General features: G+C 44.8%; 1 protein-coding gene across 1 annotated transcript; it reads left to right on the top strand.

The window, feature by feature from the left end:
* The first annotated feature begins 46,900 nt into the window (after window positions 1-46,900).
* On the top strand, window positions 46,901-70,612 carry DRP2 (dystrophin related protein 2). The gene is made up of 21 exons (XM_046673522.1): window positions 46,901-47,043; window positions 48,909-49,065; window positions 50,492-50,612; window positions 52,429-52,697; window positions 53,083-53,229; window positions 53,884-53,962; window positions 55,702-55,762; window positions 56,074-56,135; window positions 57,088-57,162; window positions 58,398-58,599; window positions 58,822-58,907; window positions 60,572-60,729; window positions 61,055-61,221; window positions 63,381-63,492; window positions 64,767-64,903; window positions 65,227-65,292; window positions 65,544-65,609; window positions 66,490-66,633; window positions 68,514-68,751; window positions 69,884-70,004; window positions 70,323-70,612. Exons 1-21 carry the CDS (start codon window positions 46,997-46,999, stop codon window positions 70,445-70,447), a joined length of 2,640 nt encoding a protein of 879 aa, XP_046529478.1. The 5' UTR covers window positions 46,901-46,996; the 3' UTR covers window positions 70,448-70,612.
* Window positions 70,613-71,663: the final 1,051 nt, after the last annotated feature.

The following is a 71,663-nucleotide window of genomic DNA, read 5'->3' as shown; positions in this document are numbered from 1 at the left end:
GTTGAGTCTTGTTCTTTAATCCATTTCGCCATTTTGTGTCTTTTTATTGGAGAATTCAATCCACTTACGTTTAGGGTGATTATTGATGTATGAGGGCTTAATGCTGCCATTTTATCACTTGTTTTCTGGTTCTCCTGCATTTCCTTTGTTTCTTGTCCTGTGTGTTTTGGTCTACCCATTGGATTATATGGATTTTTATGATGTGTTTCTTTGTTTCCTCCTCATTTATTATTTGTGTTTCTCTTCCGCTTTTTTGTTTAGTGGTTACCCTGAGTTTTGTATTTAGACTCTCATGTATAAGATAGTCCATTTTCTGATGGCCTCTTATTTCCTTAGTCTAAACCGATTCAGTCCCTTTCCTCCTCCCGTCCTAAGTTCTTCTTCTCACATCTTATTCCATCTTGTGTTGTGAGTTTGTGGTTAAAATGACAGGATTATCTTTGTTTTTGGTGTTTTCCTTCCCTTTAGCTTAATGCTATACTTGAGTATTTACTATCCTGTTCTTATTCTGTCTATGTATTTATCTCCTTACTCTGTGTTTTGTGACTCCTTTCTCCCTTTTCTTTCAGGTATGAGGGCCTTCTTGAGGATTTTTTGTAGGGGGGGGGGGTCTTGTGGCTACAAAGTCCCTTAGCTTTTGTTTGTTTGGGAAAGTTTTTATTTCTTCTTCATACTTGAAGGATATTTTTGCTGGATAGAGTATTCTTGGCTGAAGATTTTTATCTTTTAAAGATTTGAATATGTCATTCCATTCTTTCCCAGCTTGTGAGGTTTCTGCAGAGAAATCTGCTGAAAGCCTGATGGGGTTCCTTTGTAGGTTCTTTTTTTTTCTGCCTTGCTTCCCTTAGTATTCTTTCTTTGTCATTCTTTTTTTGCCAGTTTTACTACTATATGCCTTGCAGTAGGTCCTTTTTACATTGACAAATATAGGAGATCTGGAAGTTTCTTCCACAAAGATTTCCCTCTCTTTCCCTAGGTTTGGGAAGTTCTCCGCTATTATTTCTTTGAACAAGCTTTCTGCTCCATTCTCCTTCTCTTCTTCTTCTTGAATACCTATAGTTCTTATGTTGCATTTCCTCATTGAGTTGGATTTTTCTCTGAGACTTTCTTAATTTCTTTTTGGTCTTAGTTCTGTCTCCTCCTATATCTGGAGCATTTCAACATGTCTATCTTTAATTATGCTGACATAGTCCTCTATGATGTCCACTGAAGCATTCGGTGAATCCATATTTTTTTATCTCTTCCATTGTGTCTTTCATCTCTAATAATTCTGATTGATGCTTCTTTATAGTTTCCATCTCTTTTGTGAAGAAGCTCCTGAACTCCTTGAATTGTTTCTCTACATTCTCTTTTACCTTGTTGAGTTTTTTGATGATAGCTGTTTTGAATTCTTTGTCATTTAGATCACATATTTTCTGTGTACTCAGCACAGAATTCTGGATACTTGTCATTTTCTCTCTGGTCTGGAGATTTGATGTAGTGTCTGATATTGCTAGAGGAGGTGGGTCATTTCTTATACATTCTATTATTTGATTGCAGTTACCACCTATCACCACTGGGTGAAGGTCAAGAGCCGCATATTCTGAGTCCTCTGCCTTCAGCTGAGATCCCAGGCAGTGGACTGGGTGTGGGGCAGGTAGGGGGAGGTGTGCTTTCTTTTGCATGCTCTTGAGGTTTTCTCACTCTGCTCTCACTATCTGGTCTCCTGAGGTGTTGGCTTAATGATGTCATCCCCTTTGAAAGATTTCGCCCTGTTAGAGGCCTTCCCTCTAGGCTGCAAGTACCCTAGGGAGTCCTTGATGTTCCTGCAAATGAGCATCCCCTTCTCCATTCCTTCCCTCCTGGAGCCTCCCATGGTCACAGATCACAGTCTTTAGGTGAGAGAGCAAAGTTCTCTCTTACTCCGTTCCAGCTCCTCCAAGTGGGGCTCCATCCTCTCCGGCCTCCATCATATGTCTGTGTGTCTCTCCAACATTTTTGTGTTGTGTTAGGATGTCCTCTGTTGAAGTATGGATGCCCCTTTTCATTGTATGTTGGAGGGGAAAGAATCCCAGGCAAGTTCACTTCGCCATGATGCTGATGCCATTATTTAGCACTTTTTAAGGCTAGTTTTGGTAAGATGACTATTTTACATTTACTACTTTTTTCTTATTCTGGTAAAATACTTGTAGCATAATATTTACAATTTTAACAATTTTACAGTGTACAATTCAGTGGCATTAAGTACATTTACAAAGTTGTGTGACCATCACTAATATCTAGTTCTAGAACTTTTTCATCACTCAAAAAGCAAACCTTATACTCATTGAGCAGTTGCTCCTCATTTCCCCCTCTTCTCACAGCCCCAGCAACCACCAGTCTGAATCTGTCTCTATGGATTTAGATATGCTGGGTTTTCATATAAATGCAATCATACAATATGTGGCCTTTTGTGTCTGGCTTCTTTCACTTAGCATGATGATTTCAACATTATGCGACATCTATCAGTACTTCATTCCTTTTTATGCCTGTATAATATTCCATTGTGTGAGTCTGACACATTTTGTTATCCATTCATCAGTTGATGGACATTTGGGCTCTTTCTACCTTTGGCTATTGTGAAGAGTGCTCCTATGAACATTCTTATATACAAATTTTTATTTCAACACCTGTGTTTCAGTTCTTTTGGGTATATACCTCAGAATAGAATTGCAGGGTCATATGGTAATTCTTTTTTTTTCTCCCCAAAGCCCCCCAGTACATAGTTGTATATTCTAGTTGTAGGTCCTTCTAGTTCTGCTATGTGGGACACAGCCTCACCAGGGCTTGATGAGTGGTGCTAGGTCCACACCTAAGATCTGAACCAGTAAAACCCAGGGATGCTGAAGCAGAGTACTTGAACTTAACCACTCGGCAATTGGGCCTACCCACATATAGTAATTCTATGTTTAACTTATTGAGGATCTACCAAACTGTTTTGCAAGATGTCTGCAACCATTTTACATTCCCATCAGCAATGTGTGAGGGTTCCATTTTTTCCACATCCTCACTAACACTTGTTATTTTTCATTTTTTCAAATTATAGCCATGCTAGTGGCTATGAAGTAGTATCTCATCGTAGCTTTGATTTTCATTTACCTAATGACTAATGATGTTGAGTATCTATTTGAGTCCTATGCCCATTTTTTAATTGGGTTGTTTGTCTTTTATTTTTTTAAAGATTTTATTTTTTCCTTTTTCTCCCAAAGCCCCCTGGTACATAGTTGTGTATTTTTAGTTGTGGGTCCTTGTAGTTGTGGCATGTGGGATGGGACCTCAGCGTGGCTTAAGGAGCAGTGCCATGTCCACGCCCAGGGTTCGAACTGGCAAAACCCTGGGCCACCAAAGCAGAGCACGCAAACTTAACCACTCGGCCATGGGGCTGGCCCCTGTCTTTTGTTTTAAGACTTCTTTACATTTTCTGAGTGCAAGATGCTTATCAAATATACGATTTGCAAATAGTGGATTGCCTTTACACTTCTTGATAGTGCCCTTTAGTGTACAAAATTTTAAAATTTTCATGAAGTCCAGGCTATTTTTTTGTTGGTTGCTTGTGCTTTAGGTATCATATCTAAGAAACTGTTAAGAAACATATCTAAGAAACAAGGTCATGAAGATTTACATCAATGTTTCCCTCTAAGGGTTTTATAGTCTAAGCTCTTATATTTAAATTTTTATCCATTTTGAGTTAATTTTTCTATTCGGTGTGAGTTAGAGGTTCAAAGTCATTCTTTTACATGGATATACATTTGTCCCAACACCATTTTATTTTTGGAGGAAGATTAGCCCTGAGCTGACATCTGCCACCAATCCTCTGCTTTTTGCTGAGGAAGACTGGCCCTGAGCTAACATCCTTGCCCATCTTCCTCTGCTTTATATGTGGGACGCCTGCCACAACATGGCTTGACAAGTGGTGTCATGTCTGCCCCCAGGATCCAAACCAGTGAACCCTGGGCTGCTGAAGCAGAACATGCGAACTTAACTACTGCGCCACTGGGCTGGCCCCCCAATACCATTTTTTTTAAAGGCTATTTCTCCCATTGAGTTGTTTTGGCATCCTTGTCAAAAATCAATTGGCTATAGAAGTATGGGTTTATTTGTGGACTTTCAATTCCGTTCCAATGATCTATGATCTGTTAGCATTTTCTTAGCAAATTTAGGTGCTCTGGTCTCAGGTGCATATATATTTACAATTGTTTTATCTTCTTTTTTTTTTTTAAAGATTGGCACCTGAGCTAACAAGTGTTGCCAATATTCTTCTTTTTTTCTACTTTTTCTCCTCAAATCCCTCAAGTACATAGTTGTATATTTTAGTTGTGGGTCCTTCTAGTTGTGGCATGTGGGACACTGCCTCAACATGGCCCAACAAGCGGTGCCATGTCTGCGCCCAGGATCCAAACCAGCAAAACCCTGGGCTGCCAAAGCAGAGCACATGAACTTAACCACTCAGCCACAGGGCCAGCCCCTGTTATATCTTCTTGATGAGTTGACCCCTTTCTCATTATATAATGACCTTCTTTTTCTCTTGTTACTGCTTTTGAGCAAATGTCTGTTTTGTTTGAGATAAGCATAGCTACCCTTGTTCTCTTTTGGTTTCCATTAGCATGGAATATCTTTTTCCATCCCTTCACTTTGAGCCTATGTGTGTCCTTAAAACTGAAGTGAGTCTTGTGAGCAACATATAGTTGGATCTTGTTTTTTATTCATCCATCTATTTTATGCCTTTTGATTAGGAAACTTAAACCATCTACATTTTAGAATAATTATTGATAGGTATGGACTTATTAATTTGTTGTTTTCTGGCTATTTTGTTCCTTTCTTCTTCTCTTGCTGTCCTCCTTTGTGAATTGATGATTTTCCATAGTGGTTTCCTTTGATTCTCTTCTCTTTATCTTTCATGTATGTACTGTAGGTTTTTGCTTTGTGGTTACTGTGAGGTTTACATAAAACATACTATAGATGTAACAGTCTGTTTTACAATGATGACAACTTAACTTTACATATAAAAATGTATCCTTTTACTTCCTCCCATATTTTGTTTTTGATGTCACAACTTACGCCTTTTTATATCGTGTATTCACTAACAAATTATTGTAGCTATGGTTATTTTTAAAACTTTTGTCCTTTAACCTTTTTACTAGAGTTAAGTGGTTGATACACAACTATATTACAGTGTTAGAGTATTCTGAATATGACTATATACTTACCTGTACCACTGTGTTGTATATTTTCATGTTACTAATTAGCATCTCTTCATTTCAGCTTGAGTAACTCCTTTCAGCATTTCTTGTAAGGCAGGTCTTGTGACAATGAACTCCCTCAGCTTTTGTTTATCTGGGAAGGTCCTTATCTATCCTTCATTTATGAAGGATAACTTTGCTGGATAAAGTATTCTTAGTTGGTAAATTTTTTTCCCTGCACTTTGAATATATCATCCCACTCTCTCCTGGCCTGTAAGGTTTCTGCTGAGAAATCCATTGAAAGTTTAGGGGGTTCCCTTATAAGTGACATGATTCTTTTCTGTTGCTACTTTTAAGATTCTCTCTTTGGAGGGGCCCAGAGGTGTTTGGACAGGGAAGTGACAGGGTCAAATCTGTGACATATTCTCTGTCAGCTGTGGGGAGGGTGGAGTGGGTAGATGCAGGAGGCAGGGTACCCAGGAATGAGTCTCAGCGGTGGTCCAGCGGTGGTGGGGAGGGCAGCGACTCAGTGGTTATGAGGTGGGAGGATAGAAAGGATAGGAGTTGACAGAGGAACAGTGAGCAACTGGAATTAACAGGATTTCATAACTCCTTAAATGGGTGAGGATTGAATTGGGGACAACTTTCAGGTTGTAAGTTATGAGAAAGTGGTTTGGAGGATCAAAGCAGTGATTCGGAAGAAAAAATACATTTTTTAGGGAGAGTAATGTTTTGAGTTTCTGACATGATAAGCTTGAAATTCTTGTGAGACATTGAGGTAGAGACATCTAGAAGGCACTTAGAAATGAGTGTGGAGGCCAGGAGTGTGCTATGGGGGAGATTTGTGACTCGTTAGTATGTAGAACCTCTGGATGGCTCGTTTTGGGTCCCTAGAAAGCTGTTCCATGTAATAATATGGATAGTAGGTTCAACAACAGACATGCAACCTCCAGAGGAGCCAGACCCCCAGGACAGCTGCTCCCGGACACGGAACCTTGAAACTGTGTGAGATACAGTTCTTCCAAGGATCCTGCCTCACTAACATCTGGATGCTGGAGATAAACCAGCTCATTCCATACAGTGGGGGCTGCATTAGGGCTTCTCATTTTCCCACTAGAGAAGGCCTGTGAGACCACAAGAACTCTGAAAACTCAGTGCAAAAAAAGAAGACTTTTCCAGCATCCTGGCTGAGGAGTTGTGGATAAGGCAGGGTTTCTTTTTGTTCCCTCAGAAGCCTTTCTGATGATTCACCTCAAACCATCTCTTGTCAGCTCCTTTCTGGATTTGTCTGCCCCACATCTCTTGAAACTGTGATATTTTCTGATTGATGAAACTATCTCATTTAGCACTCTAAAAACGTTTTCTCATTCAATAATTAACTTGGGTTGCATTTCTTGTCTTCCTAAAAACTTCCTGAGTTCTGTGTGTGTGGGAAGCCCCCCAGGTTAGATGCTCTCAGAGCCTGTTGGGTAGAGAGTAACTATTTGTTATCACTATTTGTTGATTCCATTTTATGATCCATTTTCCTGGTGGAGGCAACTAAAACACAGTTAGCCTGATTTGAGACTTTTAGAAAACAAACAACAAGCAAAAATCAGTCTGTTTTGGTAGAGCCTGAAATTGGTTATTTCTTGGGCCTGGTTTGTGCTGAAGGTATGTGACCTTTTGCCTGCCAGTTGACTAATCTTGGATGAGTGCCCCATGGGATAATATGATTTATCTGTTTATTTTGCTGAACTCAAAGAGCAAGCTCTGTCTCTCTCTCTAGGAACAACTACACTCAACCTGTTGAATTGTTTAAATTATATTTGTTGTAACAAGTAGGCTGCATCTCAGCATGCCTGGGTGTCTGTGAGGGTAAATTTTTTGTGTCACATGGCTGGGCCACAGTACCCAGATATTTGGTTAAACGTTATTGTAGAGGTTTTTGTGAAGGTATTTTTTTAGATGAGATTAACATTTAAGTCAGTAGCTTTTGAGTACAGCAGATTATCCTCCACAACGTAGGTGGGCCTCCTCCAATCAGTTGAAGGGCTTAGGAGAAAAAGACTGAAGTCTCCCAAGCTGGAAGAAATTCTGTTGGCAGATGGCATTTGGACTCAGATAGCCACTCTTTCCTGGGTCTCTAGCCTGCAGGCCCCACCCTGCAGATTTGGAACCTGCCAAGCCTCCACAATACATCTCTCCTTAAAATAAATCTCTCTCTCTCTCTCTCTGTGTATATATATATATACACACACATACATGTCCTGTTGGTTCTGTTTCTCGGGTGATCCCTGACTGATGTAGTGTCCAGATTGAGTGTCACATGATCTTGGTCCTGCTGGTCACAGCTGCTGGGATCTGGGCGGGCACCTGACCAAGGACAGCCAGTTCAGGTACTGGCCAGTTACTTGTGGTCAGGTTTAGCATGGACAGATCTCTCTTTGGGGAACTGCAACTAGAAAATATTAAGGGAATAAACAGCTAGGAGTGGGGGCTGAAACTTGCAGGCTGTGTCTGTAGAGAGGGCCCAGAGCAGCCATAAAAGCCCCCATTAGAGGCACAGAGCTCCCAGGAAGCAGAGAGAGCAGACAGTGGTGCAGGAGGGCAGCCCAAGTGTGGGCACCTGGATACCTGGTGAAAGCACGTTTGGCCCAGGAAAGAGACCCTCAGAGAGGAGCCAGTGTCTACAGCTGCCTTGGTTCCTGTTAGGACTGCAAGTTGTTGAATGAGTTTTTATTCCTTGTCTAGAAAATCATCTAGAAATTGTCTAGAAAACAACTTGATTACTTTATTTTAAAACATTAAAAAAAGGAAAGAAAAAAATGATACTTTCTTTGTCTTTCATTTTGACAGTTTTATTATAATATGTCATGGAGAAGATCTCTTTGGGCTGAATTTTGGGGGGACCTATGCACTTCGTGAACTTGGATGGCCAAATCTCTCCTCAGACCTGGGAAGTTCTTAGCCATTATTTCTGACAAAGAAAAATGGCAAGTAATAGGATATTGAAGTATATGAGGAAGCCATTTGGTGTAAACCTAATTCAGCCTGACTTTGCTTTTCCAAAAGGGCCATTGTTGCACCTTTATCTTAAGGGCATCTGTGTCCCAAAGCCAGGGACAAATGCCCTTAAGATGAAGGTGCAACTTCCCCCACATTGGCATTTCCTTAAGGATAAGCATCTCTCCCTAGGCTAGGAACTGATTGCTGTGCTCACCTGTGACCACCCAGCTCAAGACAACGGACCTGCCACCCTGCTGGGTCCACCAAGACAGCAGACCTACTACCTGCTGTGTCCATCAATCGCTGCGCTGACAGAGCAGACTCATGACTATTGTAAAAGGGACATTTCAATCATATATGAAACATGCTTTTTGAGGGTATATAACTACTCTGTACACCCCACTTCTTTGGTGCCCTTCCTTCCTTGGCGAAGGAAGGCCCCAGGCTATATGGTCCTCACATTTGGCTCAGAATAAACTCACCCAAATTTTCATTTATAGATTGGTTGTGGATTATTTTCGTCGACATTTCTTTAAATAAACTTTCTGCCCCCTTCTTCCTATCTCCTCTTTCTGCGACTCCAGTAATTCACAGGTTGCTTCTCTTGATGACATCCCATACTTCAGATATGCTTTCTTTACCCTTTTCCTTACTTTTTCTTTGTTCTCCTCTGACTAGATAATTTCAAAGTTCCTTTCTTTTACTTCACAGATTCTTTCTTCTGTTTGATCCATTTTTATGTTAACATTCTCTATTGCATTTTTCATTTCATTCATTGTATTCTTCAGGTCCTGAATTTCTATTTGGTTCATTTTTATGATTTCTATTTCTGCTAAACTTCTTATTTTGTTTGTGTGTTATTTTCCTGATTTTGTTGAATTCTCTGTGTTCTCGTATAGTTCGTTGAGCTTCCTTAAAACAGCTATTTTGAATTCTTCATTTCATAAATTGTAGATCTCCATGTCTTTGGGGTCAGTTACTGGAAAATTATTGACCTTTGGTGGTATCATGTTTCCTTGATTTTTCATGTTCCTTGAAGTCCTGCAGTGCTGTCTTCACATTTGAAGTAGCTGTCACCTCTTTCAGTCTTTACTAAATGACTTCAGGAGAGAAATACCTTCCATCAGCACTGTTAGGGATTCTGAGGCTTTCTTAGTCCTTTTATAGGTACCCCTGCTCCATACTTCTTGCTCCCTCTTGTGGCAGAATTCTTAAGCTTGTATACTTTCTCTTGATCCTGCAAAGCATTAGGCCAGGTCCTGATGGCCTCCCTTTTGCTTTTCCGAGGATGGTGCTAAATGCTCACGTTTGTGATCTCTCCCAGGCCTACAGATTCAGGTGGGCTTTCTGCACAGGCTCACTAGCCATCTTCAAAAGCTCAATCTTGCCATCATCAGGAGCTTTCACAGGGAGCTGGCCAAGGGGTGGGGGGAGATGTGGATGAGGCACATGGAGCTATGGGGGTGTCTGTGGGCCAGCTGGTGTGATCTGCAGGTGAGTGGTCCCCAGCGGCTCGTGGACAGACTCCCAACACCGTTATTAGGATCCATGTCCCTTTGATATGTTCCATTCTTAGCCCAAACTGCTGTTCTTCCAGCCACTCACTGACCCCAAGTTGTGCAACTCCTTACTCAGTATTCTGCGTGGGGCAAGAGAGAAATGGACCTTTTCGGCAGTGTCCTGTGCAGCTGAAGAAACCAGGAGCTCACTCACATGCTCTCATTTTCTCCTGTAGGAGAAATCATAGGCCAAGAAGTGTCTGTTCTCTTGGCATTGAGCTGTACTGCCTTCAGGGAGGGGTGATGCAAGTAAAGTCATAGTGTTCATCTTACTCTCTCCAGTGTGTCCAATCTTGGATTTTTTTGATCCAACAGTGTGTTGGAACTTGTCTGCTGGATTCCTAGACTTCCACAAAGGCTCTCTTGTCCATGGGTGATTGTCTAAATCAGTGTTCTCTAGGGGCTCCCAGGCTGCGGCCAAGAGGGTCTGTACCTGTTTCACAGGCAACTTCAGGGTCCACAGTCTGGACTGAGATCTTTATGCCTATTACCCAACATATGGCTGGGTGAGACTCCCCTGAGTCGCTTGGCGTATGGTGCCGATGAGAGAACCAAAGCTAAACGGGGCTGTAGCCAAGTCTTCTGGGGTATGGAGCTATTTCCAGGTCGATAGCTGGGGCTGTGGTAGTCAAGTCAGCAGCCTGAATGCAGGCCTGTCTTCTCAAAATGGCTCTCCATGTTCTTAGACCGTACCAGGGTTTCACAATCTCTTCCTTGGAATCCACAGCTCCTACAAAGGTACTTTTGTCTATAGATGGATGCCAAATTGATGTTGCTAAGGGGATATGAGCAAAGGATGTCTTATATGGCCATCTTGCTGATGTCACTCCTCCCATTGGTCTATTTGGCTGTCATTGTACAAATACCTGACTGTCTTAATTACCATAGCATTATAATACACGTCTTGGTATCTGATAGTGTAAGCCCCCCAGCTTTGTTGTTGTTTAAGATTGTATTGGCTCTTCTAGGACCTTTGTATTTCCAAATAAAGTTTAGAATCCACAACAAAACCTGTTGATTTCCACAACAAAACCTGTTGACATTTCTTTTGAGATTGTATTGAATCTATATATCAGTTTGGGTAAAATTCACATATTAAAAATAATGAGTTTTCTAATCTATGGACACAATAATCCATTTATTTAGGGTTTTTAAAAAATTTCACCAATATTTTGTAATTTTTCTGTCTTCTGCAACTTTTAAATAACATTCTTTTATTTCTATTCTGTCTTTTCATTTTCTCTAACCTCAAAAAAAAAGACCCAACCACATCTATTTCCTTTTTCTGTTGGACATGAATTTTTCTTAAATATTGTGTTCTTTCTCTATCTCCATTCTTCCCCCCTCACCTAAGTACAATGAGGCATCATACTATGGCTAATAGTAAATTGAGAGAGGTATAATTGAAATCCTTGTACTCATATGATTACAAATGACTGAAATTCTTCTCCAAAATCTTTAGAATTTGAAGGCTCTGAGAGAGCTTTTTCATCCTTCTCCTTACTATTAATGTCAGATTCCATACCTCTTTCTTCAATATGCTTAGATTAGGGGAATAAACTTTGGTAAAAACCACTTTGGTTATCAATTATCTCTTCAGTTACCACTTAAGCAATCCCTTTAGTCCTTTGGCCAGCCTATAAAAGGAAAACCTCTGGTAGTGTATTTAAGGAGGTGGCAGTCTAGGAGAAGCTTTTTCTTAGCAAAATTTTGACCTGAGAGTCTTAAGTCTAATAGTATACCCCCCCTTTTTTGTGAGGAAGATTGGCCCTGAGCTAACATCTGTGCCAATCTTCCTATTTTTGCTTGAAGAAGATGATCCCTGAGCTAACATCTGTGCCAATCTTCCTCTTTTTCCTTGAGGGAGATGGTCCATGAGCTAACATCTGTGCCAATCTTCCTCTATTTTGTGTGTGGGATGCCACCACAGTATGGCTTGATGAGTGGTGTATAGGTCCACACCCAGGATCCGAACTTGCAAACCCTGGGCCACCAAAGTGCCTGAACTTAACCACTACGCCACCAGGCTGGCCCCCAGTAGAATACCCTTTTATGTTTATTCATTATTCACAAAATTAACTCCCTCTCTAGAGATTAATTCTTCTTATGTCTTTAATTTTGTTCAAGAATCTCATTAGGTAATTTTTAGGAGCCTCATTTCTGAAAAATTACTCAAATCATGGTTTGGCATTTCAGGCTAATTCTTCTGAGAGTTCCTGGAAACTTTGTTTTTTTAAAGCTCGTCTTCCAGTTTATTGTCCCTTGGAGTTTGTGAAGTGCTTATATTTACTTTATCTTGTTTGAACTTTATAACTCTGTAAGGCAGATATCGTTGATGCACACACACACACTCAGAGGATCCAAGAAATTTCTGCTGTCTTTTTCCTCTAGCTTTATACATTTGAGGTCACCTTTTTTGTTGGAAAAATTCCAAACATTACCTAGCATAGGAATTGATTTTCGAGATTAGTATAAAACTCAAGCGGCATCCTAATTTTTCAATTAAGAGGTCTTCACACTGTTTAGTTCCCATAATTCGTGTGGTCACTATCACTACAATTCCTAGCCTATCTTCTCTATCTTTTCTATTGATTTGCCTCTGCTTACTCCAGCTGAAAAGTCTCAACAGGAAGCTTACAGAGAATGCTGAGATGAAGATTATTTCTATAACTGTTTTATTGCATTTGAAAACCCTGGGCTCAGGCAACTAGCCACGCAGATCATTGTCATTTATCCATATTTAGATAGGCTGCTATGGCCTGCCTATCTGACCAGATTATCTCCAAGAACTTTATGGGATTATAAGAGCAAGAATATAGTGACAAGATGGCTGAAAGATACTGATCAAAGTGCAGAGAATAAGTTCAATTCCTGTTCTACTCTTTAAAAATTTTAAGACAGCTGTGGCTTCTTTTCTGCCATGTCCCAAGCTTTCTCTTTTTCCAGGTCACTGTAAACAACTAGACCTTTACTGTCTTGGTCCTCCTTCACAGCATACCATCTAGTTCATTGGTATTTTATCTAATTTTACCTACTTTATTAATACTGCCTCAGATCAGACCTTGTTTGGTAGCCATGTTTATTCATACAATAGAATATTATACAACAATAAAGTGTATGAAGTACAGTTCCTTGCATCAGAATAAATGAATCTCATACATATAATGTTGAGTGAGAGGAACCAGACATGGAAGAATACATATTATTTGATTACATGTATGTAACAGTTCACAAAACAGAAAAACTAAGCCATTAACATTCAGGGATACGTGCTTAGGTGGTAAAGTTACAAAGAAAGACGAAGAGGTGATTCTCATAAAAGTCAAGTTAATGGTTATCTTTGAGGAAGAGAGAGAACTTACTGATTGGCAAGGGGATTCTGGGATGCTGGTAATGTTCTGTTTCATGATCTGGGTGCTGGTTACGTGGCTGATTCTTGGTAAACCATTGAGTTATGTGTTTCTGAGTGCTCACTTTTCTGTACATGTTATTCTTAACAATACAAAAAAAATTTTTTTAAACTACAATGTTTTGCTGCGTTCAGTGTTCCGATGCTAATCCTGTATTGTCAGTTCCTCAACAATCATTGCTAGGGATCCAATAGTCTCATCTGTAAGTTCTTTGGGGTCTTAGAGTCCAGCCAGATAAAAGGAAATTACTCTTGGTGTTTCAAACATGGAATTTAATGAAAATAATTAGTTCCAAAGGTTTTGAAAGGAGTGGTAGGGCAAAAAGGAGAAGGAGAAGGAGGGGCAAAGGGAAGAAGAGATGATACACAGAGACCAGAAACTATTAGTCCTGGAGTGAAGCTCACGAGCTCATATCTACTATTGCACTGTTAGAGACTCATCACAATCAATTCTAGATCCGCCAAAGTAGTATCACCTTAACCAGGGCTAGAAATTCTACTATTGTTGCCACTTTGGCTCCTGCCAGCAGCCACTAGCCATCAGAGCCAAAAGCAGGAAGCATCTCTCTTCCTCTTGCCTTGTGGTCTCCTGCCAGTGCCTCCCAGTGGCAGACCCTAAGAGCAAACTAAGTTGGCAAGAGAGTCTGGAAAATGTACAGAGCCAAGTATAGAATGGTAAGAGTAAAGTTGAGGGGCAATAGGTAAATTACTGGCCCAGGTCCCTAGAATTTAATTTTTACAGATTGTGGAGATGTTGTCTTAAGAGCTGCTTAACTCATCTTTGGATATAATATTTATACCAGTAATTGTTCTACCCTTTCCAGACCAATGAATAATCATTTTCTAACACAGAGAAAACAGAAGAAAAATAGATACTGGATACTGGATAATTCTGCTTTTTCTATTCCATTTTTAAAAGTTTGAGTGTCTGGAAGCTTTGAACAAAAACTTGACCTAATAGTGTAGTGGTTAAGAGAGCAGACTCTGAAGCTGGATTGCCTAGGTTAGAACCTAGATGCTGCTACACTCTGCGTGTGTGGCCTTGGGCAAGTTATTTAATCTCTCTGTGTCTCAGTTTCCTTATCTGTGAAATAGGGGTAATAATATCACCTTCCTTTCAGGGTTGTTACAAGAATTATATGTGTTAATATGTGTAAAGCACTTAGAACAGTGCTTAGTATATAATGATCACTTGATGAACGTTAACCATTATTATCATTACTTCTTCACCCAGCTTGCCACCATTAAGCACTAATATGGAGAAGACAATAAGTTTTCATTGTTCCTATGTCCAATTGGTTTTGAAGGAAACATTTTGCTTAAAATGATAGTAGTTGATGGACTCAGGATTCTTTACCTAGCAATTCTCTTTTGAAGTGAGAATTTTTAGTCAAGGAGATGCTGAGGATTTGCAAGGAGGGGTTGAGAGGTGAAGAAAATAGTTAACTTGGTTCTTATTAATGGTTGCCACTGACATGTATTGTCAGAAAAATGCACCAAGTAAAAACAAAACTGACAATTCAGTGACTAGCCACTAATCTAAAAAGGAGAGGGAAGCATTGGAAAAGAAATGGGAATGAGATGTCAGTGGTCTACTTTTATTAAGTATTTTTCTACTGCAAACAGAAGAGGGATTTGCTCCTGGAGACCAAGTATATGTTTAAAGATGTCTGTGGGTTCTATACCTACCAATAGAAGAGTTCCAGGGCAGACATTTAAAGCTGAAAGAAAAAGTACCCAGCCATTCCTGAGGATGAATTTCAGAATACTTCATTGCAAGGCTGCAATTACTGAAATCCTATAATCAGTACTATTCCTAATTATAACAAAAATCAAAATGAATATATTCAATCTTTTAAAGAGAAACTCAGAACCGCAGATGTAGATTAAGGCTCAATCATCTAGATTAGTTTTTCTGAATGCTTGTCCTAGGAGGAAAAACATGTTAGACTAGACAATAGTATGACTAGGAAAGAAAGTTCAATCCTACAACATGAGCTAGATTACCTATGAGATTTTTTTTAGATACAGGTTGGAATGAGGGAAGTCTTCTGATTATCTTTTGTTGTGTGACAAACCACCCCAAGGTTAAAATTATTTTTGTCTCCTACACTTTTGTGGGCTGACTGGGCTCAGCTGGGCAATTCTTGACTGGGGTTGGAGTCATCGAAAGGCTCAATTTGGCTAGATGTTCCAGGTGGCTCGTTCTCATCACTGGCGGCTGATGCTGGCTCTGGGCTAGAAACTCAGCTAGGGCTGTCAACTGGAGCAACTACATGTGCCCTCTCCATGTGGCCTGGGCTTATCACAGCATAATGGCTGAGTTCTGAGAGGGAGTGGTCCAAGTGGCCCAGGTAGAAGCTGTAAGGCTTCTGACCCCGCCTCAGTGTTCACACAATGACTTCTATCTATTGGTCAAAAGAAAGCAGCAAGATCAGTCAAGATTCAAGCGGAAGGGAAGGATATGGGATAGGTCACATGAGGAGTGAATACAGGGAGGCACGTGCTCACTGGGGAACTACCACAGGAAGAAAAGATAATAATACGTACATTTTGGCTTATACAGAAGAGTCAAAGCAACAAAGAAATAGAATGAAATAATGCCACTAAATTACTGAGGAATATCCATCATGGGAAAGAGAGTGAAGGGAATTAAATATCATATGTCTATTATGAGTAGGCACTGGGATTACAACGATGAATAAAACATGGTCTGCCCCCCTCCAGGAGTTAAAGTCTTTTGGGCGAATATTTTCAAAATATCTCCTGCTTATTGGTTTGTACTGTGTGTGTGAAATGGTAGTTGAATGTTAACACAAAAATGCTGGTTTTATTTTATCTTTTATTCAAGAGGGAGAATTGTGGCCAGGGGCTTAGTCATAAATTGCCTTTTGTACTAAGCTAAGGAATTCAAACTCATCTTAAATGGTAGGGGGAACCACAAAGGGTATTAAATAGTGGAGTAAATGATCAGATTTGGGTTTTCAGAAAGCATGCACTATAGCATGACTATTGGAAGGGACTAAACCAGAAGCAAGAAGACCAACTAAGAGGGTTTTGCTGCACTTAAGGCAAGATGGGACCTGAATCAAGGCAGTATCAGTAAGAATAGAGAGACAGATTCGAAATAGTTAAGTAGAATCAATGTCAGACTTTATGACTGATGTTATAGAAGTGTGTTATCAGCCCAGTATTCTCAGGTTTCTAATCTAAATTCCTGGGTAAATAAAATGGTACCATTCACTGAGTTTGGTTTAATCAGAGTCCTTTGGTTGTAAACAGAAAAAAAAATAAAAATAAAAAACAGAGTCAGCCTCGGTGGCCTAGTGGTTAAGTTTGGCACACTCCACTTTGGTGGCCCGGGTTTGGTTCTTGGGCACAGACCTACACCACACATCTGTCAGTGGCCACGCTGTGGTGGTGGCTCACATACAAAAAGAGGAAGATTGGCAGCAGATGTTAGCTCAGGGTGACTCTTCCTCAGTAAAAAAATAAAAATTAAAAAATTAAAAAATGATTCTGGCTTAAAAAAATGGAATTCATTGGAAGGATATAGGATAGGTGACCACTGAAGGAAGAGCTGAGCTACTAGACCTTAGAAAGGATAGGAGCAGAGCAAATATGGGTTTCTCTGCAGCAAGAAATTGTGGATGTCTCTTTAGGGTGCTGTCATTAGATAACCGAACCCTAGCCAACTTCCATCTTCATATGCACTTGAGATTCAGATTCCTGAGAGAGAGGATCTGACCTTGCTTGGATCACATGCCTACCGCTGTGGCAGAGACGTCAAGGTACTGTGATTCATAATTCCAGAAGAACTGATGAAATGGAAGAGGGCCAATTTCCCCAAAGAATGATGTGTGCTTTTTCCAGAAGCAAGGCCAATAGGATGTTAGGCAGACAGATACGTCTACTCAGGGGAGCAGGATGCAGAGGGAAGGGTGGTTGTATGGAAAGGAGCTATGGGATAGAAGTACCCAATTTTAAGCGTATTGAGTTTGAGATGCCTGTGAAACCCAAAAAGTTATCATCAGGCATATTTAAAATGTAGATAATAATAGTCGCTGCCTCACGGTGTTGTTATGAAAATTAGAGTTGATGCATGTAAAGTATTTAGAATGGTTGCTGATCCATGGAAGACTCAATAAATGTTAGTTACCATTATTATTACACAGTCATCCTTCCAAAAAGTATTTATTGAATACATACTACGTGCTAGCTACTGCACGAGATGCATAGGATTGTCGTGAGAATGAAATCAGAGAATGCATGCAGAGCAATTAGCACAGTTCCCCCACATGGAAATAAGCAGAAGCGAAGAGGTAGACAAAAGATCTATTGAGCAGAGGATGCACCCTGCTGGTTGGTAGGGGTAAGGAAATGGAGAAGATAATTTTTTAAAGTCAGACACAAGTTTAAAGGTGTGATTAAATGTATAAGACGACCTTGAGTAAATTAGCTTCTACCAACCTCAATTTTCTCATTGGCAAAATGGGATAATATAAACTACCTCCAAATCTTGTGGTAAAAAATAAACGCTATACATGAAAAGATGTTCAACATCATTAACCATCAGGGAAATGCAAATCAAAACTACAATGAGATATCACCTCACTCCTGTCAGAATGGCTATAATTAACAGGACAGGAAACAACAAGTGTTGGAGAGGATGTGGAGAGAAGGGAACCCTCATACACTGCTTGTGGGAGTGCAAACTGGTGCAGCCACTATGGAAAGCAGTATGGAGCTCCCTCAAAAAATTAAGAATAGATCTACCATATGATCCAGCTATTCCACTGCTGGGGATTTATCCAAAGAACATGAAAACATGAATGTGTAAAGATACATGCACCCTTATGTTCATTGCAGCATTATTCACAAAAGCCAAGACTTGGAAGCAACCTAGGTGCCCGTCAAGGGATGAATGGATAAAGAAGATGTGGTATATATACACAATGGAATACTACTCAGCCATAAGAAATGATGAAATCCAGCCATTTGTGACAACATGGATGGAGCTTGAGGGTATTATTCTAAGTGAAATAAGTCAAAGGGAGAAAGTCAAATACCATATGATCTCACTCATACGTAGAAGATAAAAACAATGACAAACAGGGGCTGGCCCTGTGGCTGAGTGGTTAAGTTCGCGCGCTCTGCTGCAGGCAGCCCAGTGTTTCGTTGGTTCGAATCCTGGGCGCGGACATGGCACTGCTCATCGGGCCGCGCTGAGGCGGCGTCCCACATGCCACAACTAGAACCCACAACGAAGAATATACAAGTATGTACCGGGGGGCTTTGGGGAGAAAAAGGAAAGGATAAAATCTTTAAAAAAAAAAAAAAACAATGACAAACAAAACATAGCAACAGAGATTGGATTGGTGGTTACCAGAGGGGAAGTGGGGAGGGAGGAGGGCGAAAGGGGTAATTAGACACATGTGTGTGGTGATGGATTATAATTAGCCTTTGGGTGATGAACATGTTGTAGTCTACACAGAAAATGAAATATATAACGATGTACACCTGAAATTTATATAATGTTATAAACCAATGTTACTGCAATAAAAAAAATGCTATAATGGACATATTATAGCATAGTAGATATTCAATACATATTTGTTAAATTAATAAATATTTCTCTAATTCTCACATTGCATTCCTAATGTCATAAGTAAATCAAGAATGGAGGAAGCAGAATATGATGATCCTCAGGAAAAGGTACTTCTAAGGCTTGGTTAGTGATCCTGTAAACTCGGGCAAGAAACCCCTCACTAGTCCCCCAGAAAAAAACTTCCATCAGAGAAAAATCCACCATGAACGATCTGTCACATGGAGCCTCTTTTTACTCCTATTTCTTCCTTATGTCCTACTAGGTCTTATCTCTGAAAAAACAGTAATTCCAATATAAATGTTACGATCAGCCCTCTTTCATTCAACAAACATTTAGTGATCCTGTGCTATGTGTATTAGTCATCTTGGGCCACCACAACAAAATACCACAGACCGGGGGACTTAAACAACAGACATTTATTTTCTCACCATTCTGGAGGCTGGAAAGTCCAAAATCAAGGTGCTGGCCCATTCGGCCTCTGGTGAAAGTCTTCTCCCCAGTCAGCAGATGTCTACCTTCTCACTCTGTCCTCACTTAGCCTTCCTTGGGTGTGTGCACGTGGAGAGAGAGCGGGAGAGCTCTGACGTCTCTTCCCCTTCTTACAAGAACACTAATCCCATCGGATCAGGGCCCTACCCTTATGACCTCATCTAACCCTAACCACCTCTGCAAAGGCTCTATTTCTAAATACAGTCACATTAGGGGTTGGGGTTTCAACATATGAATTTTGGGGGAACACAAACATTCAGTCCGTAACACTATGTATAGGCATTGTGGTAGACTAGAGTTAGAAAAATAAAAAAGAAAAGGTCCCTGCCATGGTTTGTCTCCACAGCACGCATACATAGCATAGCAAAGTGGTTTTAGAATCACACAGGCTTGAAATTGAGTCCCAGCTGTGTGCCCTTGCGCAAGTTCCCTAACAACTTTGTGTCTCATTTCTCTTGTTTTTAAATTGAATAAAACAATACCTAATTCATTCATTCATTTAATTCATAATTAATTTATTTGTTGAACAACTACTATATGCTGACTATTCTGCCAGACCCATAGGGTTGCTGTGAACCTGAATGAAAATAAAAATACATGATGTGCTTAGCACGATGTAAGTATTCCATTAATGTGAGTTATTGTCATAAGGCAGAACCTCACTGACAATTGAATTCCAGGGCCAGCACTTCCAACTCAACATGTCCAAAACCAAAGTCATAATTCCTCCTGGTATGTCTCTTACCTCTTCATCCTCCCGCACCCCAGAGAGAAAAACAAATGAACAAAGGCTATTTTTCCTCCTGGGTTCCCTCTCTCCATTAACCTAACATCTAAGGAGTCATCCAAATCAGACACATCTATCAACTTTAATTTCTCTCTCTTTTTTCCCCACACCAAATTGGTCACTTCACAGTGGTATGCTGGCTCACACTGGCTTGAGACAGCCTATTGAGCACATCTCTTCCCAACTCCATGTCCAGCGACGTCCAGTTGGTAGCTTGAAATCAGCTACGGGGAAGTATTTACACAATGGGAATCAACAAACACTATAAACCAGGGCTTTTCTTTTTCTTTTGTGGAGAGCCAGTTGTTCACCAGCACACTACTGCTTCTTAGCCTTGTTCAAATCTGGCCCCTTTCAGTTCCCGCTACCACTACCCTAGATATGGCTCCCATTTCTTATCTAGTAGAACCTCCTAAATGGTCTCCTTCCCTCTGCCTATCAGGCCTCCATACTCCCACCAGAGCTCTCTTTGTAAATGTGGATTGGATTGTGTTTTATCTGCTAGAACACCCCGTTGCTTAGGGGAGTAAGTCCACCCCCCTTATGTCCTCCAATGCCCTCCACAATCCGCCCCACCCTACCTTTTTCCAGTCTCTCGGGCATCACTCTCACGGCTGTGATACCTTCCACTGTAGCCTCACTCTGCTACTCACTTTCTTGAACCTGCCATGCACTCACATACCTGTGTGACTTTGCTCATGCTGCTCTCAGCCTGGAATGCCCTTCTCTTCCTGTGACCGGTTTAGATATCAGCCCCTCTTGGAAACCTCACACTCCCTCCCCTTGTGGTCAGAATTACTGGCTCAGTTGCTCTGCTATCAGGCTGAGATTCTCCAAGAGGAGGAAACAGTGATAAGAGTAGTAGTAGTAGCAGTAGCAGCAAGCTTTCAATAAGCAGAGATCTTTTGGATGGCCTGGCCCTCAGTAGGTTTGAACAGAAAAAGAGACTGGACATCGTGGGTGCTAAACCTAGTTCATCTCTGTTGGACTCAGGGAGTATGACCAGAGATTCACATGACCGCAAGAGGCCATCTCTTTGCTTTCAGCAGAGCTACACCTAACCCACCCCGGACCAGTAAGGGAGAACTTTTTGAAAATATCTTATAGAAGGGAAAGATAATCATAGAAAACTACTCGCCTTGCCTAGTACCTCCCCCTCACTGTGAGCCTTCTTTCCCTAAGTGGGAGGTGCGAGGAACTCACACACAGGAATCTGGAGAGTGCACCGATGCGTGGGTGTGTAGCTCGTTGGTGCTTAGGGTTCATTCTGCTCAGTCTGCCACTGCCCTGGTTCCCTCACAATTAGATTGTTCACAAATGGTTCTTCACCAGCCCACTGTTTCTGAGGTTGAGCCTATCAGGAGTGAAAAACAAAAACAGGACCTCTAAATTGCAAAGGATCTTGAGAGAAAACAGCAGAGCTGGCACAGGAATGCCCAATGATGCTAACCCACTGTGTGCATGCCCTTGAGGCCCTCCAGCCCTTCCCTGGGAGGATGGGCGATATTTCACTGTGTTGGTTGCTGTTTAAAGACTATGGAATGCCAGTCCAATGAGCGACTGATGCAGCAGAGAACATAAACATCGAATTTTATACAGTTCTGGCTGCAATCCTATAACAAACAGAAGTGCCCACGCATGGTTTTATGTCACTTTGTGAATTGAGTTCAAGAGGCCCTAACTCTAAGTGCTGTATATAAAGTAAAAGCAATGAGTGCAACTGTTACTGTTGTACTGTCCAATCAGGAATTAAGTAACAGGCAGAAAATGCAGAATATTTTTCCCACTGCAGTTTAATCACAGTTTGGAAGCAGGAAGCTCATTTGTTGCTTCTTTTGTGTCCTTGCAATGATTAGTAACGCTGTGCACAGAGAAGACACTTGGTAAACATGAAAGCCAGAAATCCAGTTAAAGATTCATGCTTGGCAGCCATTAGAATGATCAAAACAGTATTCTCACCTTTACCCCCCACCCCCCCAATTCCTTTGGAGCCTTGTCTCAGCGAAAGAACTTCTACCAGTCAAAGTAGTCCTAAACCAGTCCTCGCCTCAGTTAGCTCATCAATTGGATTTTCTCTCTGCCACATTTTGCCTTTTCTTGGGGTCAGCTGGGCTGTCCCAACTCTCAGGACTAATTCCAGGAAAAATGCTGCTGGGAGAAAATTGGAACAATTTGTTAGGTTCTGGGCTTTGTACCTAAGAATCCCTGCCCTGAGTCTGTGCTCTTTGTCATGTGATGGAAAACAGGACTGGCAGGGACTTGGTTCTGTTAGCAGGAAGCATTTCCCCTAGAACAGTGTGTATCGACGAGCAATAATTTCCTCTTTGGTGTTGCTATTCTTCTGAAACTTCAGTAGTGCCAGAAGTAGTTCTCTGTCATCCAAGTGTCATTTCTACATTACCTCCTCCAAACATAACACCTTTCCTGCCACTCGTAGCACATGCTTCTCCCCCGGAGTGGTTCCAGCAATGAGCCCATGAGGCTGAAGGGCTGTAAAATTTTACTCCTATCCATTGATCCCTGACAAGTTTGCTCTGATTCTGCATGAGTAGCAATAGGTAGTAACATTTATGGACTACTTCCCACGTGCCAGGCAATGTGCTAGGTACTTCACATATGGATCTCGTTTCATCCTCACACCTACCCTATGGCATAAGTAATTTTCTTATTTTCATTTTAACCAAGAGGGAACTAAAGTCAATAAGCAGACATTAGAGTCAGGATTGGAGCCCAGGTAGCCGGGCTTCACAACCCTTGCTGGTAACCACTGTGCTATTACCACTCTGAAGTATTAAAATTAGTAAGTGCTCAATAAATATTTGAATAAATAAATGATTGGCACTCTCTCCTTTCCATAGGGCTTCCCCAAGGCCTCCCTCAGGCAGAGTCACGTGGTTTTACAACACCCTGGCCCGTTGCTTTGAGGAAGGTTTAGACAGATGGTTGAGGGCAATTAGGTTGTGCTTGACATTTTCAAGCACAATTGAGTCCCACTTCAGAAAAGTAGAGAGCAGTTCAAAAGTGAAATTACCTTCTCTGGTCTGTTGAATATGAGTTAGCTGTGCTCAGGCAGCCTGCTTACTCTTAGCTACTCTCTGGAGAAAGGCTTGGAACCTGGGGAGTAGTTACCCCAAACCCACAACCTTAATAGCTAGTTTTCTCATGAATAGAGCTGGGAATAAGACAGGGAGGACACACAGAACTTCAGTCTGACAACATGATTTCTTTAAAATTATTGGGTCACTTAATCTTTATGTGCCTCAGCATCTCCTTTATGAAATGGGAGCAATCTCTCTGGCTTGCTTTCTATTTCCAAAGCAAAATACTGAATCAAAGTGCTTCTAAGACTGCAAAGGCTCTCTGAAGGCTTAGCTGACAGTAAGCATTATCTCCAAAAGTTGGGGTGTACTGATGCAAAGAGGTGTAATGGGAACAATTCAGGTAAAATAGTAGATTGGCAAGCGGGCAATGAGGAACTTCTGGAGCAGGATTTGCTTGTTGTTGGTGTAGGGGAGGAAGACAATTTGTCTACCCTCTAGGTCCTTCTGGCTGGTCTAAGAATTAAATTGACATGAGACAGAATAACAGGAGAAAATCAAACAAAGTTTAATAACGTGTATACCTGGGAGAAACCCAGGAAAGCTGAGTAACTGGCCAGAATGGCAGAAGCCGCCACCTTAAATACCATCTTCAGCTAAAGACAAAGGAGGATATTGCGGGTAGTGGTTTTGGACTTCAAAGGGGAGAAAGGCGATTTACATGGAGACGGAAACAAATGTTTGTTAAACAAGTGTTTGGGGGCCCTTTATAGACAATGGGACCCATTTTACATTACACTACAGTTATCTTATGGTATTAGCTCCTTCCTGGAACAGGACTTCTATCTTAAATTCTTTTAGGCAGTTAGGAGAGGGTCAAAGTTTCTTTTAGAGTCTTTTGTTCTTAAAAATAATCAAGCCAAAGAGACACATTTGGGGGTAGCAAATTCTGATCCCCCACATTGGTAAGAAGGTTGCAGTGGGAGATTATTGTTTATGATGTACTTTAGAATTACGAAGCACTTTACAGCCATTCTTCAGTACAGTCTTACAAATTGACATAAGACTGAAAGTAATGAGGCCAAGTCTGAAAGAGTCAGCCAATGGGTATTAAGTATGAATAGTAATTGAAATGAGGAAATGACAAATATACCTCACAGGCCCAGTACATTATATCTCTAAAAGCCCTGTTCCCTGCTCTTTTAGCTGTATGGTAAGAAGACTCCGGCTTCATGTTATGGCTGGGTAGGGGTGGAGAGCTGGGCTGCTTTGGTGACGTTTGGGGCTGCTTAGCCCTGTACTTTGGGAGAACGGCACCTAATTTGCTCTAACATCCCTGTGTACTTCCATGGCCTTATTATAGCACTTTTCTCATTCTATTTTGTTTTGTAGTTGTTTGAGTAGGTGTCTGCCTCCCCTATTAGACAGGAAGTGTGGCTTAGTCATCTTTGTTTCCTGGTTTAGTGTTGGAAATGTTTTACACAGTAGGCCCTCCCTTATGTGCCCTCCAAGCGCAGAAACCAAATCATTTCAAGCTGATCCCAGTTCTGGATGGCCTAGTAATAGGAAGATGAAGCACATGCTTAGGAAACCGGCGAAATAGAGGCATTAAAGTTTTTTTTAAAGAATTAGATATTTGATATTTCAAGAAAGGATTGACACAATGAGATGCCACTTCATTCCCTCTAGGATGGCTATAATGAAAAAGACAGAGGATAACAAGTCTTGGTGTGGTGGGAATGTAAAATGGTATAGCCACTTTGATAAACAATCTGGTAGGTCCTCAAAAAGTTAAACCTAGAATTGCCGTATAACTCAGTAATTCCATTCCTAGGTATATACTTAAAAGAATTGAGAACATATGTCCAGGGGCCAGCCCCGTGGCCGAGTGGTTAAGTTCGTGTGCTCCGCTTCGGTGGCCCAGGTTTTAGCTGGTTTGGATCCTGGGCGCAGACGTGGCACCGCTTGTCAGACCACACTGAGGCAGCGCCCCACATGCCACAACTAGAAGGACCCACAACTAAAATATTCAACTACGTACTGGGAGGATTGGGAGAGAAAAAAGCAGGAAAAAGAAAAAGAAGATAGGCAACAGTCGTTAGCTCACGTGCCAATCTTTAAAAAAAAAAAAGAGCACATGTCCATATAAAAACTTGTGTACAAATATCCGCAGCAGCAATACTCATAATAGCCCAAAAGGGAAAACAACCCAAATGTCTATCAAGTGATGAATGGATAAATAAAGTGTGGTATATCTGTACAATAGGATATTATTCAGCCATAAAATGAATGAAGCACCGCCACATGCTATAATACGGAAGAACCTTGATAACATTATGCTAAGCGAAAGAAGCCAGACCCCAAAGACCACATATTGTATGATTCCATTTATGTAAAATGTCCAGAATAGGAAAACCTACAGAGACAGGAAGTGGATCAGTGAGTGCCTAGAGTTCAGAAGGGTGTGGGGGAAAATGGAGAATGACTGATATGGGGTGTTTTATGGGGGGAATGATGAAAATATTCTAAAATTGATTGTGGTGATGGTTGCCTGACTTGGACTGTCTTAAAAGCCATTAAATTGTACTTTTAAATAGTGAATTATCTGGCAATAAAAAAGAATTGCAGCAGCAATGATGGGAAAGATCAGATTTTTGTTGAACCATCTTACGCTTATTTTACAGGCTAGTTACAGGTTATTTTTATTTTGAAATGCGTATGGGCATGTAGGGTTTGTAACATTATCTCTTCAGGGCTGGGGCTCCTAAATGTCTTGATCTGGCCCTACTGGTCTCTAGCTGCCCATCATACAAGACACTGAATCTTTCCCTCTGCTTTTCTATTCAAAATCTTTTGCCCTGTGTCTCATACCTGTCTGGTGATTAGAATGGAAGTGATAAGCTAATGAGTATGATGTATAGTGACTGAAGATAGCACTTATATTTTGACAGATGCCTCAACCTGAAAGAAGTGATGCATAGGGAATTGCAGGCGTCATGGCAGGGCCAGTGGGGGAAGTCATTTTGACTAGTGACAGCATTTCAGTTCTCCTCAAATCGTACCAAGTAGGTACCTACTGACTCTACCCACCCCCATAAGACTGAATTTAAGATTGAATCTAAGGAGGGGCCGGTGTGGTAGCTCTGAGTTTGATTGGTTCTTGGTGAGACAACACTGTGTGAGGCATACTTTTATCACTGACAGATTCTCACCTTGCAATTGTCACTTTGCCCCCGGCAGGCAAATATCTTACCTTTCTTTTGTGAGATGTATGGAACTCCCTACTAGATGTAAAAGATAGCTAGCTCTTGTCTTTTAGGCCCAGGCTTGCTTTAGATTCCTAAACAACTTCAGGATGTAAAGGTATCCCTGAAAGGGGCCTCCACCTGTCGGTGGCCAAGGTACTTGCCAGATGTTATGCAAGTATGTGCTTTCGAGTGCAACCGGAAGTGATCATTTCTAGGATGTGCCCTACTTTCCTGGAAGAAGGAGAGGAGTGGGAGGGGCATCAGCGTCGGAGCCAGATGGATTTGGGATGGAATCCCAGCTTGCATTTCTTATAAGCTTAATGAACTTGAACAAGTTACTTAACATCTCTGAGCTGCAGTTTCCTTGCTTGTAGAGTTGGGAACAATAAGCCTTACCTTGCCGAGTTGCTGTGAGCAGTACAGGAGGTAACAGAGGTCAAGTGCTTTACACTGTGTTTGGCGCGGAGTATGAGCTCAAAAAAAGTTGGTTCCTTCTCCTCTCAATGCAAGTTACAAGCAAGAAATGCTTACCTTGCCCCAGCAAGCTAAACATAAGGAAAGTACAAATTAGTAGCAGTTCTCTTTAGCCTAGAAAACCGGTAGTTCCTTCTGCACTGTGTATCCTATCCTGGAATCTCATATATGAAGGTCATTAGTACGCGTGCATCTGTCTAGCATTCTGGGCTGGAAGGAGGGTGGCAAGGTTGATAACGTGAAGGATGGTGAATAGGAGTCTGGCTGCCTTGTTGGTTTGTCTACTTAAAGCACTACAGTATCTGATCTATCACAGAAACAGGGAGCTAATTACATTCCTGGCACTGCTTCCTTAGCTGCTATAATCTACTCTGTGCCTTTATGTCTTCTGCAGATAGGAAAACCACCAGGACCTTGAAGCAATGGAAATAACAATCTCTTACATTTGAATAGCACTTTATACTCTCGATATATTCAATATATATTCACATCTATTATCCTGTTTGATTCAGGTGAACAGAGCAGATGTTATCCTCTTTCTGGTGGAGAAAAACCCACGGTTAACAGCAATTTAGTAGCAAAATTGGGATTAGAACCTTTGTCTTCTGACCCTAATTTAGTGTTGTTTCCACTATACCACTTCAACAGTAGCTTGAATGGTTTTGGTCTAAATGGAATACATTTGAAAACATAAATAGAACATCATATTTGGTTATATAAGATCCCAGCTGCTGGGTCTGGTTTAGCAGAAGCTTGAAGAACAGCAGACGAAGGTGGGAGGTAACCAAGTGTGTAAGCTGAGTGCTGCATTTTGAGATGTTCAACAAAAGCAGCAGAGGGTGTTCGGGACACTGACTGGGGCAACCCCGATTCTCCAACCGTTAGTCTGTCGTGGCTTCGCACTATTCCTTATCAACCCCAATGACAAAATCTAACCTTTTCAGCATCGTGCCCCTGCATTCCTAACGTGTTCCTCCAACTTTTCTCCCGGTTTCCTGCTTCCTTGTCTATGTCATACACACTTGGTGAAACTCCCTCCCTCCTGACGTCTGACTCATTTTCACATCCCAACTTCTCCTGAGCCATTCCACCTCTGTCTGCCCCTCTACTTAACCCTTTCGTTTTTGCTGCAAGAAATCCCCATTTATTGGAAGCAATCTCTGCTACGTAAATAAAATAATGTGGCAAAAACACTCTGCAAATAGTAACTGAGAAATGTTTATTATTCTCATCTTCTGCATTTTCTTAGTGCTGCTTTTTACTTCCCAGCCTTACCCGAAACTGGGAATTCTTTGCCCTGATGATGTTATTTCCCTCCAAACTTTCTCCAACTTGTTGGTAAAACAGTCTTGACCTGGATGTGTGTGTGTGGTGGATTGTGGGATGGAGGAACGTTGTCTAGTGGGGAAACGTTCTTCCCACTTCCCAGCTCACAGGAGTTAGCAAGCTCTCTGCTCTTCGGACATTTATAGACAGTAAGGAAAGCGTCAGAAGCAAGGAAAAGATTAAGGATGAAAGCAAGAGAGAGAAAAAATTATGAAGAGATTTTAGAGGAGAGAGGAAGAGAATGATGTGAGATCATGAGCAGAGGTATTGACCTTAGTGGGGAAAAAGGGATTTTGCTTTGTCTGGGCATGATGGAAGGACTGGAGAAATTCTGAGGTAGAGAAGAATTTTGCGGGGATAGCTTCCAGCTTCTCAGTAAAGCAAGAATGAAGGTTATTTGCTGAAGTGGGTGGGCTTGGGTTGGGTGTTTGAGAAGAGTAGAAACAATTTGAAGTAGTACTTTCAGTAAACGTGGTCAGGGAGCCAATGAATAAGGCTGTGGAACAGCAATGGGAATTACCTACGCCACCTCTCCCACCCCCAAAGAACAAAAGAGCTACTCATAGTTTATTTCTCTTCTCTCAACTCAGCAAGTAGCAAGGCTAGGAAGAAATGATAAAAGGAAAGGACAATTCACTGGGAGGGGGGCACTGTCCCACCCTCACTGACTGCCCTGCCTCGGGCTCTCCGCAGAGAGTACTGCAACTGCCTCCCACCAGGAGGCCAAACTTCCAGGCTTTCTCTCTTCCAACGCGCGTCCTTCATTGCACACTATCGTATTGATGTTTAATTCATTGTCTCACCCATTATGCTGTGAGCAACTTGAAGGCAATTTCCAAGTCTTCTCTGAGCTCCTGGGGTCTAGCACAGATCTAGCATGTAGTAGGCACTCAATAATTGCTCTTTGGATGAAAGCTGTTAGAATGATATTTCCAAAACATAAATCTGACCCTGATGCTTGCCTTAAAAAAAAAAAAGAATCTTAAATGATCCTTAGCATGGTATTCCAGTGCCTCCTTCTGTGCTTCCATAGCTCCATCTCCTGCCACCTCCTCCCATTTCCCACCTAGAACCCTGTCTTGAATTGGGCATACTAACTAGTACTGGAAGTCCCTTAGCAAGCCATGCTCTCTGACCTCTGTACCTTTGCACATGCTTTCTCTCTATCTGAAATGCCCTACCTGTCCTTGTCCACCTAGCAAGGTCCTGCTCAGTGATACCAGGGTGGGTCTCCAACATCCTCCTACAGGTTACCAGGATGGAGCCACAGACAAAGCTGGTGGCCCAACCTCCTTTGATCTTTCTTTTCCCTCCTCAGAGAAGTAGTTGAAGCTAGCCTATGTGTTTACTCTGTTTTGTCCAGATGTCTCCTGGGTGCAAATGAGTCTGCCTGGGGTTTAAGTGTCACAGTGGACTTTTCTAACCAGTCACGATGCTAAGCATAGACGTTTCCTCTCCTGAAACGCAACTGGAGACTCTATCCATCCCAACACCCTCCAGGAAACAGAAAAGCAAACAACCCTCCTCCAAGTGAACCAGAAGACCAACAACAGAAACAAATGCACCTTCAGCAGCCTATGGGATGGTGCATACTGAAAAGCTCACGGGCGCTAAGCAGGTCACGTAAATGAGTAGAGGAGCACAGTGGGCTGTGGGGACCAGAGCAAACTGGAGAGCTCCGCCTCATCTCCAGGCCATTTGTCTTTTCTCTTTCTATCCAGTCATAGCTTTAACTTTGTAGGATTCGCTCACTTGGGACTTCTCAGAGAGAGTCTTACCTCAAAGGTTCCTTTTGTCTCTGACCTCTAAAGGGAAGGGAGACATTTTGAGCAGAGGAAATAACTTGAGAAAAGGCACAAAGGATAGAAAAAATATCTGAGGAATTCTTTTGCCCTAATCATCTTTGTCTCAGTGACGTACTTAGGCCTGACATGTGATCAGGCCACTACTAGATGAAGGGGGCAGTAGAGCACAGTGCTTAATCACGTGGACATTGCCCAGAGAGACCTAGGGTAAGTCTTAGCTCCATAATGCATTAGCCTTGTGACCTTGGGCAAGTCATTCAACCTCACTATGTTACAGTGCTTTATCCGTAAAATGGGGATAATAATGGAAGCTATTTTAAGTTTGCTGAGAAAACAAAATGAGCTAATAATGTGTGCAAAGCACTTCAAACCATGCCGAGCCTATAGTAAACACTCAATGTTAGCCATTATTATTGTTATTATTATAATCTAATAATTAAATTTTAGGTGTTGCTGGCTGATAATAGCTTAATGTTTTTTGCCTCATAGGTAATAATATTCTTATTTTCACAGGAGCCTTTAGTGTCATAAGGGAGGGAACGAGGAGGGAGTCATTCCCATCATGAGGGGGTCAGTGGGAGAGAGATTTGGGGAAGCCTTTTGTTACACCCCTTAAAACAAACGCTGTGGGTTTATTTTCATGGAGTCTGATACTGTACTTTTGTATCTGCAGCCTGAATGCTTTCTCTAGAGCTGGAAAAGGAAAAGTAAAGGCTTCTTCCAAGTGCTCCTTGTGATCTGGGCAAGTCCAACTGCAGTCAAAGTAGGGAGCAAGTACCCCATCCAGCTCACGCTCCATCCTCCTTCTAGACCCAGACTCTGTTTTGTTTGGCATGCTGGTGAGCTGGTGCCCAGGGTGAGCTGTGAGTCAGGTTCCCATGTGTTCGGTTGTGTGTCTGTCACAGTCATGCTGTGTCTGTGCCAGCCCAAACAATTTCTCAGAGTGTTCCCTCTGGTCTTTTTTCTAGTCAACTGCCCCCTCCAAGTCATTCCAAGTCAGTTGTAAAGGACTCCTGGGGCCCTGGGTCTGAGTGGTGTTGAGAAAGCCTGTGAGCTGCCAGAGCGAAGACTGGGGCCGGGACTCAGGGCCAGGGCTGGGCTAGGCTGGGTAGCTAAGAAATGCTCTCTTGAGAGTGTGTAGTTTGAGAAGCCGGATGTCCTTCCCAAAGCCCCTTTAGAAATCAAAGGCCCTTTCTGCTCCTGCATGGGGGCCTGGCTGCTGCCACTTTGGCCAGGCAGGAGGGGCCGCTCACGCAGCTCTGAAAGCCTGGCTTGGGGGAGGGGGCAGTCTATCCCATTTTGTTTGCTTGTTTTAAAGAGGAGTCAGGCCTTATTGCTAACCTTTTACTGAAACCAGGAGCTTAAGTTTTGAAAATTTCATCTCAGAAGAAAACACACACACACACACTACTTCCTGGCTGAAGGTTTTCTGTAATAATAATAATAATGGTAATAATAACAATAATAACAATTCTCAGTTCTTATAGGGTACTTTGTAAACACTAGTCCTATGTCCTTTGGGCCAGGAAGTGTCTTCTGTTCTAAATCCCAGTGCATCAGAACTTAGAGAGTTTTTAGAGACAAGTCATCGAAGTTAAGCAAGTCACCCCCAAACCAATCTGTTTCTCTCTCATCATACACACCCTGTTCTCAGAAATGGAGGGAGGAAAGAAGACTGTTTCTCTTATCCTTTGCCTCGGCCTGGAGCTGCTGGGGCTTTAAGTATGAGTATTTTGGTGTAGGAGGATGGGGATGAGGGCTTTCTCACTGCTATTCACCCATCCATCCATCCATCCATCCATTTAACATATTCATTCAACAAATATTTATTAAGTAACCTCCTGTGTGCTGGGCACTCTGTAAAGTGGTATAATCCTCTCCATCCCTTTAGCGGGTTCTCCCAGTGTATTTGGAGCTCATACCCAGGGCGTTAAACACTTTAACAGGGGTGATAGTTAAAAGAGTAAGGGCTGGTATGGACAGGAGGCGGGAGAGTGACTGGGGTAGTTGCTGAGGGGAGGCACGGAGGAGCTGTATTTTCCCGTTATTCCAGGTCCACTTTGTTTCCTCTATTGCAGAGGCTTTTTCTACATGTAGACCTAAGAGGGGGTGAGGACAGAACTTAGGGGTGACAGGCAGACTGCCCTGAGCCCAAGACTGTACCTTGGGTACTAGTGATGATTCTAGAGCAGAGCGTTTCAACCTCCAACACAGAAACTGAATCCTGGACTGGCTACCGAGGGGCCCTGCCAGCTGCTGGCTCTGAAGTTGCCTTTGGCTCTGGGCTAGATCTGTGGAAGTTGGGGCCCAGACTCCTCACTCAGCAGCTTGTATTGCTCTCCCGGCCTCTTTTGTCTCCTCCTCCCCAGTGGAAGCCTCTCCCCCTCTCCCCCTCTGCTTCTCAGCCTCTTCCGCTCTCCTCCTCTGCTTCTAATGAATTGAAATCTCCGAGAGCCGCCAAGGCTCTGGTAGTTTTACAAAACTGCCCTTGCTCTTTCTGCATTTGTCCAGTCAAGGGTATCTTTGCCTGCGGTCAGAGTGATGCTGTTAGTCCCGGTGATATGATGGCATAGCAACACAGAGCCGCCTGAGAGAGGGGAGGAGGAGGAGAAGGCGAAGGAGGGCAGGGAGGTGGGAGAGACGGAGGGAGAGTGTGCATACAGCAGCTGTCGGCATCCCTGTCTCAGGGACTTCTTTGCTGATTCACAGAGGCAGCCCAGCCCCGGCCTCCCAGCTTCCAGTTGCCGCCTGCTCCTCAGACCTGACAGAATCTGAAGGTAGGCAACAGAGAAATGATTTCCAAGCCTCGCCCTTTTTCGGCTGGCTGAGGGGAAATGACTGAGGGTACTCTGTGTGTGTGTGTGTGTCTGCCTGCCTACTGCCTGCATGTGCCTTTAGGGGAAAACTTGCGTTAGAAAATGCCCACAATGAAGTAGCCACCGCTCGGATTCATAGAGGGGGAAAAAAAGATGCCCTGGATTAGAAACTCAAGCCAATTTGAGCAACTGATGAATAAGAGGAAGGCCCATAGTTTGCTTCTTTGAGAGGAGAGGGGTGTTATTTATTTGTTTGTTTATTTATGTTTGTCCTCAATGACATGCTTTTTGTCCATGGGTGGATTTCCTGGTGGGAGGGGAGGGAAGGGGTGTGGACAGCATTGGCTGAAAAGGGAGGAGAGACAAAACGTGGGACCTCAGAGCAGGTTCCCTGAACAAACGAGTGTCTGGCCAGCAGACAGGACACAGGAGCGCTTCCCTGGAGTAAATGGGGCTCTGACCTAGGAGCCTGGCACCGAAGGCTCATCCTGGCTCCATCTGTCTTTCCCGTTCCGTTTTTCCCCTTGCTTCTTCCCTTGGTTTCTTTTCTACCCCCTGTAATCAGTAGGCACCTCTCCACTCCTGAGAACATAGCTTGGAGTGCTTTGAAATGGGGCTTCCCTCTCCTGGAGTCAAACACCCCATTCCTTCTGCTCTCCTTACCTTTCCCCAGCATCAGGCCCAGTGCCCCAGCCTGGCAAGTGGGCCTGAGACTGTGTGGGTAGTCGGGCTTATCCTGCCTTTGGTAGGCAGGTAGAGCCAGGCCCCACGGTGTTGGGTCCAAGCAGGTAGCTGAGACGGGGTGGAGTGGAGAAGGAGGGATGGCAGCGGGAGTAACTGCCTGCTTCCATTGAGAGCATGGTGCATGCTGTCTGGAAAAGAGCATACTTTTGTCCTGTGTTTTCTTTCTGATTGCTCAAAAGAACAAAGCCTATAAAATGCTCTATGTCTAGTTCACCTCAGCTCCTGACTTTTCCAAAGGAGTGCTTGTTTCTAGATTAAAGGCCCTCAGGTAAATCACCTCTTCAAAGGTCCTGTGGAGCCACAAACCTCAGGAGAATGTCCTTCTGGAATTTGGATGGGGAGATGATTCCAGAGACCTTCAGGGGCCTTCTAAGGAACCCCCCTGAAAAGGCAGTGCTGCAGGTGGAAGTGATAAGTGTCCTGTCCCTGAGAGAAGACGTGAGCCCCTCTTTTCCTGGGTTGGCCACCACCTGCCCTGCTGTCTTGCTAGCCCTGAACTATTGCTGGGGGCTGAAGGCACATGGAAAGGGCTCCTCTTCCTATGAGGGTCATTCCCCCAGGCATTCTTCCCTTGCTAAGGAGCTCTGAGCTCCGGGCCAGAGGCCCCTTCAGCTCTGCAGTCACCCAAAGGAGGACAATGTGGCTTGGAGCAGCAAATTTAGCAAAGGCCCAAGAGCCAGATGCAGAGAGCGCATCTGGGATGCAGGACTTCTAACCACAGATACTCAGAACTTTCTGACATTCAATCTGCCATGATGCCAGATAGGATGGGCTCTCACTAATGAAGCTCAAGAAGATATCCTTCTAAACTTGCTAGGAAGTTTAGGAACCCCACTCTGTGGACATTATACCATGAAACTACATTCCTTCCTTACAAAGGATTCTAGACACGCATCAGCAACTGAAATCACCAGTGAGATAAATCCTTCCAGGACAGCACTTACCGAACTGAACCACAGAACGTTGCTCTGAGAGACTGGTAATAGATTCTGCTTTAAAATAAGGAGTGGTGGTAGTGCTAGTGGGGGACATGCTACCGTCCAAGAATTTTTTGAAAATGCTTCATCATTGAATTCTCTTCTTGGAGAGTCACAATGTATAGACATGTATTAAAGGCTCTGAGAAGTACTCCTGGAAAGAAATCAGTTTAATTTTGTTTGACCCAGAATATCCCAAACTGATTTGACCAGGGAACACTTTTCTGCATGGAAAACACTTTAGCATCTTGCAGGCACAGTTTTGGGAATTGCTGCTCAAAAAAAAGCTAGAAGAGATTGTTGCATGGAAAAAAAATTGTAAGATATAATCTGCTCCAATGCCACATTTTTAAATGTGAGAAAGTTGAGAGGTTAGTCAGATTGTTCTCCTTCCCACAGCCAATGAATATCTGAGAGAGGGAAGCCTTTATCTCCTGCCTCGGTCCACCGTGCCCAGCTGCTGCTCTCTAGCAGGTTCCCTCCTCGGAAACTAGTCCCAGGAAATTGAAGCTGGTTTAAGGAATAAGCCGGCATTTTGAGTGCAGAATTTGTATCTTATGCATTTTTTTCAGTATTTTGTTATACCCCCAAATTATGAATTTTCCTTTCAGCATGGGATTTCTTGCGTTCTTTTAAACAATGTGTTACGAAAATTTTTATACATTCAAAGAGGTGTAAAGAATAATATAATGAAAATCAGGATACCCACCACCCAGGTTAAGAAAAAACATCACCAGTAGAGTTGAAACCCTCTGTCTGTCCTTCTGTGATTAAACTCCCTCTTTCCCTTCCTCCCTCTGAAGGAACCACTCTCCTTGATTTGGTGTTTATTATTCTCATGCATTTATTTATACTTTTGCTACATGTGTATGTGTCTTTAAACAGCGTATACCACTGCTTTATGTGTTTTAAAATTTTCTGTTAATGATATGTATTCTTCTCCAATTTGTTTTTTCTATTCTATGTTATATTTGTGAAATTCATCCATGTTGTGACATGTGCCTCTAGTTCATTCATTTTTTCACTATTGTATAGCATTCCCTTTAATGAATATGCCATGATTTATTATCCATTCTGCTGCATATAGACATTTAAACTGTTTCCAGTTTTTGGCTCACAGTTAGGGCTACTATGATCATTCTTGTGTAGATGTTCTTCTGTGACTGTTGCTGTCGCATATATCCCTAGGACGGAAATGTCCCACCACAGGGTACGAGAATCTTCACCTTTGGGAGACATTGTTAAATTGCTCTCCAAAATGGTTTACTGATTTATACTCCCACCAGCGGTGTATAAAGGTTTCAGACGTGTTACATTAATTGGCTCTTAGAATTAAATTCTCCCCATGAGGACACATCTCTGATTTTTTCACTGGAAAATAAATTTTATTTTTCAAAATTGCTTGACAGCTAACTTCTCAGGAACGTATATCATTGTTCTGTTTGTAAATGAGAGGGTGGCCTAGATAATCTCTAAAGTCCCTTCCAGTTTGACAATGTGAGTTTCCATGATTTATTCATTAAGTGAGAGCACCTGAAGCAGAAGCTTGGCCTTTGGCTACGTTGCCGGAATTATTTTAGGAACATACAACAAGGTTCAGAACCAAAGAACTGTGTGTCCCGTCTCTTAGTGTCGTGCTGTCAGGTAGAAAGGCAGTGCTGGGAGGGCATCATGCCAGGTTACCTTGGCTTGGAAGGAAGACTCTGTAGCCCACGGGAAAAGGGTCTTCTTCCCACTGCCCTGTTCTCTCCCGAGGCTCTTGTGATTTAGAAGTTTGCCCTATTTCTTTATTTTTTCTTCCAAGAATAATAAATGCTTGTTATAAAAGATATATATATACACAAAGTGTATAACGTCAGAAGGAGAATCCCCCTCATACAACTCTCCAGAAGTAATGTTGCTGAACACTGTTGCATATCCTCGGAGCCTTTCTTTCTGCGCATGTACACATGTAGATTTTTTCATGAGGGTTCTTCAAAGTCGGAGTTCTACCAAATGCATTATTCTGACACTTGTTTTCTTTTGCCTAAAGTATATATCTTCGATATCTGTTCCAATCAGTGCATACAGATCTACCTCTCTAACAGCTACGTAATATTCTGTTGTGTGAGTGGCTACCGTAACAGATAAGATCTGAGTACTTACTGGATATCAGCAACTATGAATTAACTCCTTGCAACGAGGCAATGAGATAGGTCTTTTTGTTATCCCTGTTTGACAGATACAGGGACCGAAGCACAGTAAGATCAGGGAGCTTGTCCGAACTTGTGCTGATAAGCAGCAGAGGCAGGATGAAACCCGAGCATCCTGGCTCCGAGCCCGCCCCTTAACTGTCCTGCTGTGCCACCTCTCTGACATAGTCCGTTTAACCAGTCCCCCGTGGTTGGACATTTGAGTCGATTGCAGAGTTTTGCTATTGCAAACGATATTACAGCAGATTCCTCACCCACTTCTGCAAGTATTTCTGTAAGACAGGTTCTTAGACTTCTCCAGTTTACAGGTGGAAAGAGCTTATTCATTTGTCCAAAAAAATGTTTACTGAGCTCTGAGGTCAGACTAGGAGAGTTGACCAAGAATGTTACTTCTCAGATGTCCTAGGAAAGTCATTTAAATGCTCCGTAGGGTTTGCCAGCTGGGTGATGCCCTAGACCCCAGGCTCACTGCATCCTGTCTGTTCTTAATTGCTATGTCTTTGGCTGGGTAGTGGCATGACTGAGTCAGTGCTTGGGCTCCCACCTGGTGGTCCATAGCCAAAAATCTTCTCTACTTGACAGGGATCAGGGACTACAATGCCTCAGAGCCTGGGTTCTAGAATTTACAGAGACAGAATAGTGTAACAGCGAAGAACTCGTATTCTGGGACACACTTGCCTGGATACGCATTCCAGCTCCTCATCTCATATTCACAACATCACTTTGTACAAGTTATGTACTGCCTCTGTGCCTCCGTGTTCTTATCTGCACAAGAAAAACAACTATAGTAATTACTTCATAGCGTTGTCATGAGGATTAAATGACTTGATATGCAGACTGATCAGTATGTAGAGTGATTAGTTAATATATGAAAACATGGAATACAGTAAGTTTTAACTATTATTATTTATTTGGCTATAGAAAAGCTGCTACACCAATCTTTCAGGAAACAGTTGAGGATGTCTATGGCAATTTGGTGAGGAGGGGAGGGGAGGAGGGGAGTAGCTGTTAAATAGCTAATATATTTACATGGTTCAAAATTCAAAAGGTACAAGGATATTCAGTAAAAACTACATGTGCTATTGGCGACATGGGGCTTTTGTGGATGTGGGTAATTATTCTATTTCTCAACCTGAGCAGTAATTATAGAGGGATTTGCTTTATAACAATTCAATATATTTTACACATATGTTTTATGCACTTTTTTGTAGGTATATTATATTTCTCAGTTTTAAAAAGAGGGAAAATAGGGAAAAATTCTAAAGGAATGGAGGGAATTCTCCCATCTCTATCTAGTAGCCACTTTGTTCCCTTCCCCAAAGGCAATCAATGTAAACACGTTCATTTGTATACTTCCAAAGATATTTTACTGTAAATACAAGCACATATTTTCCTTTTTTTAAAACAAATGTGAACTAACCAAACATATTTTTTTCTTGTTTTCATTTTACTTAAAAACTTATCTTAAGAGATCATTCCATATTGGCACATAAAGAGTTCTTAATTCTGTTTTTACTAGCTGTATAGAATTCTACTGTACGGATACACCATTATTTATTTAACTAGTAATGGATATTCAGGTTGTTTGCAATGTTTTGCCATTTCAAGGCTTGCTTCAAACGCTAACATTCTGCATACATCATTTCACATAAATGCAAGTAAATATGCATATCCCAAGCCTTTCTCTTTGTGCCTCCGGAGATTTGTACCTACAAAGTTGAGGACCTGTACAGCTACCTAATTGGAGTTCAATTCAATAAATCAGGTCAGGAAACATTCACCGAGTGTCTGCTCTGTGCCTAGCACTGTGTTAAAAAATATGTGGGATAGAGATAAATATCAGGCAAAGACCTCGTCCTCCACGAGCCATCAATTTCGTTTTCATGCTGGAATCCTGGTATTTCCCACCTGTTTTTAAAGCTTATATCTCTGTCCAAGAAAAATAATGTTTTCCCCCAGAAGCCTCCTGGAAGGGCCTGTGTGCCGCTTTGAGAACCAGGAAAAGAGTAACCCTAGTGGCAAAAAGCGACAGCTTGATATCTTGCAGGATCCCTAGGGAAGATCCCAGAAGAGTTCGCTCCACCCCAGAAGCATCCTCCACACTACTCCATGTGTCCAAATCTTCTCTCTCACCTGAGCTCAAAAGCATCTCTTCCATAAATACATCCTAAATCCCCCCAACTTTAGGTGAACACTTCCTCCTCTGTGACCTCTCATGGCCTGACTTCTGTGTCCCACATAAGGGATGAGTCATGTCCTCCCTTAAGTTATACTTTTGTGTTGTTTATATATCTTTTTTCCTACACTTGACCATCTGAGGACCAAGTCATACTCATCTCCAATTCCTCACAGCCTCTGCAAATTAAAGGAGGAATAGGAAGAGAAGCAGTGTGTGTAGGCGGTAATTTGGGACAGGATAGAGATAAGTAGAGAAGCAGAAAGAAGAATCTTTGTGTAGAACAAAACACTGGCCAGGAGTCATGAGGCCCAGGTTCACTCGTGTCTCAGCCTCTTCCTCTGTCAGATGGGATCATAATCCCGGCTGGGCCAATCTTACCAGATTACACTGAGGATCAAGAAAGACAGTACAGCAGGCTACAAAAGCATGCTGCACAAACATGGGAAATGCTAGAGTTTTCATGCGTGGCAACTCTTAAACATCAACATTTTATAAGTTAGCAAACCAACATCTAGAGAGGTAAAATGACTTGAGTTCACAGTTGGTGGCAAAGTCTGAAAATAGCGGAGAATAGTCATGCTAGGACCAAAAGGAGTTTATTCCTTTTCTTGCCAGTATTGGAATTAGAAGATCTGAATTCTCTGACTCCTGGGTTTGTTTTATTTTTGTTTTGTGAGGCATCAACTTGAAATCAGGTCAGCAGAGGAATGGGAAGGAAGGAAGGAAATCTATAGAGAGGTGAACCTCAAAAGAGAAAGAGACAGCTCACGAAAGAAGAAATACAACTGGCCACTAAAAATGTAGGGGGAAAGTTAAGCATCTTTAGTAATTGAGGAAATACAAAGTAATTCTCAAGATGCCATCTTCACTTACAAAATTGGCAAAGATATTCTAAAAATAAGAATACTCACTGTTGGCAAGTGTGCTTGGAAACTGGCACTCTCTACGTTGCTGGTGGTAGTATAAAGTGGTCTAACATTTTTTCTAGGGCAATTTAGAAGTATGCGTCACAAGCCTGAAATTGGCTCATACCCTTTGATCCAGGAATTCTCCCTTCTAGGAAATTATCCTAAGGAAAGAATCACAAATATGCATAAGGCTGTTCACTGCAGTGTGACTTAGGTCTAATTGTTAAATGATGGTATATCCATTCAGTAGAATAGTATACAGCAACAATTACAGCTGACATTTATTGAGCAGCATACTATTGTCAGACACTGTGCTAAGTTATTTAAATACATTATTAATTTTAATCATTAGAACAATTTCTATGAGGGCAGTATCCTTGTCATCCCCATTTTGCAGATGAGGGCACTGAAGCTCAGAGAGGTTAACTTGTCCCAGGCCACACTGCTAATAGGTTGAATAGTGTGGATTTGTCTGACGCCAAAGGCCATGACCTCAACCATAGCGCTCTATCTCTTTTGCAGCCACTGGAGATCATAGTTTAGAGGAATAGTTGGTGACATTCTAAAATAATCATGATATAAATGGCAAACGAGAAAAGCGCAATACAACGTGATGTATATCATATGATGACAATTTTATTTTGAAAGTGTATATATATTTTTTCATAGAAAAACTACTGTAAGGCTTTTCACCTGTTAGTAATGGTTATCTCTGGGTGGTAGTATTGTAGGTTCCTTTTATTTTCATCCTTATGATTTTGTGTATTTTCCAGTTTTTCTATGAAGAACGTGCATTACTCAAGTAATCACCAAAAACCAAAACATTAATATAAAAATAGGTCTGAAAGCAAGCTTTCATGCTTATAGCACGTCCATAGCAATACTTTGTTTTTTATCTGAGTTATTAAGTCTTTTATGTTGGCATTGGACCAGGGGGAGCCATCTTTTCATCCATTCTTTGGCGAATCTCTTTGGGGACGAGGAGCTATGTATCTGTGTAACCTCTAGGGACTTCGACTACAATAAAGTGTCCTTTAGACCAAAATTCTTGCACCGTCGTGATCTGTAACAGTCCCCAATCTTTGGATCATGGACCCCTGAGGAGGAGGGAAGGGTACTTACTGCAAGGAGTCCACAGATCTTTAAATGTGTGAGTGTTTTTCTCACTCTGTAAGTATAAAAGTACAGCTACTATTGTAGGTGTGAGTGGGTGAAGTGAGATTTTTCTTTTAATCTTAAGAAGTGGCCCTTATACCCAAAATGTTGGGAACCACTGAAATAGAGACTAAACATGGTGGCTATTTAATCATCAGCATCAGGAATCAAAGATGCTCACTTCCTGCCCTTTGGGTCAAGATTTGTATGTCTCTGCCCCGCACTAAAAGATATCACTTTTGTTATTTGCAAGCATTGTTTTTGCCACCCTTTCTCATTGCTCTTGTCTACATTCACTAAACTGTCCATTGGTTTGTAGATCTAACTTCTTCACTGATATCTTCCTTTTCTAAGCTTAGCTCCTGACATGTAAAGCTGAATATGTCTCAAGCATAGCTTATTATGGAACACTGCCCAAGCACAGCTTATTATGGAACACTGCTCTCATCCCCTACCACACCAACTTCGCTCCTTCTCCTGTCTTCCCTCTCTTGCTGTTGGCAACATTATCCACCCGGCTCCCAAATTAGAAACCTTTGACTCCTTCACCTCCCTTACCCTTCACATCCAATTGATCACCAAGCCCACAGTATTTTACCTCTTCAGGGTATCTCAGAGCCATGCTCTCTGCTCCATGCTCGCTGCAACTGCCTGCCTATTATACCAGCTTCTCAATAGGTTCTTCCCCTGGGAGAATCACTCCACCAGGCAGCGAGAGGGCTCTGTCTAAAATGCAAATCTGGCTGTGTCATGCCCCTGCTTAAAATCTTCAGTGCCTCCCTATTGTCTATAAGATAAAGCAAGAATCCTCTGCTTGTCATTCAAGGCATGACCCCATCTGGCCACAGCCTCATTTTCCAGCCTCGTCTGCTACTCCCCACAGGGCACCTACCTTGTACTCTGGTCACACATTTTATTTTCCTGCTGTTTGGAATGTTCTTTTTCGTTTTATCTTCTCTGCCTAATGACAATTCGATTTTTCTTTCATTACTCACCTCAAGTATCTTTCCTCTAGAGAGACTTTTGCTGACATGACCAGGAAGAACTCACCTCGTTTATCCCTTCTCTCCATCCCATAAATACTTCTATCGTTAATGTAAGCAACACTCTATGGCTTGATTTTTTCCCATGTTTATTCTCCCTGTATGTGAACTCCTCAGGGGCAGGCACCAAGTCTGTTTCATTTCTGTGCCTCCTAAACTCTAGCCAACTCTAGCCATGCTGAACTTACCGTTCTCCAAACATGCTATGCTTTTTTGTAACATCTGCCTTTGCACAGGTGGGTCCCTCTGCTGGCAATGCCCTTCTCCCTTTCTCCCCTTCTCTGCATAGGCAAACACCTACTTATCCTTCAAGACTCATCTCAAATGCCGTCTCTCTGAAGTCTTTGCACGTCCTCAGATGGAGTTAGTTGTTCCCTACTCTGTGCTCCCCTAGCCTTCTGGTCAATCCTTAATTATAACATTTGCCACATAAGCATTTTCTTGTATAATTACCAGCTTACATGACTGTCCCCCCACCTCCCTAACCCCCATCCCAAGCTCTGAAATCTCGGACATCTTTGTGTCTCTAGCACAAAGTACAATAGATAATAAATACTTCCTTGATCAATAAAGAAAGTCTTTTATGGTACAGAATGGCCTGGGAAAAACTATTGGGTAGGTCAGCAAGCTTTGAATATTTATTTACATAACTGGTCAAGTCACCTCTGGGTAAGTGCTGGATTCATAGGCTTCTCTAGGTCTTGACTCTAAATCTCTCCTTGTTACTCTTACAGGTGCTTATGCTCAACGGTTGGTGCACTGCCCATCCTCACCCCCCATGAGCCTTGGTTCTGATGCAACCTATGGTCATGCAGGGATGCCCTTACACCCTCCCACGATGTCATGAGTGGCAGGCAGCTGACCAGTTCCATCACAGCAGCAGCCTCCGAAGTGCCTGCCCCCAGCTTCAGGTAAGATGCCAATAATAAAACAAAAACCTGTGGAGAAAGAGTGGACACAGAATCTGTGTGTATTCTTGTGGATGTCCATGCTTCCTAAGGCTCAGGGGCACTCTCTATATGCATGAAACCCCTTGGATATGATGCGACCTCTGGGCTCATCTCTTGTCACTCATGAGGCCTTTTATGGGGAGTATGGGGCAAGGAAGTGTGTTGCACTGGGCAAGCCAAAGGGCCCGCAATGGCTGGTTCTATATTAACCTCCCAAGGGAGGTCCCAGAAGAGCTTGCTCCTTCAGGGCATGGCCCAGGACAAGCCAGGACCTTCCTTTGCCTTGGTTTCTCTGTGGTATATGTCATATTCTGCATCTGCAGGATATTCTCTCTCCTTCCGTCGGCTCTTCCTTCTCAAGTCCTTAGTCTTATTGTAGCTCCTGGCTCAGTGCCACTAAGAATCCCCTGAGCTTCATACCTGCCCCTCCTCTCCCTCTCCTTCCCTAGGAGTGGAGTGGTGGTGCTGTGTATGCCTGACTGTGTATGTTGGTAGGTGGGCAGAGGATGTGTGAGAGGATGTGTAATCCTGAGAGGGCAGCCTCCGTCCTGACAATAAGGGAGGTCCGCGGGAAAGTTGACTGGATAAGGGTGAAGCATAAGTGTACTTTGGCTTGCCGTACAATGCTTTGGGGTCCAGAGACCATCGGGTGTGAGAAGGTACCGTGTTTCCTGGTATCTCACAGACGAGCTGTGGTGCTGAGTCACTGCTGGGGGTGCATTCAGCAACTGAATATACGGGGCGGTGGGGAAGGCAGAGAGGAAGGCCACTGGGATGGAGATTGTGAGTGCTGGGGAGCCCATTTTTAAGGAGAATAATGAGAAAAGGTCAAGATCTAGAGAGGCAGAAGATCCAGGTCCTCCTGAGCTGTTTTCCCACCTCTAGCCAGAGAGAAATTGCTACCTCTTATTCTTAGAGCCAGTGTCAACTTAGAGTCCCCCAGAGCACCTGTCCCTTCCCCAGAGTGGGGCTTTTGCAATGTCAAGGGATTGAGAAGCCTGGGCCCTTCCAAACGGGTTGCCCTGCTCATTGTCCATCACCCCTCCCAAGCTTCACCACCTAGGCAGAGGGCCCTGAGGGCTTCATTTTGTGATTGAGAATGGTGAGACCAACCCCTCTCCTCTGCCTCTGTCTAGTTTCTTCTCTTCCTTCCTTACGGCCCTGACGTTGTCTTAAAGTTTCAAGAGATAAGGAGAGATCCCTGTGGGGAACCGGGGTGAGAAGCCAACATCTTGGCCATGAAAGCCAGAAGTAGAAGGCCATTGATAGGGAGAGAAAACAATTACTATTTGCTATTTGCCTATTGTGTGCCTGGCTCTGCTAGTGGGACTTGTGAGTACAAGGGGGAACTAGGAGGGGAGAACAGGGCGATAGAGCTGAGTGGGGAGTTAGGAAACTACGAAGAAGGCTGGAGGGAATGCAAAGCTAACATGGGTGGAGCCCAGCTCATCGTGGGCGCTTCCCTCAGAACCAGGACAACTTGGTTGTGGCTGGGTCACAAGGGACCATTTCTAACTCTGGGGCATTCCCAGTCCAGGGGACTCTGCGAGACTGGCTTAGGCCCAATTATCCCAGCATAAGCAAGGCAGCAACCCAGAGCTAGAGCCACTCCCTGCTCTTGGCCTGCCAAGCCCTGCCATCCCCCAGCCGCCCTGGATGGCTCCACCCTAGACCCCCAGAAAGGGTCAAGCAGCTGTTCCAACTATTCCTGTAGGTGGGCCTCAGCATGGAAACAATGTGGAACTGTGGAAAGCCCAGAAGACTCTGTGGGAGATAAATGAGGATGGGAACAGAACCCTTTTTGGTAAAAATGAAGTGTTTTCCCTCAGTGCTGAGGGTGGGAGCCCAGCTCGGGAATGTTAACCTTTCCCCAGGCAAGTCTGCTGGAAAAAGAGAAGAGTGGTCACTTCCAGAAGGGCCCTGCCCCTCAGGCCAGTGGCCCAGGGCAGCACTGGCAGGGTACAGGAAGCCCCCTGGCACTGGCTGCCTGCATGGAGCTGCTGGGTTCCATTTTGCCCACTCCTTCCTCTGCAGAGGTCCAAGAAGATGCCCGTAGACCATCCATCTCCCCTGCCCTGGAGTGCAGTGGGGTCTGGGCGCGTATGACTCTCCCTCCACTCCTCTCTGCCTCCCCGAGGCAGGGCAGAGCACGCCCTCGTATTCGCACTGGGCTCAGATGAATCTTCTGCTGCCTGGCTTCCTGATCCTGCTAACCCATGGCTCTGTCCCAGGTGTGCCATATACGTTCCTCACTGCCTCTGAGGACACTTACTTAGTCAAGGACAAGGCTTATTTTCAAGCCCATCCTCCTGCCAGGCCTTGGGGAAATTGCTTACCAGAGGTTTGTCACCAAAGTGGTCTGTTCCTTTCCTCCACCTCAGGGGAGGGGTGAGCCCGGAGGCAGAGTGAGTCCTTTGTGTCTGCCGTGGAAAGAGAAAATAAATCAACAGAGCTACCCTCTGCAAGCCCCTCCTCAGCACCGTGGAATGCCCAGTCCCACTCCCGCCATCCTTGCCAGCCTGGGAGGGCCCTCCTGGCCCCGGTGTGGCAGGCCCAGTTGGGAGCAAGCCGGAATTCCCCAGGGACAAAGCTCTGATTCACCGGCTGAGCCCTGACATAGCCGCCCCCTCCAGATTCCTGGGGGGTCAGTAAACAAACAGGGTGACAGCTCCCGCCTCCTGGCCTGGCTCAGCGCTCTGTCTGCTCTGCCTGAGGGAGTCTGCTCAGAGCCCGTCAGGACTCTGCCTGCAGCTCACCAGGCACTGAGTCCAGATTCGTGCTGAGGGATAATCATGGAGCTGCCCAACCCTGCAACGGAGTCCCCAGGCAGCACAGGTAGGGTCAGCTCATGGGGACACAGAGTGACTGAGTTCCGAGCTTTGCCCCAAAGCTTGGCTGCTCCCTCACTTCCCTTCAGTCTGTGTTGGGAGCGCTGTTTTAATGGATGACTGGTTTTTGTTAATTGCCTGGAGAGTCTTGTGTGGGCAGGAAGTATGGTTTGGGGGTAAAGGGAGACTAGAAGAGTCTCGGCCACCAGCAGGACCATGTTCTTTCCAGAGAAGGCAAGTAGGGGGACAGGCAGGCTGGCAGGTGGGTTTCCCCTAGGGTGGAGCCGCACAGGCTGGGATTTCCTCTTCTACGCTCCCCTTCCCTCCACCTCCTACTGCCCCCGGGCTGGGCAGTCCTGGCACTGTGTTGGAAGTAGCTAACTTCTTAAGGGCTGTTTGGCACAACTTCCACTCCCCCGACCCCCACAATACCCCATGAGCAAGGGATGGGCTCTGAGCTTGAGGGCCCAAGGCAAGACTTTGGCAGGCTCCAAGGCTGGTCATCTTAGCTGCCGACTCTGGTCGGAGTCCCTTGGAGATCAGGATCCAAAATGCTGCTTTAGCCCTTTCTCAACCCATGGAAGGTGAACAGTCCTCTTTAGGACGATTTCCAGCCTTCCTGACTGGTGGAAAATGCGAGTGGGGAAGAGGGGGAGGGGATGCCAAGGCCTAGATTCATTTGGGAAGAAGGACGTCTCTTGCTGATAGCTCTCTGGCTGGTCTGCTCTCTCTCTGAATCTTTATGGGGCAGCCCCTCAGCTTTCTGTTCTGGAAGGTGGGGTAAACTGTGGGGCCCTGAAATAGGAGCCTGCAGCTCACCTTGAATGCTATGGTTGCCAGTGTTTGGGCAATTGTGAGCCGCTCTTATCTAATGCAAGTACCTCCAGGACCTCATCTGGGCAATAGTCCTGGCAGAATTTACAACAAGAGAGATAATGATAGTCATCAGCAGTTATCTGTGACCGACCTGTACCAAGAGAGGACCTTGCAACAAATGGAGCCAAAGAGTCTTCCTTTATCTCAACCCCCACCTCCCCACTGAACACACCCTGGGACAAGGCCTTCTCTCCCCTTGTTCACACTTGTCCTACTTTGGCTTGGTGCAGACCAGGGTGCGGCCCACTCCAGGGATTGCAGGATGTCTGTGTTTCTATCCAGGTTAGAGCTGCTGCCACCACCCCTGCACCTCCTCAGGATGGTGCTGGGGTTTCCTGCCTAAGCCCAAAGCTCTTCAACGGGTCTGTTGGCGCCGCCGGACCCCTGGAACCACCAGCCATGAATCTGTGCTGGAACGAAATCAAAAAGAAGTCTCACAACCTGCGGTAAGGCCCGGCCCCTCGAAACAGGGGCCTGCGGGATGGGCTCGGACGGTGCCGGGCTCCTTCTGCTGCTGCAGCTTGTCCTTCTCCTCGCAGCCTGTGCGTCTCCTTGTCAGCCTCACCGTCCGCTTCTTTCCTTCTCGGGCAGTGGGGAAAGAACCCGGGTCAGAAGTCAGGAGCCTCGGATTGGAGCCCCAGTTTTAAGTAGCTGTGTCACCTTGGATAAGTGGTTTGAGTTATCTAAATTTTAGCTTCTACTTATTTGTGGATTTTTTTGAGGAAAAAAATGAGTAGAAGAATAATACCGGTCCTACCTACCTCACAATGTTTCGTGAATATTCAAATAAGATATGGAAATCCTTTCTGAACTTCAAAGCGCTGATGTGTAAATGGAGGATATGATTACGCCCTCCTTTTCTTCTTCTCAGAACTGTCCTCCATCTTGGTAGGGCTCATCTGCCCTCTTCCCACCCTTTTAGCCCTCTACTCCCACCCATTGGTTGTGAGCCCACCTATTCCTCCCCAAGCTGAGCGCAAATCAGTGAGAGCCTGAGGGCAATATCCGCAGCACTTGTTCCTCTTCCCTCACCCCGCTCTGTAACACATACACACTTTTTCTCTCCACTCCCTATCATCAAGGACCAAACTCCTGGCTTCTGGTGGGTTCTGGTGGGGATGAGGCAGCATGAAGAAGTAGAAAGAATGCAGGCTCTGGAGCCAGACAAACCTGAGTTCAGATCATAGCTTTCCCAGTAACTCAACTGTGTGACCTCGGGCAAATTACTTAACCTCTCTGGGCAATAACAGTGCCTATCTTAAAAGCTGCTCTGGGAATTAGTAGAAGGAAAAATTTAGGTAAGGGGCTTGGCCCAGGTGGTAGGGAGGCAATGAAGAGTTATTACTGTCGGCTGAGGGGAGTGGGCTTGATGGCTGCACACAGGCTGGGCTGGCCTCCAGCTTCCTATCGCTTGGACCTCAGCTCATGGTTCATTTGGGGGGGTAGGTGGACAGAGATGATCATACAGTGTACATTTTTCTCCTTCCACACTTTAAACTTCTAGCCTGTGTTGTTACCATCCTTTGGGACCCTTGGGCTGCTAGTATTTGGGTGCATTCTCACACATGTGAGTGCCCACACTCAGCCACCTGACTTGCCTTTTCCTCTTACTGCATCCTCTCCTAGTCAGAGGGCAGACTCTGAGAAGCCCCTGTGGATGAACAGTTTGGCATGACTTGAGTTCCTCCAAGGCAAGAGGGCAACCAGACACTGTCATGTCTAATGCCCTTGGTCCGTTTCCTACCCTTCCCAGCCTGATGCTGGATACTCAACTCAATGAACCGACCTCCACAAAGTGTTTTAGTACTGAGCTCCATGGGGAGGTGCCTCAGGAGCCTCCGTGGGGGGATAAGAAGGAGGACTCCCGGCCTCCTCCTGCTTCAACCAGAGCAGTACCTCTTTAATCTGTGTAGTCAGCCCTCTGTCACTGAGGGTTCCACATCCGCAGATCGAAAGGCCCATTTAGACAGAACACATACAGACCTTTTTCCTTGTCATTATTCCCTAAACAATATAGTCTAACAACTATTTACATAGTATTTACATTGTATTAGGCATTATCAGTCATCTAGAGGTGATTTAAAGTATAGAGGAGGAGGTGTGTAGGTTCTATGCAAATGCACCATTTTATATAAAAGACTTGAGCATCTGTGGATTTTTGTATCGGCGGGGGTCCTAAAACCAATCCCCTGCAGATACTGAGAGACGACTGTATACATTAAGGTTCCGCATAAATATTTGTTTGGGGAAAAAGGTGTTTTGCCAGTTAAAAAGAAGATTGAAAATCACTGATCTTACCCATTGTGTGCAGTGCTCGCCTAGAGGCCTTCTCAGACCACAGTGGAAAGCTTCAGCTCCCTCTCCAAGAGATTATTGACTGGCTCAGCCAAAAGGATGAGGAATTGTCAGCTCAGCTGCCCCTGCGAGGGGATGTGGCCCTGGTGCAACAGGAGAAGGAGACACACGCGGTAGGTTAGAATTACGGAGGCCGCGAGGTGTAGCCTCTCAGTGGGGAAGGGACCTCTTCTGCAGCACCCTGACAGCCGGGCCCCCAGCCTCTGCTTAGACACTCAAAGTAACAGGAAGCTCTATGCAGTCCTACTGGTCTGTGGATAGCACTCCACAGAGTAAGTCAAACCTTCCCTCTCTATTCCTCTCATCAAATACTGGCCTCCCTTAAAATCCTGCCCTGAATTTTAATGGGGACAAGGAAAATGAACATGATACGATATGAAGTGAAAAAGCGCAGGATGCAAAACTGTATACAGGTGGATCTCAATTGTGCAAAAATCGATATAGATCTGTGTCCACCTATACACACATGGAAAAACAGAGAAGGAGCTATATCAAAATGTTCACATTGATAAACTCCAGGTGGTGAAATTAGAGTTCTTTTTAATTGTCTTCTTCATACTTTTCTGAAATTTCTAAGATTTCTGAGACTTATATTACCTCTATAATCAGAAAATAACAGATGTTTCTTAAAAATGACTGTGGAATGCACTGGAAGAAATGATAATTATGTGATGTGACAGAAGTGTTAGCTAGCACTACAATGGCAATCATATTGCTATATAAATATATCAAATTAATGTGTTGTACACCTTAAATTCACACAATGTTGTGTGTCAATTATATCTCAATTTAAAAAATGACTATGGAAAGAAATACAATACAGCCAGAAAATAAACAGACTATAACTGCGTGCCACAGTGTGGATGAATCTTAAAAGACAGTATATTGACTGAAAAAAAGCCAGGTACAAAAAGATACATACGGTACGATTCCATTCATATGAAATTCAAAAATGGGCAAAACTAAGCACTAGTGTTACAAGTCAGGACAGGAGTTACTTTGCTGGGAGAAAGGATAAGACAGCGACGGGAAGGAGCCATGAGTGGGCCTTAGAGGATGCTGGTGGAGTTCTGTTTCTTGATCTTGGTACTGGTTACAGAGAAGAAATCACTGTATGGAAATTCATTGAGCTGTACACTTTTGATTTGTGTACTCTTCTTTGTGCATACTTCAACAAAAAAAATTAATTAAAATTTTAATGTAAGTTCTGTCCATCCTGATTTTGATGTCTCTAAGCCCCTTACAGGGGACTTTCTGAATCTTCCAGAGAACCAAGATTCCCAACCCCAAATCACCGTGTTTCTCTGTACCTTGTAGCATAGACAAACCCATTTCATACCAAATAGACCTTCCAGCGTCAGACTTATTCTTCTGGCTATGAGGGGACTGCACTTCTTTTCGTCTGGGTAGCCCAAAGATACATGACATTGCCAAAGGATCAAGTTGCGCTGAGGAGAAGGAAGGTTGTCAATTACAGGATGGAATTGAAAGCAACTGAAAGACTTCCTTCCCTGTTGACCATGTTGCTAAATTTCACAGGCCTTTATGGAAGATGTCAAGTCTCGGGGCCCCTACATCTACTCTGTACTGGAGTCAGCTCAGGCCTTCCTCTCCCAGCACCCATTTGAGGAATTAGAGGAGCCTCATTCTGAGAGCAAAGGTGCGTGGTCTTCTTCTCTTTCCCCTTCTTCTTGAGCTATGAACCACTAAACACCTTCCTGCCCTGCTCATTTTCTCGACTGTTATCTAGAAGGGTAGTGTTCTCCTAGGAGTCCAAAGGTGAGGAGGAGCAAGATTCATACTGCAAGAAAAAGCAAAGAGAACAGAGCTTGGAGCAGAACGAGTGTGTGACCCAAAGTTGTATGTGGCTCTCTGGAGCATCGTGTGTGGCCTTCCAAAGAGGCATGAAAAGGAAAAAAGAAGAGACTCGAATGCACTCAAGTGAATAAAAGTAGTAGTATGTCCTTTAAAAACCTGCTGATTTTGGGGCCGGCCCAGTGGCTCAGCAGTTAAGTGTGCACGTTCTGCTTTGGCTGCCCAGGGTTCGCCAGTTCGGATCCTGGGTGCGGACATGACACCACTTGGCAAGCCATGCTGTGGCAGGTGTCCCATATATAAAGTAGGGGAAGATGGGCACGGATGTGAGCTCAGGGCCAGTCTTCCTCAGCAAAAAGAGGAGGATTGGCAGCAGAAGTTAGCTCAGGACTAGTCTTCCTCACAAAAGAGAAAATAAATAAATAAATAAACCCTGCTGATTTATCCCAACATAGAGAGACATGTGGCAATGCTCTAATCAACCAACAAATACAAAAACGTTTTTACAATCTAAAAAGTTGGATGATGACATTTGAGAAGAAAATTGTGTCTTTTTGATACTTCCCCTGGTGACTTCTGGCCCCTTCCCTCGATAGAGTGGGCCACGCTAGGCCTAGGTTCAAATAAGGCAGCAGGGTGGGATCGATGGTGATTAGGTCTGAGCGGTGGCCCAGCAAGCCCTTTTCTCCATAAAGAGTCTTCAACCCTCTGAGATTGGCTATGAATAGCCTGGACAGGCCTTTCATTAATTGACTCCTTTGTCAATGTTGTTGACCCTCTCAGTTTACTTTGAGCCCCTCAGTAGGAGGGCCAGAACTCAGTGTACTGCCCAATGGGCCTCAGATAGGACAAGCTCAAGAGAGAGCAGGACAATTTCAATTAGCCTGGGGGCTCTGAATCTACTTCTGAGGGGAGGTCTGAAGGAGGAAGAGGAAAGCTACAATTTAGGAGCCTAGGTGGAAAAGTTGGGCAAGTTATGCTGACCTCTCTTGGGCTGGGCCTTCATAAATATCCCCCTTCTTAGGATGGAAGTGGGCAGCAGACACTAACGCAAAATTGCATTCCAGGGTCCTGTGAATAGGATCCTGGGTGATTTGCTTCACTGCACCTTTTAATATACTTTACTCACTATTTACCTTGCCCAGTTTTTAAGAATATGAGGAAATTATATAGTCAGTGGAAAATACCAATATGGTCTCTTGACTGTGTTGGTGGAACCATGAACCTACACATATGATAAAATCACATAGAACTAAATACACACACACAAATGAGTACAAATAAAATTGGGGAACTCAACAAAATTGGTGGATTGCACGAGTATCAATATCCTGGTTGTGATATTGTACTATATTTTGCAGGACGTTACCATTTGGGGAAACTGAGTAAAGGGTACACGAGATCTCTATGTTATTTCTTACAACTGCATGTGAATCTACAATTATCTCAAAATAAAAAGTTTAATTTAAAAAAACTTGAGTGTACAAAAGGAGCTCAACCATGGAAAAATGTGTATTTGTGTGTATATGAATATGTACACAAATGCACATGTGCACACATGCACGCACGCACACTTTTATGAAGGGCTGTCTTTGTCTCTGTCTTTCCCTGGGCTGCCCCTGCCTGCCTGGCCTGACCTGACTTCCTGCCTACCCTTGCAGATACCTCTCCCAGGCAGCGGATCCAGAATCTTAGTCGCTTTGTGTGGAAGCAGGCGACGGTGGCCAGTGAACTATGGGAGAAGCTGACAGCCCGCTGTGTGGACCAGCACCGCCACATTGAGCGCACTCTGGAGCAGCTGTTGGAGATCCAGGGGGCAATGGAGGAATTAAGTACTACTCTGACCCAGGCTGAGGGAGTCCGAGCCACTTGGGAGCCTATCGGGGATCTCTTCATTGACTCACTCCCTGAGCACATCCAGGCTCTTAAGGTATGCAGGCCCCCTGGCTACAGTCCACCCTGAGACCTGACACTCCCCCAGACCCTGACAACGCTCCTGCTGCTGAGACTCCATTGTTGGCCCTGGCTACAACTGAGCCTCTCCCAGTTTATGTGCTGGATTTGGGGGCTGGTTTAGCTGCAGTCTCCTCTGTCCTACTGTCTTCTCTTTCCCTAGTGTTTTCTGAGAGTAGAAAGGGAAGAGGATAAGGATGGTGGCTGCCCACACCTTAGTTCAGTTGCCCCAGTAGGCAAGCACCTAGGTTGTGTTGTTGAAACAAAATCTCTGGGTGAAGAGGGAGGAATTGAGGTGAATGACTAATGGTTCCTCTGTCCCACTCTCTGTCCGATGTGGGACTTGGGTCCTGGCCCTACAGCTGTTCAAAGAAGAATTCTCCCCCATGAAAGATGGAGTGAAGTTGGTGAACGATCTGGCCCATCAACTTGCCATTTCGGATGTGCATTTGTCAATGGAGAATTCCCGGGCCCTGGAGCAGATCAACATCCGGTGGAAACAGCTACAGGTAGAAGAGGAGCCTGGAGTGAGCCATGAGGAAGAGCCTCAATATAACTAGGCTTGGGGGAAACTTCTCCAGGCCCGAAAGAAGTAAAGGGGTGTTGAAATAAGATCTACATGGGAAAGGAATAGTAGAGAGTTTGAGGCCAGGCAACAGACTTCTCAATCTCTAAGCTGCAGGGAGTGATCGAAATGAAGATCTGATCGGGGCCAGCCCTGTGGCCGAGGGGTTAAAGTTCCACACGCTCTGCTTCGGCGGCCCAGATTTGCAGGTTCGGATCCCAGGTGTGGACCTAGTCCACTCATTGACCACGCTGTGGAGGCATCCGCATATAAAGTGGAAGGAGATTGGCACAATGTTAGTTAGCTCAGGGCTAACCTCACAAAAAGAAATGAAGATCTGAGAGGAGCCTGTCTACACGTGGGCACTTAGGGTAGACAGGGGCAGATGAAGAGTGACTGCAGCCGGGAACAAAGGATGCACTTCTCTGACCCTTGGGAGTGCTGTGAGAGGGCTAGGAGTTGGGTGATGTTGGGAGGAGCTGGAACCAGAGGAGAGCCAGCCTATAAGGGAGTTCACAAAGATCCCCCGAGGGACCTGGAAATCCCGTACTAAATATCTGGAATGAATCTACTGACTTCCTACCTGTTCTTTCCACAGGGATCAGTTGGCGAGAGGCTTAAGCAGCTCCAGGATGCCCACCGGGACTTTGGGCCTGGATCACAACACTTCCTCTCCTGTACGTGAGACAAACGGCACTTCACTTAGCAGAACCTCAGCCACCTTCCAAGAGAGCCTGCTGTTGTCCCTTGGGGGCCCGATGGGATCCCAGTATACCTTGGCATACTGAAGCAGTAAGGATAAAGCAGTGTAGCACAGTGGTTAAAAGGACAGGCTCTCCAGTCAGAGAGACCTGGGTCAGAGTCATTGCTCCTGGACTCCATAGCTGTGCAAGCTTGAAAAAGATAGCTTCACCTTTCCGAACCTCAGTTTTCCCATATGAAAAAAGAGGGGGAATTATTACCTAGCTCATAGGGTTATGGGAATTAAATGACTTAATTTTTTCAACAACATATGTCGAGGGCCTCCTGTGGGCCAGGTACTGTTCTAGGCACTGGGGGTGTATCAGGAACAATACAGACAAAAGCCCTCAGACTTGTGGAGCTTACATTCTAGTGGCGGAAGCCAGGCCATAAGCAAATAAGTAAAATATATATAAGGTCGAATGATGACAAGCGCTATGGAAAGAAATAAAGCAGGGAAGGCGTGAATAGCGAGTGCTGGACTTCAGTGGGGAGGCGTTGCGATTTTAATAGTGTGGTCAGGAGGGGCCTCACTGAGAGCACGGCAACTGAACAGAGGCTTCAAGGAGCTGAGGGGATGAGCCATGTGGACATCTGAGGGAAGAGCATACCAGGCAGAGGGAACAGTGACTTCCGGGACCTTAAGGCAGGGGCATGGCTGAGGAACAGCAAGGAGAGCCGTGTAGAAGAGCATAAGGAAGGGAGAGAGCGGGAGGGCAGAGTGGTAGTGGGAGGCAAGAGGTGAGAACTTGGGATTTCATTCTGAATGGAATGGAGAACTTTTGGTGGGGTTTGAACAGAAGGATGACACGATCTGACTTATGTTTCAACAGTGTCAGCGTGTTGGGAAGCAAGAGTGGGAGCAAGGAGACCTGTTAGGAAGCACATTGCAATAATCCAGGTGTGGGCCTATGGTAACCCAGATCGGGGTGGTAGCAGTGGAGATGGTGGGAAGAGATAGATATGACAATTAGATATCTACACAAAGCATTCAGCAGAGTATCTGGCACATAGTAGGAGCTCAATCGATGTTAATGGAGGTTAGAACTATTGCTGTTAGAATCACTGGCATGCAGCTATACGTGCAGAGGGCTCTTGTACCCAGGGAAGCTGCAATGAGGAGGTTGGCCAGGGAACTGAGCCTCTCCTGGAACATCCAGAAGATAAAGACACAGAGCAGATAGGGCCATCCTTTTCCAGAGTTCCTCACCAGGCAGAAATGGGCAGTACCATTCCCCATTGTCCCACAGGACTGAGAAGCTTGACCTTCTTGGGGAAGGGCTTTGAGCCGCACGAGGAAAGTAGGATTCACTTCATATCCACAGCAGTACCCCAGCTGTCTGCAGCTGAACGGGTAGAAATGGCGGCCTGCTCAGGGAGAAGATTGTCAGGGTGGCCAAGGCCAGGTATTCCTGTTCATGCCCCTGCCACGTCTCTGGCACATGAGGGTATCAGTGATGACCTTTTCTCCTTCCCTTGCCCTAACATCAGGGAGAGAAGTGTGTTCATTAGAAGTTTTTGTCCCACCCTCAGGGGCTGTTAAGAGCTGGCAGTGAAAGTCAAGCATCCTCTTTGGGGTTTGACCACCTATTTGGGAGGATAGAGCGGGGGAGTTGCCCGGAGCCTGAAGAGCATTAGTGGCCAGCTTCTTTCTCTTTCTCTTCTCCCTTACCAGCCTCTGTCCAGGTTCCCTGGGAAAGAGCAATTTCACCCAATAAAGTTCCCTACTACATCAAGTGAGTGATCGTCTGAATCAGAAGCGGGTCAGTCACCTGCCCACCTCCTCCCTTACTTGTCTTTTTTCCACGTGTCCCTGTCACTTCTTATCTGTTGGGATTCCTCCACCCAGTCCAGTTTTTCCTCCTATTCATCTCAAGAGCTCAAGTTTCTACCTGGGTAAAGGTGAATGCTTGTGCCTTGGGATCTTCAGGGTTCACCCTCGGATCCTGCTGCTCCTTGCATCCAACCTATCACTGAGTGGTGCGCACCTGTGGGAGCGGGTGGGGGATGGTGTGGACCCTGGCGCTATTTATGCTTTTGTTTGTAGCCACCAGGCTCAGACCACATGCTGGGACCATCCCAAGATGACGGAGTTATACCAAACTCTAGGTAAGAATGCGGAGATTTATACAGCTGCCTTTGTCCTATAAGAATAGAAGGGAGTCCCATTCAAAGAGCCTCAACTGGAGGCTCTCCACTCCCCCTGGACCATTTTATCATCACATTAGGGAATTATCCTACAGATGTGAACCAGATTACTTTGAGAGACACTATCCCGGCTGTGATGAGGGTGACTCTCATGTGCCTTATCTTTGGCTACTAAGAGAGACTCACGATTACGTTGTAAATTTTACCCATGTTGATGCATGTGACTACAGTTCATTCATTTTTACTGCTGTAGAGTGTTCCATTGTATATACCACAGTTTCTTCATCTATTCTACTGTTGATGGACATGTGTGTCATTTCTAGTTTGCAGTTAACAAGAACAGAGCTGCTAAGGAGCTCTTGCCCATGACTTCCAGTGCGCATGTGCATGTTTTCCACTCTACAGGTCATAACGTCATTTCAGTTGTGACAAGCATATAAAAAAATTGAAATAGACTAGGAAATATGAAACTGCAACAGATCCCTAGCGAGAGTCATAGGTGATATTAATTTTATGTTTTTACTTTATCAAATCTAGTAAGGTGGTGTTTCCTGAAATGTTTGATTCATTTATTTATTTATGTGCACATGTGTGTACGTATACTGGACTGCGATATAAATAAATTTCATACTATGTGTCTTGGTCAGAAAACATGTGAAAATCACTGCTCTGGGATACGTAGTTGGCTGGGTTGAAGGCTATGCGAATGCTCAGTTTTACTAGGTAATACCAAACTGTTTTCCAAGGTGATTGTACCAGTTGACTTTTCCACCAGCAGTTGTCATTCATCTACATCTTTGCTGACAATTGCTGTTGTTAGAGTTTTATTTTTTGCCCATCTGGTGGGTGTAAAATGGTATCTCGTTGTGGTTTTAGTTTGCATTTCTCTGATCTGAGTCTCTATTCTTTGCAGCTGATCTGAACAACATTAAGTTCTCAGCTTACCGCACTGCCATGAAGCTACGCAGAGTCCAGAAGGCCCTGCGCTGTAAGTCTCCCACTGCACTTCCCTGTGGCCTTCACCCCACTCCTGCTCTTCCTCATCTGTAAGCTGCTTCCCACTTTCATCCCACCTTGGCCAGGGTTGTTGATTCGCTTGATGGAAACTCTCCAAAGGCTGAGATATGCTGGCTGTGGACACCTGCTCTTTCCAGGGCCCTTCCATTCGCCCCAAGCCCCAGACTTGTTTCCAAATTAACCCACAGCTATCCTTTTCCTTGTCCCTTCTTCCATGCCCAACATGGATAATCAAGCAAGTCCTTGATGGCGGGAAGTATCCCAGTCGATGGTTTGGAGCCCCTGGGGGCTTGTGTTCTTTTGTCATCTTGAGGTCATTGCATGCAGCAGCAGAACTGTGGAAGCAAATTCCAGTGGTTAGGAGACAGCACGGCCGCAGATATAATGTGCTTTCTGGCCTTTCTCAGAGACACTGTCCATTCAATCCTCCTGGTCCAGGCATGTCTGGCTAGGCTGATTTCAGCATTGGGGGGTAATCAAAAAGTCCTCCTGAGGGGCCAGCCCAGTGGCACAGCAGTTAAGTTTGCATGTTCCGCTTCGGTGGTCTGGGGTTCGCTGGTTCAGATCCCAGGTGTGGACCTACGCACCACTGGTCAAGCCATGCTGTGGTAGGCGTCCCACATGTAAAGTAGAGGAAGATGGGCATGGATGTTAGCTCAGGGCCAGTCTTCCTCAGCAAAAAAATAAGAAAGAAAGAAAGAAAGGAGGAGGATTGGCGGCAGATGTTAGCTCAGGGCTAATCTTCCTCAAAAAAAAAAAAAATCTTCCCGAGGTATGTCACATTTACCCAGGCATACCTAAGCCTTCATAACTGGTGTCTAGGATCTCAGAACAAGGCTTCTGGGCTAACAAAGCTATTTGCAGTTGAAATGTGTGTAAAGACAGAGAAACTTAAAATGGCATTTGACCCCTTGGGAGTTAATACAACAGAAGAGGTGAGTTTACTCACATCCCATCAACTTCTTGAAACGGATATCAAAGAACATGTGGATGTAGAAACATTTTGTGTTAATTTATGGGGGCTTTTGTTGCCTTCCTCCTCTTTGAGATGAGGTTCTTGGTAAAGGACAAAGCCTGTATCATACTTACAAATGGTTGCTCTGGAGATTGAGTCGAATTCAGTGAGGCTGGTGGCCTTATCTCCTTGTCTAGCCCCTGGGCTTCTACTTTGGGCTATACTTTCTCCTTCTCTCCTTTCCTTCCCAGTGGACCTGGTAACTTTAACCACAGCCCTGGAGATCTTCAACGAGCATGATCTGCAGGCTAGTGAGCATGTGATGGATGTGGTGGAGGTCATTCATTGCCTGACCGCCTTATATGAACGGCTGGAGGAGGAAAGAGGCATCCTGGTCAATGTGCCGCTCTGTGTGGACATGAGCCTCAACTGGCTGCTCAATGTTTTTGATAGGTAAGGTCTTGAAGCCCTGGCAGCCCTCAGGATTAAATTCACTGAGGCAGCTGGAGTGGGCATGGTGGGAAGGGCTTTCTCCCGTGGCAGACTTGGACCCAGCTCAGCATGGGGCATAGTTGGCACAGAGCCCTGCTGGGATCAACTCTGTGAGGGAAATGTCTGCCAAGATGTTAACCTTTTACATATATTCATGTTCTCAGTGTCTTCTTTTAAACCTAGTGGTCGCAGTGGAAAGATGCGGGCATTGTCCTTTAAGACTGGCATTGCATGCCTGTGTGGCACAGAAGTGAAGGAAAAACTGCAGTGTGAGTACAACTCCCAAGTCTGGAGTGGAGTTGGGTGGAGGGAGACATGTGGCGGGAAGAGGAAGGGTATAAGATAAGCAGAAGGTAGGTCTTGTGACTGAGCGGAGGGCTACTTGGGTAATGCTTCCCGCTCTAGGCTATTGCAAAGAACCTACAACAGCCAAAGGCCAATATAGGCCTAACGCCTGTGATTATTCCCAGTGTCACTCCACAGGGTTTGGCTTCCTCTGATCTGAGGTAGTTACTTGACCAGGATCTGAGTTCACATCTTGGGGTACCCAGGGCCTGGACTTTCTAGTTCCATTCCTCTGTGGCCTATCAGGCTTAGCCCTCTCCCAGTCTGAAGCTCCAGCCACATCACACATTCTACAGGAGACTTCCCATGGGAAGGGTACAGTAATCCCCAATATCTGGGAGGTGAACAGTATGTAATTCTGTGGTCTTTAACCTCTCTGTTTTAAAGTACCTTTGCTTTCCCCTCCCTCCTCCATCTTTTGTACGGCATTTTGTACTTTTCTGCAGTTGCATCGTTAGTTGTCAATTGCTTAATGTGTCATTTAGCATTGACCACTATGCTAAATGTGGTGAGTAAAGGATTCAATTAGACATGGTCCCTGCCTCAAGTGGTTTATAGTCCAGAGGAGGAAGCAGAAGTCACAGAAATCACGTTTTAAAGTGCTAATTAGCATAATCTGAATGGCAAAGGATATGGGCTATATCAGATCACAGAAGAGAGATGACAGTGGTCTGGGAAGACTCTAGAGGGAAGGAGACAGTTCAAAGCATTTCATAGCTATGATATTATTTATTTCGAACATTCCTCTGGGAAGGGATGGACAGTGATTATTTATCCTCAATTTACAAGTAAGGAAACTGCAGCATAGAGAGGTTCATGACTTACCCAAGGTTCTACAAGCTAGTCAGTAATGGATCCAGAACTACAACCCAGGCCCTCTGCCTTCCACTTCTGTGTATTGAAGTAGGAAGTATGAGGTATGAAACAGACAGCCAAGAACCTCTGTAGGAGATTTTCTAAGGTTGGAGTGGGATCGAGGAATTCCCACAGGACAGATGTAGCCAATATTCAAATATAAGTCCTATAGTTTATTCCACGATCACTTAAAGATATTTCTTAGATGATCAAGTGCTTTGAATTACCTCCTCTTTTTAGATTACCCACGCCAGTGTTTCTTTCCATTTGTGTGGGTAATTGAGAGATTACTGCAGTAGCAGACTACATGAGCTACATGAACAGGAGGGGCTAGGGCAGACCTGCTGTAGCTCATGTTCAGGCACCTCTGAGCCCCACACCCTCTCATCTCACTTCTCAAGAATCTGTTTTCCCAGCGATGTCATATCTGTGTCTGGTACTACTCTCACATGCAGCTCGCTCTCTGTCTTCATCTCTCTCTCTCTCTTTCTCTTTCTGATGCTCTCTCTCTTTGTATTTATCTCCCTCTTTCCCTCCGAACACAGAGAATGCTCTTTTCAGAACTCCTGGGCTTCTAGAAGGTCAGGGATTGACCTTGAGGTATCCAGTTTCAAAAGTCATTAGCTAAGTCTGTGTGCTCTTTCCCTATCTTTCTTTTCTGCTCTTTCTCCTCGCACCCTTCTCTGGCCATTCCTGCATCGGGATTGGCTATGACTTATGGTGGGGCCAGCAGACCTCTTCAGCCAAGTGGCCAACTCAGGCAGCCAATGTGACCAACGCCACCTCGGTGTCCTGCTTCATGAGGCTATCCAGGTGCCCCGTCAGCTGGGGGAAGTGGCAGCCTTTGGGGGCAGCAATGTGGAGCCCAGTGTTCGTAGTTGCTTCCGTTTTGTGAGTATGGAACTGGGGAGGGATGATGAGAGGGAGGGTGGGAAGAAGGGAGGGAGGACTAAAAGCTAGGCTTTTGATCCGAAGTACCCAGATGTAAGGGAGTTTGTTGGGATGAAACAATGGGGCAGAGAGTTCTCTGGGCTTTTAGGGTCAGAGTCCTGACGGGGAGGGTACCAGCTCAGCTAGGACAGGGCAGAAGGTGGACACCACTGGAGAATAGGCCAACCCAGGCCTTGCTGGTTCTCTTGTCCCTCTGAGGGCTGCCATTCTAGGGACAAGACACTTGGGGCTTCAGTCATTGCCATTGGGCTTCTTGTTTCCTTAGAGCACTGGGAAGCCAGTCATTGAAGCTTCACAGTTCCTGGAGTGGGTCAACTTGGAGCCGCAGTCCATGGTGTGGCTGGCTGTTCTGCATCGGGTCACCATTGCTGAGCAAGTAAAGCATCAGACCAAGTGCTCTATCTGTAGGCAGTGCCCCATCAAGGGCTTCAGGTAGGGAAAGCAACGCCTACTGGAATGATAATAATAATAAATAGGCCATGTTATGCATAAATCATGTTACAAAGCAATGTATTACGTAATTATATAATTAGAGCTAATCTACCGTACATTGTTATATATTGTTATAATCTTTTCTATTGCAGAGTGTTTAACCTTTTAAAAAATCAGAACTGATGAAACATTTTCTTTTCTTTTAGTCGTGTTATGAAGGACTCCAGACCTACAAAAATGTGGAGAGAAGCGAAAGGGGGCAGGGTAGGGGAACAGCACAGAAAAGGAAATAATTTGCTCTTTTCCCAGGGAGCATTAGGTAGAACTCAGAAGCCCCAACACTCTGACATATAAGAACCCCTATGTACCAAATGGTATGCTAGCAAATGGTTCACAACAGACTCTCCAGAAAGCAAAAGAAGAAATCCAATTTGTGGCATTTGCTAATTTCCATGATGTGAATACTCCCACTGTGACCAGTGTCACAAGAGGTCGGGAAGAGATGCACAATTGCGTACTATTCATAGTATTTTCACCATGTGGATATGATAGACATAAACAACCTCAAGAGCACAGATAACAGTAAAATAATTAGGAAATGATGAGTTTTGAGTATTTATTACCTTTGTTTTTAAGATCATTTACTTAATTGTGAGTTTATATAATCTAATTTTTTTCTCAAAGATTTTATTATTTTTCCTTTTTCTCCCCAAAGCCCCCAAGTGCATAGTTGTATATTCTTAGTTGTGGGTCCTTCTAGTTGTGGCATGTGGGACGCTGCCTCAGCGTGGTTTGATGAGCAGTGCCATGTCCGCACCCAGGATTCGAACCAACGAAACACTGGGCCGCCTGCGGCAGAGCGCGCGAACTTAACCACTCGGCCACGGGGCCAGCCCCAATATATAATCTAATTTTTAAATAATGGCTGTGTTTAACAACTGGCTTGGAAAATCCCTGAAATTTTAACAGCTGGCTCTTGTGAGCTGGTGTGAGCCAGCTCCAGCACCCCATGGTGTGCACCTACCACCAATCTTAAGAAATAAAGCATGATTACAGTACATTTGAAGTTTCCCTGATTACATTCCCCTCCTCCCACAAAAGTAACCACTATCTTGAATTTGGCTTTCATCATAAAGCACTCAATTTCGAAAACTTTTTAAAGCACTAACACACGGTCTTTTTACAGCCACCCTGCATTTTTTAAAATTGAGGTACAATTGATATACAGTATTATATTAGTTTCAGGTGTACAACATAGTGATTCGATATTTGTATACATTGTGAGATGATCACCATGATAAGTCTAGTTACCGTCTGTCACCATACAAAGTTAATTTGATATTATTGACTATATTCTCCATGCTGTACATTACATCCCCAGACATTTAGTTTATAACTGAAAGTTTGTACTTCTTAACCCCCTTCACCCATTTTGCCTCCTCCCTAACTCCCCTCCCCTCTGGCGACCACCAATCTGTCCTCTGGATCTATGAGTCTAGGTTTTGTAACTACCTTGCTTTTTATAAGTAAATGAGGCACGGAGGTGGAACGTGACTTACCCAAGTTCACACAGCTGGTCAGTGTAGATCCAGGACCAGATGTTGGACCCTCTGACTTCTCTAATAAGTCTAGGTGCTTCACCAGACTATACTTCTAGGTCTGGGCAGTTCAGCCAGGCTTCAGAACTGGATCTGAAGGGCTAGGATATATTTGGTAATAATAGAGTTATAATTATAAATAACTTTTAGCCAACTTGCCCAGGGCTAGTAGAATAAGTGGCCTTTGTATTGGAAGTGTAACTTTTCCAACACAAGTAGTACCTGTGAGACTCGACCTTTTGGGGCCATCCTAGTTTAGAATGCTTATTCGATATCGTGAGCTCTTTACTCCTGCCCCCTCCCTTAAAAAAGATAGTGAGACAGTGCTATTTCCCACATTTCTTGGGAGTCTGAGCATGTGGTTGCATGGAGGTTTACGGTGTCTAGATAAGGCTAGTCATCTAGTGAGGACTCAGCCACTGCTGTGTATAGGAGGTTGAGCACGTTATGGCTCCATGCCTCCCCCTCTTCTAATGTGTGTGTATATTTGGATGTTAGGGAAATGGGGAGGTCACTATGGTACGTTGGATCCTCTGTCCTACCGCCTCTCCTCTCCCCAAGGTACCGGAGTCTGAAACAATTTAATGTGGACATCTGCCAGACCTGCTTCTTGACAGGCAGGGCCAGCAAAGGCAACAAGCTACACTACCCCATCATGGAATATTACACCCCGGTATGGAGCCTCTGGGCCGGGCGGGAGGGGTAGGCAGTTCTCAGGCTCTGGGCCCTTGACCCACTTTGCCAAGCACTGGCTGACTGTATTCTGCTCTCCTTTGGGGAGCATTCACCAAGCAGTCCTGGTGATTTACCAGTTTGGAGGACTCAGGTCTCTCTGTTCTTCCAGCAGAGTTTCTCCCTCACCAGGGCCACAGCTGGCTGTAGCAGCCGAGGATACTCTGGGCCACTTAAAAGGCACTCACTATTTTCCTGCAGAGAGAAGTCTCCAGAAAAAATAGAGAGAGAATGGCAGTTCCAGGCGACTAGCATTACTTTACTGGCTTTCACTTTTCCTGCCTCGCTTCCTGTATTGTTCCTGTCCCCTGGTCTTCACCTGCTACTTTGTCATTGTTTTCATCCCTTCTAGTCAATCCCAAAGTTTGTGCTCAAATTAATTACTCAGTCTCTTGAGGAAAATAAAGGTGTGCTCTTTACCTGGGTCCTCAAATTCCACTTGGTTTTCATTGGTAGCTGTGCCCTTCATAGCCACGTGAAACAGGTTGGTCAGCATTCTTGACCTCCAGCCACAGAATTTTTCATCTGCCGTGTTCAGGACCCCCAGCTCCAGGCTTGGCTTCCTGAGCTGACTCTGCTCTCTAAACTCCTTTATTCCTTCCTGCCCCACAGATACTCCCAAAGTCCCAAGCATATCCCCAGCACCCCCACTGCCCTCTCCCTACCTACCTTACCATCTTTCAACTTTTTCCCCATAATCCATCTCTCCAAGCTGTCGTCTATTCTCCAAATTCTGTTGGCACAGAAAAATGTGTGACCCAGTAGGAGCAGGGAACTTGCCCTTTATTTTTCTTATCATTTTAAAATCAACACTATAAAAGTCATACACAGAAAGCTGGCTTGAGATGGTAACTGATAATCCTCTACTTCCTGCTCATTTCTACATCCCTAGAATTTACATACAAGATATTTTCAATATTAACAAATCTATGCTCATTGTAAAAGATTCCAAGAATATAGAGGTATTTAAAATATAAAGCAAAAATCTTCCACTCTCCTCAGTCTTGCCCCCACCCCTCCGGTCCAACTTCCCAGAGGCAACCAGTATTCACAGTTTGGCGTGTATCCTTCCAGCCCCTTTTCGAGGAGTGGGGTGTGGTAGGCACAAACAAGAGGGGATTCCCGCTCATATTCCCTGCACTGGGGAAGCAGCCACACCTCCCCAGCATATCCTGATGCCATTAGGGTGAGTCCCTCTGCCCTGTCTCCCCCTAGACCACATCCAGTGAGAACATGAGGGACTTTGCCACAACCTTAAAGAACAAATTCCGCTCAAAGCATTATTTCAGCAAACACCCTCAGCGAGGTTATCTGCCTGTGCAATCAGTGCTGGAGGCCGACTACAGTGAGACGTGAGTACCAGCGGCTGAGCAGGGGCTGTGGGCAGCCTCGCTGAGCCCAGGGATGTGCTGTGAAGGGACTGAATCCCACACAGGCTAGGGGAGTGTTCCAGGGCAAACCTGACTAGTGACATGGCAGTTCAGCTGGGCCTGACCAGGAATCTGGCCTGAGAAATAAACTGGATTCCAATCTCTGTATCCTGTTCCCGTCAGCTCTTGCCCATCTCTCTCTAATTTGGGGTGGGGGTGGGGGCTGGAGGGAGCATGGTGGCGAGGAGACAGGCTGCCCAGCCACACAGTCTTTGGTCCTCTGAGTCTTTGCTGCTTTCTTCTAGGCCGGCTTCTTCCCCGATGTTGCCACACGCTGACACGCACTCCCGCATTGAGCATTTTGCCAGCAGGTACCACCAGGTTTGGGGGAGGGAGATTTTAAGGAGTCTAAGGGGAAAGGGCTTTTCAGTCAGAGCAAAGAGCATGGAGTCAGGACCAGGGGATGTGCACCGTGAGGTATGTGGCAGCCAGCGAGGCCCGACACCTAGGGGTGGTTGGGGCAGCCCCCAAAGCTAACGACCATATTAGGGGATTAGAGCCCTTGAGATGAAAGCAGGCTTCCCATCCCGCTTTCCCTTCTGTTCCTGTTCTTTCTTTCCAGGCTTGCTGAGATGGAAAGTCAGAATTGCTCCTTCTTTAATGACAGCCTGTCCCCAGATGACAGCATGTGAGTTTTCACAGCTGCTTATTTTCCAGGAATAATTCTCCTTGGGATCCCTCTGCCGCCGTTTGGGAAGGCTATATCCTCAAAGGGAGGGAGGGTGTGGTGGTTAGGGCCCTTGACATCTTAAGGAAGGAAGGGTGCTTTCTGGGCACAGTGTTTAGTAAGACAAACAATCTCTGCTATCTATCAACTGAGCTGGGGAATGAATGATGGACCACCTCTCTGCCATCTGCCCAGGTCCCTTCCTTCTGCAGGATCCCATCCTTCTATGCCCAACTTTGAGGAAGAAGAATATGCCCTCATCTAAAGGGCAGAAATGAGCCATTATTCTATGCTCAAGATGCCAATGCCCATCTAGTGCCACACCTACTCTTGGGAGTCACCAGGGTCTTGACTGAAGTGTGGCCAGAGAGATTCCCGGATGCTACAGCTCAGAGAAGGGGCCCTTCATCTTTAGGGAGGTCCCTGACCTGCTCAGAGGGCCTAGGAGCTGCCGGCTACATGGGTCAATCTGGCCCTGACTGGAACTCAGGCAGGAAATGGTCCCCCTGAGGAGTGAGGGAGTGAAGGGGGGCGAGGTGGAGGATCATCACAGAATGGGAAGTGATTTGCTGTTTCCCAGGGAGCTTTAAGTAGAACCCAGAAGCCCCAGCATCCTGAAAACACTCTCTCCTAGTACCGCCAACCATGTTCTCTGCTGCCTTTGAACACTTTCATCCCTCTTAAGCCTGACTACATGGCCTTTCCCTTTCTATGTGACTTAGAGGTGAATCCTCCAGCATGTGTCTCCTGGGGCCTGAGCTGGGAGCTGGAAACTCATGCCCTGAGCTGTTTCTTGGTTCAATGCCTGGCCACCTCCTTTCCTCTCCCTACACCCATGCAGAGATGAGGACCAGTACCTGCTGCGGCACTCCAGCCCCATTACAGACCGAGAGCCAGGATTCGGACAGCAGGCTCCGTGCAGCATGGCCACAGAAAGCAAGGGGGAGCTAGAGAAGATCCTGGCTCACTTAGAGGATGAGAACAGGTGGGTGTGCCGATGGCACAGATCTGTGTGGGTTCTAGAGTCAGACAGCTTGAATTCAATCCTGGCACCTCCACATCCTAGCTATATGGCCTCGAACAAGTTACGTATATTCTGTAATCCTCTATTTCCTCATCTGTAAAATGGGGATGATGATAACAGTATCTACCTCCTAGGGTCACTAGTGAAGATCCAATGATCAGGCATATAAATGTATTAGCTAGTACCTGGCTTATAGTAAGAGTTCAATAAATGTTAGCTATTATAATAATTATTTGAGCCATTTTAATTCAATCCAAATATTTCCAAGTGCCCACTAGATACAAGCAGAGAGAGTCCAGAAGAGAGTATGACATTTCCCTGCCCTCCAGGAACGTTCAGTATTGGAACAGAAAGGGATACTCATCACTTAGTGACAGTAACAGAAGAGGAAGATGACACTACATGGAGTGAAGGAGGACTGGAAGAGGGAAGGTGAAGAAGATTACAGGGATGGCATTCATCTCCATGAAGTACGGGTGGCAGCAGGGGCCTGAGTAGGGTCCAAGTCCCTTTGGGGACAGGCAGAGAAATCCATAGTATCCCTCAGAACAGTGTTTCTCAAACATTAGTGTGTCCAAGGCACTTGGGGAGCTTGGTAAAATGCAAATTTTGATTCATAGGTCTAGGGTGGGGCCTGAGTTCTTGCATTTTTTTTTTTTTTTGAGGAAGATTAGCCCTGAGCTAACATCTGCCACCAATCCTCCTCTTTTTGCTGAGGAAGACTGGCCCTGAGCTAATATCCATGCCCATCTTCCTCTACTTTATACATGGGACGCCTACCACAGCATGGCGTGCCAAGCGGTGCCATGTCTGCACCCGGGATCCGAACCGGCAAACCCTGAGCCATCGAAGTGGAACGTGGGCACTTAACCACTGCGCCTCCGGGCTGGCCCCTAGTTCTTGCATTTTTAACCTGCTCCCAGGGGATGCCCATGCCGCTGACCCATGGCTCCATGTACTTGGAGTAGCAAGTCCTTCGAACAGGGCCAGTCCGCAAAGTGTTTGTTACTGGTTCAAGACAAGATAAATACAGAAATAGAGAGTAAGCTTTTAGAAACTTTTGTAGCAATTTGACATTGCCATGACATCCAAGCACATAATTAGTAAACTTGTCTTCATTAAATAAGGTATAGAACAGTTTGAGTGTTGTCGTGGCAAGTCACATGTGGTGTGAGCTGCATACTAGCCGTGAGCATTTGGACCACGTATTGATCCACGATGGATTAAAAATCCCCCTAGTTTTCCGGCACAGGTAGTTTGAGAAGCTCTGCATTAGAGCAGCAGTGGGAAGGCCCTGGGAAACACGGGGGAGAGGGAGAGAGTGATTCTGTTGCAAAAAAGAAAAAGCAGTGTCCCCCAAAGTAGACCATCTCTTTGGAATGTTTCCTTGATGACTCAACATGAGTGTTCAAAGTGGGCCGAAGAGGAGGGTAGTGAAGAGCAGAGGCAAGATGGGTGATCTTTTGCTTGTGTTATGTCTTCCCCTGGAATCTGAAAATCTAAAAATGGAGATGAGTCAGTGGCCCTAATGCCTCATTTATTTGCAGACTGTGTTTCTGCCTGATTTTAAGGTCAAAATTAATCCCAGAAGCAGCACATCAAAGCCCTGAGACATTTGTTATATGAAATGTCAGCTCTCTCTGCTCCAAGGCCTAGGATGGCAGAGCAAATGATATGTGTGCTGGAGAGGAAGTAGATATGGCCATTCAAGCAAGAACATGGCTGATGGGGGGATGGGAGAGCATAGGGATTGCTCATACCTAGATATGAGCGGACATCTGGGACCTAGACACTCAATACTCCATTAAGACCATAGGTCTTGGCTTCTCTATCCTTGGCAGGATTCTCCAGGGAGAGCTGAGGCGCCTGAAGTGGCAGCATGAGGAGGCTGCTGAGGCACCTACCCTGGCTGATGGCTCTGCCGAGGTGGCACAGGACCACCGCAATGAGGAGCTTCTGGCTGAGGCGCGGATCCTTCGTCAGCACAAGAGCCGCCTGGAGACACGCATGCAGATCCTCGAAGACCACAATAAGCAACTAGAGTCCCAGCTGCAGCGCTTAAGGGAGCTGCTCCTGCAGGTGAGGCTGGAGCCAGGAGAAGGACCAGAGCAGCCCCTGAGCATGGGGACAGGGGTGAGGAGGGTTCTCCTTGGCGTTGGCTGTTAGATGACTTTCTGAAGAGAATTGGCCTGGCAATTGGGAAGAGCGGGGGAAGGAAGGGGCTGGTATGTCACATTGCTTGGCCAGCTCTCTTCCACCTAGCTTCCACTCCACTGTTGTGTGTTACTCTCAAGCCACGGTGGGGCCAGGGGCAGAGGGAGGACTTCTGAGGGCTCCCTTCCCCACAACCCATTTGAATCCAGTATTGAAAGAACAAGTTCAAAGAATCATCCAAAACATTGATTTTGCTACTTTGATGTTTGCTGGACAGAAGCAGGTTTGGACACGCTTGGCAAGAGAAAAATTTTTGCTGTGAAGGGAACTCTTGTTACTTCTTGTCCCTTTCTTCTTTGAGGGGTGGTGTATATGATGTAGCGTGGCTCTGGAGTCAGACAGCCCTGGGTCTGAACGTGGCACTGCCAATTAATGGCTGTGGAGTGTTAGGAAAGCTACTTAGCCTCACTAAGCCCCAGTTCCCTCATCTGTCAAACAGGGATAATAACATACCAACTCGACGGAATTGCAGTAAACACAAAATGAGACAACGCATTTAAAGAATTTAGCACAATGCCAGGAATATAGTAAAAACTTCATAATGTTTCTGATTATTGTCATTATACGTGCCAAGTAATATCAGCCCCTGCTCTTCCCCGGATGCTCTAACCAATGGCCTCTAGAGACCTGGAGGTCTCTAACATGTGATGTTATGTTATGAACTGAGGATGAGGTGTGCCACTTTACATTTCCACCCAGAATTGGTTTCTGAATAGCTTAATTATAGCTGAAATGACCTTTAGGTGTAATGCCATCCTTGTAAGAACTGGGAGCCTTTGACGCGTGTTGTTGAAGGAAGAAGGTAATTGGTAATTAAATACTCCAAGAAGCTTCCTAAAAGGGGAAGCCACTGTTTGGGGGCACTACCAAAAGCTTCTTAAAGTCCAAGGGCAAACAGATGGGCATGAGGTCTTTAAGTTCCCTTCTAAGTTCAGGAGTCTGTCAAAGTAAGGTCAGGAAGGCCAAGCCACTTAAGTCATGCCTTTCCTCTTGCTAGCCACCCACGGAATCAGAGGGCAATGACTCTGCAGGCTCGTCCCTAGCTTCGTCTCCACAGCAGTCAGAAAGCAGTCATCCTCAGGAGAAGGGACAGACGACTCCAGACACTGAGGCTGCAGGTGAGTTCCCTGGCTCTCCAAGTCCCTTCCTTTATGGCTTTGTCTTGCCCCGGATCTCCTGCCCAATCTTCTTGGAGAGCTAGGATGGTTTCTCCTCACAGCTTTGAGCTTAAAGTCAGGGATGTTTGGCTTATTGACTGATTCATTCATTCGTTTATTCCACAAATGTATATTGAGCACCTTGTATGTATTAGGCATTGTGCTAGGAAGATACACATGCTTTAAGTTTGCCCTTCAGCTGGCTGTGTCCTACCTCAGCCCCTTGGCCTCATAAGGGAATGTCTAGTTCTCTTCCAAAATCTCTCTTTTCCAACTCAGATGATGTGGGGTCAAAGAGCCAAGATGTCAGCCTGTGCTTGGAGGACATCATGGAGAAGCTCCGCCATGCCTTCCCCAGTGTGCGAAGCTCTGATGTGACTGCCAACACCCTGCTGGCCTCTTGATGGAGCCAGATCCCCATCCTATAGGCCACGGTCCTCTCCCAGTTCTGGTCAAAGCCTTCCCTCAGCCTTCGCCCGACCCTTCCAGTCCCCATTGGCCCCACATTCCTCAGCCAGAGTTATTTGGGCTCTGGGTAGTAGCAGGGATCTGGTGGTATGTGAGGTGTGTGTGGGGGAGGGCCCGGGGTGGGAGAGGGATGATTCCTCTGACTCTAGAAGTACACCCTTTAGTCTTCAAGTTTGAGACGGGTCCCTTAAGTCCGCTTCTGTTGCAGCCCAGGCAAATGGCACTCGGAGGCCGTTCACATGGGGAGCAGAGAAGCTGCCTCGCAGAGTGAAGCAATGCCCTTTTCCCTTCTCCGTGTAATTATGGAGATTGGGAAGCCTAATGACCGCAGGGTTCTAGCATCATGAATCCACAGGAGTTAGCCCTACTCTCTGGCCCAACTCGGGGAGGCAAAAGGGAATTTTGGAGACAACCCTCCCCGTCAAAGTGCCCCTGAAAATGTCTGGGCAGTGTGTGCCATGTTACTTCAGCTCGAGGGCATGTCTCTAGCCATCCTGATGCTACCTAGGTGTTTTGTCCTCCTCGGATATCTTCAGTTCCTTCTGCCTCAGTCCCTGGCAGACCTTCCTCAAGGGGAGAACAGTTCATTCTGGTTCCTGCTTCTACCTTACATTTGGAAACATTAAAGAAATACTCATGGGCTTAGATATTTTTCCCTGATCTTCCTCTTTCCTGAAGGCCTCAGCATCCTGAGAGACCAGCTGAGTTGTTCTGGGAACCCAGCTGAAGCCACCCTTGGCTCTTCTGAGTCTGCCCTCACAGCCCTGGGGGAGGGGCAGCAGCTTGATCAGCAAGGCGGGGGGTCTTCCTCTCCTTGGGCGGGGAAGGGGAAGCACCCTCTAGGTCTGGAGGAGTGTGACTGCCCAACACCCTTGCAGGCTGTGACCCTTCTTTCTCTTAGGCTGAACCCGATGAAGTGGCTGATTGCCCCCAGCTAATCATAAGGCAGATGCAATGGGCCAGCCTCAACAGCGGCCCCTTCCTAGGAGTCACTGGCCCCGAATCAGGAAGCTGACCACTTTCCACTTAGACAACAGCAAGGCCTTCCTTTGCATAAAACTGTTCTTTCTAACTCTGGAAGGCAAATCCAGTCCTCAAACTGAACTAACTCTTCCTAGGCAACATATATCACGATCCCTTTATCCAGATACT

The sequence above is a fragment of the Equus quagga genome, chromosome 10 (assembly GCF_021613505.1).
Source record: "Equus quagga isolate Etosha38 chromosome 10, UCLA_HA_Equagga_1.0, whole genome shotgun sequence".
NCBI lineage: Eukaryota > Metazoa > Chordata > Mammalia > Perissodactyla > Equidae > Equus > Equus quagga.
The sequence above is the reverse complement of the archived record's forward strand: the minus strand, read 5'-3'. Positions and strand labels throughout refer to the sequence as shown.

Coding starts and splice junctions, on each gene's coding strand:
- DRP2 (XM_046673522.1), top strand. CDS start 46,997: ATGAATCTGTGCTGGAACGAAATCAAAAAGAAGTCTCACAACCTGCG. Junction 58,600..58,821: donor CTGCTCAATGTTTTTGATAG/GTAAGGTCTTGA, acceptor TTTTAAACCTAG/TGGTCGCAGTGGAAAGATGC. Junction 60,730..61,054: donor TTCGTAGTTGCTTCCGTTTT/GTGAGTATGGAA, acceptor TTGTTTCCTTAG/AGCACTGGGAAGCCAGTCAT.